The sequence below is a fragment of the Heterocephalus glaber genome, unplaced genomic scaffold (genome assembly GCF_053883595.1).
Source record: "Heterocephalus glaber isolate CG9 unplaced genomic scaffold, H.glaber_assembly_v1.0 deba00001504, whole genome shotgun sequence".
Classification (NCBI taxonomy): domain Eukaryota; kingdom Metazoa; phylum Chordata; class Mammalia; order Rodentia; family Bathyergidae; genus Heterocephalus; species Heterocephalus glaber.
Window position 1 is genome coordinate 26215203 of NW_028258324.1, and position 60948 is coordinate 26276150.

A 60948-nucleotide genomic window follows, 5' to 3' on the forward strand; every position below is an offset into this window, starting at 1 on the left:
GTACCTGCCTCACCGCATGGCTTTGCTATACAAAACATCTTTGAAACGTGGAGTGGGTGGGCAACCACTTTCCGGTCCCCCTTCTGTCTCTCTTAGGCAGAAGCTTTTTTTCTCCCAATAAATTTTTCCTATTCTGAAAAAAAAAAAGGAGATCAGAGCAGAAATCAATGCAATGGAGACTAAGAGAATGATACACAAAAATCAATGAAGCCAACAGTAGGTTGTTCCAAAGAATCAACAAAATTGACAAATCCTTAGCCAAACTTAGCAGAAAAAGGAAAGAAAAGACCCAAATCCATGTAATTAGGAATGAAAAGGATGAAATTACAACAGACTCAGCAGAAATCCAGAGGATCATCAATATCTATTTCAACAACCTATATGCCAATAAGATGGAAAGCACAGAAGAAATGGACAGATCCCTAGATAAGTATGAATTACCAAAGGTAAATGAAGAAGACCTAAAAATTCTAAACAAGCCAATGTCAATTGATGAAATTGAAAATATAATTAAACCTTACCAACTAAGAAAAGCCTGGGTCCTGATGGCTTCACTGCTTAATTCTCCAAGACATTCAGAGAGGAACTACTGCTACTACTGTTTAAACTCTTCAATGAAATTAAAAGGGAAGCAATACTCCCAAATTCATTCCTGGAAGCAAACATCACCTTGATCCCCAAAGCAGAGAAAGACCCAACTGAAAAAGAGAACTACAGGCCAATCTCACTAGTGAACAGAGATACAAAAATCTTTAATAAGATACTGGCAAATAGAATGCAGAAGATCAACAAGAAGATGATATACCCCTGATCAAGTGGGATTCATCCCAGGGATGCAGGGAAGGTTCAACATATGCAAATCAATAAATGTAATACACTGTATCAATAGAGCCAATGACAAAAACCATAGGATCATCTCAATAGATGCAGAAAAAGCATTTGACAAAATCCAACATACATTTATGATAAAAACCCTACAAAAAATTGGAATAGATGGTCTCTACCTCAATCTGATAAAAGTCATCTATGAAAAACTAACAGCCAATATCATACTAAATGGTCAAAAACTGAAATCCTTCACACTAAAATCAGACAAGACAAGGATGTCCACTATCATCACTCCTGTTCACCATAGTTTTGGAAACATTAGCCACAGCAATTAGACAAGAGAAAGAAATAAAAGGAATAAAGATAGGAAATAAAGAAGTCAAATTGTCATTATTTGAAGATGACATGATACTCTATATCAAAGACCCCAAGAACTCCACCAAAAGTCTTCTAGACTTAATAAGAAAATTCAGTAAAGTAGCTGGATACAAGGTCAACACACAAAAATCAATAGCTTTCCTCTACATGAACAACAGACTCAGGGAGAGAGAAAGAGGGCAAACAATTCCTTTCACAATAGCATCCAAAGAACTGAAATACCTAGGAATCAACCTATCAAAAGAAATCAAATACCTCTTCTGTGAAAACTATAGCACTTTGAAAAGAGAGATTGAAGAGGATATCAGAAAATAGAAAGACATCCCCTGCTCCTGGGTAAGAAGGATCACTATAGTAAAAATGACCATAGTTCCAAAACTGCTATATAGATTCAATGCAATCCCAATTGAAATCCCAGCAGCATACTTCAAGGACCTTGAGAAAACAATCCAAAAATTCAAGAAGAGACCTAGAATAGCAAAAGCAATACTAGGCAACAGAGACATGGCAAGGGGTATCAGACCCTCAACTTGAAGCTATACTACAAAGCTACTGTGATAAAAAACAGCATGGTACTGGCAAAGAAACAGACCTGAGGATGAGTGGAATGGACTAGAAGATGCAGAAACAACTCCAAACACACTCAGCCACTTCATCTTTAACAAAGGAGCCAAACACCCTTACTGGAGGAAAGATAGCCTCTTTAATAAATGGTGCTGGAAAAATTGGGTTTCAGCTTGCCAAAGACTAAAACTAGAACTATATCTCTCACCATGTACTAAACTAAAATCAAAATGGATTAAAGATATAAATATAAAAACAGAAATGCTGAACTGGCTGGAACAGAGGTTAGGTAGAACTCTTGAAGGCATTGGTGTAGGAAAAGATTTTATGAACAAAGCCTCAGTTGCCCATGAACTAGCACAAACAATCAACAAGTGGGATCTCTTCTTATTAAAAAGCTTCTGTACAGCAAGAGAAACCACCGACAGAGTGAAGCGACAACCCACGACGTGGGAAAAAATTTTCACCTGCTGTTCCTCAGACAAAGGTCTACCATCTAAAATCTATAAAGAACTTAAAAAAATCAGACCCTTAAATTTAAAGACCCAATCCAAAAATGAGCATCTGAAATGAATAGACATTTCTCAGACAAAGAAGTAGAAATAGCAAATAAATACATGAAAAAATGTTCAATATCACTGGTCATTTGAGAGATGCAAATGAACACAACGCTGAGATTCTACCTCACTCCAGAAAGAATGGCTGCTATTGTGAAATCAACCAATAACAAATGCTGGCAGGGCTGTGGAGAAAGAGAAACACTGCTCCACTGCTGGTGGGAGTGTCAACTGGTGCAAGCACTGTGGAAATCAGTATGGAGATACCTCAAAGAACTAGGACTGGAAGTCCCATTTGACCCCACTATTCCCCTGCTGGGTATCTTCCCCGAAGAATTAAAAGAATCATACCACAGTGATATATGTGCACCCATGTTCATAGCAGCACAATTTGTGATAGCTAAAACTTGGAAACAGCCCAAATGCCCATCAACTAGGGACTGGATAAAGAAAATGTGGTTTTTTAATAAAATGGACTACTACTCAGCCATAAAAAATGAGAAATTAGAGATATTTATAGCTAAATGGATGCACATTGAGGCCATGCTCTTAAGTGAAATTAATAGGACACACGTGTAAATACTGAATAGTTTCTCTGGTGTGAGAAACTGAAAGTATAAATAAGGCCTAAAATGTATAATAGGTAATGTGAAATAGGAAGAAAAGGGGAAAAGGGGAAGGGGAAGTGGGAGGGGTAGGGGAAAGGAAAGAAGGGAATGGAATTAATATGAGAAAATGAAAAAATGGAAATAAAGTCTTTGTAAATAGGGAGGGATGGAGGGGTTGAAGGGAGGGCAGGGGAAGGGGAAAAATAAGAACCAAGAGAGATTATGTAAAGGTGTAAATTTCCAATGATGAATGTCTTTATATTGTATACCTAAAATGTACCAATAAAATTAAATTTAAATTAAAGAAATATTGTGCAATTACAATTGGTAGGAATGAGATGGTGACTGGTGGGAAGGAAAAAGAAGAGCATGAAGAAATTTCTCAACTGTCTCTGCCAAGAATCACCTGAAGGGCTTTCTGGACTATAGAATTCCTAGGCCTTTCCTGGAGATTTTGATTTAATAGATTGGAGGTGGCACCCAGGACTCTGTGTGTCATTGTTCCTGTGGGAAGAATGACTTCTGGGTCATTAGCTTAGGTCACTGGGTGGAAACAGCATAATTAGTTGACTTCAGTGTTAGACATGTTGAGTCTGAAATGCCTGTTGACCATAAGAATAGCAGTGATTAAATCCATTCAGCATTTACTCTGTACCGGTGTTTTAAATGCACTATTTAATCTATACGCCATTCACATGAGAGAATCACTATTATTAATACCTTTATAAGAGAGGAAACAGATCTGCAGAGATTTGAAATCATTTCTCATTAATTACATAGCTAGGAAAAGGCAGGTTCGGATTTAACCTTAATCATATCTTACTCCAAAGCCTTTGTTCTTTCCAACTATGTGTTCCTAATTGTTACGTGGACATACACTTAGTAGCACCTGAGTCATATTTAAGGTCAGGGCTACAGATTATGATTTAGAAGTGAAAATATGTTTCAGATTGCCCAAGGAGAGACTGCAAAGAAGAGAGAGTATTGGGCCAAAGATGGAGCTGTGTCCCTGTTTAAAAAGATGGGTAACAGGATGAAAAAGTTTTGTGGGTCAGGGAGGTTCAAGGAAAATCAGGAACAAGTGTTTTGTAAGCTAAGCAACTTTTGAATTTCCAGAAAAAATAAATTTAAACTCAGCAGAGAGTTCCAGTAAAATAAATTGCCATTGACTTTGGCAACAGAGTGTAATTCTTGACCTCGTTCAGGAAGGGGCAGGGACAGAAGTCCCATTTCTGCAAATTGCATGAGAAATAAGGAAATAGAGCATTTAAGCAAAAATTATTCAGCAATACTCATTAAAGCATGATGAAGTAAGCTTTATTCAGAACCATCACAACAGATATAGGGACCACTGAAATGGGATCTGCTGTGGAGGAGAGAAATTGGCTTCAACTCCAAATACAGCATGGGCAAGTGGGAATTTCTAGGCAGGAAGAAGGATAAAATATCTTCATTACAAAAACATCCTTTCATAATATGGTTTTATCATTTAATTGTACACATTTTATGTCATTATAGATGCTACATTTTTAGGGCTAATAAAACATATTTTCAGATTACTTTGTAGAAAAATGATATCCATTTCTTTTCCATCAGGGATAAATCAGCCTTACCTTTCCACAGCTTTACTAACTGTCGTGTCTTCACTTGTTTTGTTTTTTTTTTGATCATTGCCAATTTGACAGGGAAAATAGGGTGTAGAGTTACAGACTTTAATTTGCATTTCTTTGACTATCTTCAAGATTAGCCATTTTATGAGTTCATTATTTGTACATACTCCTGCCTTAAAATGTTCACATCCTTTGCCCTTTTATGTTACGATAATCATGCTTTTATTAATTTGAAATAATTTTAATATCAAAAATATTAATATTTACCTACCATCTTGATCACAGGTTTGTAATAAATTTTTCTAGGCATAGCCAAAACTTCTAAATATCATGGTATAGATAATTGTAAAGTGATGAATCACAACATTTGCCAAGCATTAGTGTAATGTTCTTTGTTGACTATATGTTTTAAATACCAGCAGGTCAGAACACGCCGAATCAGCCCGCTGCAGACAAGAAGGTCTGTGCACGCCCTACCGAGGTCCTGAGTCACACAGAACACGTCAAATCAGCCCACTGCAGACAGGCAGGTCTATGCATGCCCTACCAAGGTCCTGAGTCGCGCAGAGGATGCCGAATCACCCTGCTGCAAACAGGCAGCCACCTGGTTCCACACTACAAAGACACAGAGGACACCAGACCACCAGACCAAGGTACTGAGTCCCCCTGCTCCCGGCCCAGAAGTAGGGGCTTCTGAACCATGGTTCCACTGCTCCTGATCCAGAGGAAGGGGCTTCCTGGTCACCATCCCTCCTGCTGCTCCCAGCCCAGAGGAAAGGGCTTTTGGGTCACCTTCTGTCCCTCTGCTCCTGGCCCAGAGGAAGGGGCTTCCAGGCCACCATCCCTCCTGCTGCTCCCAGCCCACAGGAAAGGGCTTTTGGGTCACCATCCCTACCACTGCTCTTGGCCCCTGTCCCACCTCACCCAGCTCAGAGGAGGTAATCTGTGCAGGTGCTAACAGCCCCCTGCCCCAGTCAAAAGGAGAAAACACATAAATAAATCTCAAAACCAGACTCCCAGATCACCTACAGCAACCCCAAAGGGAAATGAGATGGAATACTCTGATACTCAACCACCTGGACCCACTGAACTGGCAACAAAAGGAGATCTGGAACAAATGAAATCAGAAATAATTTCTCAGATAACAGGAGAAACTGTGCCCCTAGTGCAAGACATGATTAATAAATCTAGAGAGGAGCTCAGGAGCATGATGGAATCCCAACATAAGAAACAAATGGAATCCATAAAACAAATGCAAATAGATTTCCAGGACATGAAAAACTCCACTGAAAGTCTACACAGCAGAATGAGCCAATGTGAGGACAGAATTTCAGATATAGAAGATAAGATTGCAATTAGTGACCAGGAAAAGAAAAACTGCTTCAAAATTATAAGGGAACATGAGAAATCAATCCAGCAGCTGCTAGATGATGCAAAGAAGAATAACATAAGACTGATTGGGCTCAATGAAGAAACAGGAGAGAGTGGAGATGACATAAAAAATCTCTTCACAGAAATAATGGCAGAAAACTTCCCAAACAGGGGAAAAGAGCTTGACATACAGATAAGTGAGGCATATAGGACTCCAAATAGCCTTGATCAAAAAAAATCAACACATAGGCATATAATTGTTAAGATTCCAGAAACACAACAGAAGAACAAAGTACTACAAGTAGTTAGAGAAAAGAAACAAATCACATACAAAGGAAAGTCCATCAGAATCACAGCATATTCCTCAACACAAACCATCAAGGCAAGAAGAGCTTGGAGTGACATATTCCAAGCCCTAAAAGAAAACAGCTTCCAACCCAGATTGATATACCCTGCAAAACTATCTTTCAAAATGGATGGAGAAATAAGATACTTTCATGACAAAGAGCACCTTAGGAACTTCGTGAATACCAAAGCAGCCCTCCAGAGAATTTTACACAATATCCTAGGAACAGACATTGAGGATCACAACCTCAGGAAGCAAAGCAGAATGAACCCATCTCGCACAACAAGAAATTAAATGTAAAGGGGGAGAACCCAACAAAAAGAAAAAGTCATGGCATTAGCAAGTCAATATGTTTCAGTTATAAGCATCAATATTAATGGTCTCAATTCACCAATCAAAAGAAATAGACTGGCAGAATGGGTCAAAAAGCAAAATCCAACAATATGTTGCATACAAGAAACACACTTAATTCAAAAGGAAACTCATAGACTAAAAGTTAAATTCAAAATATTTACCTTTCATGGCCATTTTGAGTTTGGGAATGATGTAGAAGTTGCATAGCGCCAGATGTGGATAAGCAAATACCCTAATGCTTTTATGAGCCTTCTTTTCCATTGAATGGAACTCAGCTCCAGTATTCAGTGTACTTTTTATCACAACTCATAAAGACCTGAATGATGAGTATGTTCAAAGTGAAGGGGAGTATTTTGGAGGTGAATAATGGCAACATATCTTTTATTGTAATAATTTTTTAAATTCAAACTTTCCTTGTAGGGCTGGGGAGTTAGCTCAGGGGTTTCGCCACCTGCTGGGCAAGCGCAAGGACCTGAGTTTGATCCATGGTACCAAAAAAAAAAAAAAAGTATTCATTGTAAATTTTGATCACACCTCATATAGTATAAACATTGAAACTACTGCCCCCTCACAAGAAGCAGATAACCAACATCAGCTTTCTGACATAGCATTCCAGTAGTTTTCTTATTTTCCTTTTTTTCCTATTTACTTATTTATCTAAGTACAGAAATAGCAGAGATGTATGTAAAAAGAAATCATATTTTAATCTTTCATAAACACCTACTTTTCTAAAAAGAATAAAATTTTTGTTGTAGTAGAAGAAAGGTGGTGTATTGCTTTCATTCACTGCTATAACCCAGCACTTGCAGCAGTGCCTGACCCAGTATGTCACTTTTCTAAATTTATGAATGAATGGAAGCAAATGACCTCATTCTGTAAAACAAGAAGTTGTTCTATATTGAGAATGTCCATTTGTTTGTATTTTTTCCCTAGGTAATATTTCCCTTCTTCAAAACAAAGTACAAACTTCCTGTTCAGGGAGGTTTTTTTAAGTACCTTGGAGTCTGTGTGGCGAGCATATCCAGGGTCTTCAGTCAAACTTTATGGTGTTTAATTAGAAAGGCCAAGTCAAGGATAAGCCCAGATCTTTTGTAGAAATAAGCAAAACCTTTTAATTTGTGTCCTGGTCAGAATATAGCAAAACAAAATGCTGCCATTTGAATTGTAGGGGAGAAAAATATTTTCCTTCTATAATTCTAGGTTCTCCACTATTTCTCCTGTAATGAAATACAGATTAAGCAGCAGAAAACATGCTAGACATAGTGCTGCAGACCTGTAATCCTAGTGCTTTGGGAAGCTAAAATAGGAAGATCACAAATTCAACCCCAGCCAGGGCAACTTGGTGAGACTATGTCTCAAAAAATTTTAATAAAGGTTACAGATGTAATTCAGTACAAAGACCCTGGATTCAATCCCCAGTACTGCAAAAGAAAAAAGAGGAAAACAGACGCACATATCATTTACATGTGTACAAAACTCAGGGAAGGAGTAACCCAGACAGGTGCCTTGAAATTCATGCTTAAATACCATATTTAGCAAATATAAAGAAAAAAAGGTGTTGAAGATTCCCAAAGGTTTAGTCTTACAAAGTTGCTTGGGTGTTGTCTACTTGAAAGTGGGTGTTTTGGGATGAGGGGTGCGAACAAAGTGACATCACATGTCTCCTGCCAAAAAGTGTTTAATATAATTTTGAGAAACAATGAAACAAACTCAGATTAAGAGATGTCCTGGGCTGAATTCTTAGAAAATGAGCCAGAAAGTGTATGTGACTCACCAGGAACTGCAGTAGAGTTTAGAAAAGACCAACATGCTTTCTATTGCCTCCTATTTCCATTGTCTAGATTCTGAAAGTGAGCTAGCCAGGAAGTAGACTCTTATGCTCTGGAAACTAAACTAATAAAATAGCCCAGCAAAGTCTCATTCATTACCCAATTACAGGAACATCTCTCCTTGATTACAGTTTGTTGACATCATTGCCTTAGACCAGAAGCCAGGAGAATGCAGGCATCCCTAGAATACACACTCCTGAGCAAATGGATTAAAACCAGACTCACTCTGTGCAGCTGAAGTGTCCCTCCCTCACTTTTATTCCCGATTCTTAGTCTCTCAACCACATATTGCCTGACAAGATACTGGAATCTTGGAGGGTTTTTTCTCTATTTTTTCCTGTCAGCTCCATTATGCAGAGAAGTTCTAGCCACAATATGAAGGCATTTTCCACTGGAGGGAATTTTGAGACATAGTTCTTTCATAAGGAAAAGGAGACACCCATTAGTTCTAAATATTAGTTCTAATATTTACTACCAGTAGTCTAACATGAGTAAAGAACAGGAGGAAGTCTCCTTCTGAGGCCTCCCACCCTACCATCTTGACACTCAGAAATATGACCAAGGAAGGATTTAGCTAATCATGGGGTTTGGTTGGTCAAATTGAGTTTTGATTATTAGTTAATTAGTTTAATCCATCTTTATTAAATTCCTGCTATATAGGACAGTTCTAGAAGATATAGTTATGAGTAAGAAGGCAGAGGTCACTGGTGCAAGTAGGTGTTCAATGAATACCTATGTACATAATTATCCAGTAGCTACTTAAATAGAATTGAGAAAGGGGCCACAAGGGGGAAGGATCCAGTGTTGTAAGAGCACATAAAAGGGAGAAGCTGAGGAATGGAGGGATCCACCCCACCCCGCACAATAAACAGCAAACTGGGTTCTGAAGTAAGAGCAGCAGTTGACCAGAAGGAGAGTGGAGGGCAGGGGAGCAGTCTCTGAGAGAAGGCCAACTTGGTGGGTCACAGTGTGTTCTGGGACACCTAGAAAGTTGAGGTGAGCAGAGATCAAACAGTCTTGCAGGACCAAACCGGCACTCCAGAAAATTTTAGACAATACCCTAGGAAAAGACAATGAGGATCACAACCCCAGGAAACCCAGCAGAATGAATCCACTGGGTGTGACAAATTAAACGCAAAGGGGGAGAATCCAACAAAAAGAAAAAGTCATGGCAAGGCTTTTAAAACTTTGAACTTCATTTCCCTAATGAGTGTATAATTCAATCTTGCTATTGTACTGATTAGTATTTTTCTGATTCTAGAGTTGCACACCTTTCCTTGTGCTATACTGACTATTCATCACCTTCTTATGTCTACATTTTAATTGGATTGTCTATTAATGAGCTGTAAGAGTTCTTTATATATTCTGGTCATAGGTTATATGCATTGTAAACATGGTCTGTTTAAGGACTACTTTTCATTTTAATGATGTCATTAAAAGTTCTAAATTTTGATGGAATCTCATTTATCAATTTTTTTCTTTTATACATCATGTTTTTTGTATCCTAGGTAGTTCTTGCCTACCCTGAATTCATAAACATTTTCCCTTATAATTTCTTCTTAAAGTTTTATACTTTTAGGCTTTCTTATTTAGGTTCATAGATCCCTTCAAGTTATTTTCATGTATGGAAATAAAGGGTTGATGTTAATTTTTTATATACGGATACCAAGTGATCTAGTGCTGTTTGCTGAAAACACTATCTCTTCCTCGGCTCTTGAATTGAGTTTATAGTCTATAAAATGCTAATGTTAAGTAATCTTTCAAAACTCAGTGGACCATATATGTGTGGTTCTAGTTCTAGATTCTCTGTTTTATTCAAATGATCTATATGTCTTTCCTTACACCAACACTGCCTTGATTACTGTAGCTTTAGAAGAAGTCTTAAAATTAGACACTAAATGTCTTCCAACACTGTTTCTGTTTTTGTTTTTAACTTTTCTAGGTTCTTTGTACTCCTACAGAACTTTTAAATTTCAATATCCAATTCTTCATTTATAGCAAGTATACACAGACCTGAATTTTTATATATACCTTGTGTTTTCTAATCCTGCTAAATTCAAATACAAGTTCTAGGGACTCCTAGAGATTTCTTAGTATTTTCTCTGTAGATGATCATCTCATCTACATATAAAGATTTTGCTTCTGCCGTGCCAATCCTATCCTAGTTGTGTCATTTTATTGCCAGACTATTTTGGTGGGGCCTAGGTTTCAAAGTTTAATGGACAGATAAAGAGTAAGCATATCTGCCCTTGTTCCCCACCTTAAGGAGAAAGCATTGTATCTTCTCCATTCATATAAGGCGCTCTCGCTGGAAGTATGGAGTACATGTCTTTATTGAGAAGTTTTGGTTCTACTTCTAGTCTCCTGGTAGCTTTTACCATGAACAGCTGTAGAATTTAGACCAATACTTTTTCTCCAACTAGTGACAGGATCATATGGCTTTTTCCTTTCCTCTGTTAAAATGATGACTTTTGGGGGTGGATCTTCCAATGCTGAACCAACACTGCTATCCCTATAATAAAACCACTTTCTACATACTGCCAGATCTGACTTCCAATAGTTTGTTTTGTTAAACAAATTTCTATCTATGTTCATACTTTTTTCTTCTATTATCTTTATCCAGTTTTAGGATTAGCACAATGTTGAGTTACTAAAATGAGGGGAGAAGTGTTCCTTCTTTTTTCTGCTTTAAATGTTTGATATAATTTATCAGTTAAAATGTTTATGAGCCTGCTGTTGTCATATAGGTAGGTTTTCAAGCTAGGAATATACTTTCTTTAATAGGTGCTATTCAAATTTTATATTTCCTCCAGTTTGTTTCATTAATTTGTCTTCCAAGTTACTTCTTAAAAGTTGTCAAATTTATTTCAAAACAGATTTTTGTAATATGCTGTCTATATCCTTTTAAATTCTGTAAAATCTGTGGTAATGTCTCCTAGATCTTAATATTGTAATTTAAACAATGTATAACTGATATTGTGTAACAGGAAGAAAAGGTCTAAAAGAGCAGGGGAATTGGGAGGGGTAGGGGAAGAGGAAAAAGGGAAAGGAAAAAATATGAGAAGAGGAAAAAAAATGGAAACAAGTTCTTTACAAATAGGGAAGGGTGGAGGGGGTGAAGGGAGGACAAGGGAAGGGGGGAAAAAAAAATAAGAACCAAGATACTCATGTAAAGGTACAAGATCCCAATGATGAATGTAACTGTATTTTGTACCGAAAATGTGCCAATAAACTTAATGGGGAAAAAAAAAGAAAGAACAACTTTCAGGTATGAGCCAAAAAAAAAAACAAAAAAAGTCTTGCAGGTATGCAAAAGTTTTGGGTTTTAATCTTGATGGCAATGGGACCCTTCTGAATGATTTAGAGTGAATGATACTGTAGAATAAAGTTCCTGGGGACATTCAGAAATTAACTCCATCTATAAACTTAGTGTGCTATTCAGACTACTTCCTTGGGATATAGTCTTAAATTGAACATTATTTAAATCAGAAGACATGGCCTTTTGTTGTTGTCGTCTTTACTTTTATGGGAAATTTTAGACACATAAAAATGGAGGGGATTTTCGGCATCAGAAAGTTAAATATCACAAGTTTTCTCTTATATGAGGAACCTAAAATATGATTGATAGATAGGTAAATGATAGATAATGTAAACTAGAAAGTAGACTCTAGTAATATAAGCAGCTAAGTTAGATAAAAATTAATATACAATCAGAGAGGTACTGGGTTCTGTAGCAAGTCAGTGAAAGGTAGAGACATCAGAATTGGGGCTGGAGGTGCCTCTGAAGAAGGCATGGCTGTGAGATTAAAATCACAATGGCCAGATCTACATAATTCCCTAAGGGATGAAAGTAAATTTGAGATTATACTATAGTTAAAATCTATCAAATCCAAAGTCACCAGAACACCACTTAGACCCATGCCCCTCAAATGTTCTTGTTTTAGAAGTCATAGACAAGTGCTCACTTCGGCAGCACATATATACTAAAATAGAAGTCATAGACAAGCCACGGTTAATGATGTCATCCATATACCCTTGTTGCATGCCCTGCTTCCCTACTGGATCAATATTAACTAAGCAACTATACTTCTAATCTTATCGGTTGATTATAGTTTTACCCACGTTGTACCTATCCCATGATTTTTGTACCCACCTGGTGATCTTGCCCTATAAAACATTCTCAGAGAAATGACCTCAGTAGTAACCCACTCAGGACTCCTCCTGTCTCTCAGAAACTATTCCTATTCCCCAATAAACCTTTCCTACTCTTAATCTCCTTTGTCCTTTGGAATTCATTCTTCAATTTCAGGGGACAAGAACTCAGCATATCTGACATCTAGCAGGTTAGGAGTGATATTTCTCCTATGTCACTAGGAGATGGGAAAGGGGATGGGGGAGAAGGAAGAGGGGAAGAAAAGGATTGAAAATGATCAAAATATTTTACATGCATGTACCAGTTTCCCAAAATAAACATCACTGTTCTGTATTACAAATATGAACTAAGAAAAAATAGAGGGAATACTATAATGAATCCCCATGTACCCATTTCCCAACTTCAGTAGTAGTCAGTATTTTTTAATACATCAAATATAAGGAATTTTAACCTTTAAAGCGATACATTGTCTATTACTTTATTACATGACATAAACTTGTCCCCTTCTCAGCGAGTGGACTTAAAAATTAAAAATAGTTAAGTGTTCCTTTTAAAGAACAAAATAAGGCAAATGAGGTTTTGGAATAGAAAGTGCTCAGTATTTAACCAATCGCTTTCTATCCACAGCACATACAGGCCCAATGGATAACAGAAATCAATAGGGAGATTCCTCAAAGAACTAAACCTAGAAATTCCATTTGACCCAGGTATTCTCTTTCTAGGTATCTTTCCAAAAAATTAAACACATCATATTACAGTGACACATGCAAACCCATATTTATAGCAGCACAATTCATAGTAACTATACCTTGGAAGCAGCCTATATATCTATCAACAGATGAATAGGTAAGGAAAGTGTGGTATTTATACCAAAGAAAGTACTATTCATTTGTAGGAAAATGGATGCACCTTGAGACCATAATGTTAAGTGAAATAAATCAGACATAAGCTTAACTATTGCATAGTTTCTCTTATATGAGAAACCAAAATATAAATAAAGAGCAAGATAACAGATAGATAATAGGGAGTGGGGAGATAGATGTTTCTCAAATAGGAAGGAGATCAAGAGATAGAAGGAGAGGGAGGGAGAGGAGAAAAAAAGGGAATAAAAAAGGATTAAGCTGTTACGTACATAGATCAACTTACCACAAGGAATATAAATAGTTATGTACTGCAAACATGTAATAATAAAAAAAATTTTTAAATAAGCAAAATTCTAGACATCATTATTTCAGCCACAAATACTCCAATAAAATTTCTAAAACTTAAAAATACTTTTTTTAGATGTGGTGAGACACACCTGTTATAGGCTGAGGCGGGAGGATCGCTGTGAGTTCAAGGCCAGCCTGGGCTACATAATGAGGTCAAGGTCACCCTGAACTACCTAGTGAGACCCTGTCTCAAAAAAAAAAAGTTTCTGGTTTTTTTTAACCATAAATACCATAATCATGACTGATAGATACAATGATTCTTTAATATGGCCAAGTAATCCTATAGGATGGCTTAAACATTTTTAAAACTTTAGATACACATTTGCTTTTTAAAAAGTCTAAACAAGTTTATATTCTCTAACCATGTTTGAGACTGACTCCTCACCAAATCTTCATCAAAATTGAGCATTACTTTTTGCTGGTAAGAATGTGGCGAAAAAGGAGCACTTATACACTGCTGGTGGGAATGTAAATTAGTACAACTACTATGGAAAATAGTAAGGAGGTGTATATATATACACATATATATTATAATATATATGTATATGTATATATATGTATAATATATATTATATATTATATATGTATATGTATATATATGTATAATTTATATATATTATAATATATATGTATATGTATATATGTATTTTATATATAATATATTATAATATATATGTATATGTATATATATGTATTATATATATGTATTTTATATATATATATATATATAATTCTGCCATAAAGAAGACTGAAATCTTAGAACTGGAAGACATCAGGTTAAATTAAATAAGCCAGATACAGGAAGATAAGTATTGTATATTTTCTCTCATATGTGGAAACTTAAAAAAAGAAAGATAACCAGAAAGTGAGGGACTTTCAGGAAAGGGGAAGGGGATCCAGAGGAAGGAAGGAAAGAGGGGAGGGCAAGAGAGGAAAGAAGGAAAGGTGGATATGTTCCAGGCATGATATATGCATGTACATAAATGTGACACTGAAACATATTAATCTGTAAATTAATATGCATTCATTATAATTTTGAAAAGTAAATAAGTTGGGTATTATTTTTCTTACTGTGAGTAATTAAAAAAGGATATCTAAGTGATATTTGAATTTGCATTTATTTTATTACCAGTGCCTAGGCTCTTTTCCATAAGCTTATGAATTATTTATATATATCCTCATTTATGCACTGTCTGTTCCTGGCCTTTACATCTCTGCCAAGGGATCATCTGGCTTCTGTTTGAACATTTTTGGTACCAGAAACTACTATTTCAGGGTCAGTCCTGAGTAAAAGCTGAAATTGTCAGAGAATGTCTTACATGGAGCTAATCTTTCTATTAAATTTAGTAACTTCTACTTGGTTCTGTAAAGTGGAGCTAACCTAACATGTCTTTCTCATCAGATGTCATCCTTTTAAATGTTTGATGACAGTGTAGTTCCCTAATTCACTGAGACAACATTTAAATTCCTTTATATGCTCATTTATTGTAATTTCTAAGCCTCTCCTTACTCGGCCATCCTCATCTAGACACAGCCAAGCATAAATGCTCCAGATAAAATGTCTCTCTAGCTCCTTGTCTCTATCTCTAGAATGACTTGCAATACCAAAAAATGATACTAATCCTTACCCTACTGCTCTACAAAACAGTATAATTTAGTATTTTTAGAGATTTTTAAAAGTAGACTCTAGATATAAGCCCAACCTTAAGATGGAGCTAAACTTTTAGAATTAGAGATGGACCATTTTAAATTATATTATTTCTTAATAATATTATATGACATTCTGTCACATTACAATCATACCATTGCAAAGTTTTCAAGTGTTTTTATAAACCCAAGGCACAAATTTACAATGTGAGTAGGTTTCTGTGTTAGAATATATCTGTTGCTACACTTTCCTAACCTTAAGGGATTCTACAGAACTAAGATTATGAAATATTTCTCCCTGGTGTAGTGCCAAATGATTTTCTAAAATGCACTGAAGGTTAGCTATGGAAAGCACTCTAGGGGTTAGATAGGCCCATCCTCCTTGCCCAGTTTTCTGGAGAATCAAGCTGGAGTTCAGTGAAGGTAGGAGATTTTCCTCAGGAACACAGGGCACTGGGGCTAGCTACTGAAGTAGAAGTCATCTGCTCAATCTTTCCTCTGAGAGAGACTGGGCACCATGATACAGAGGCTCAGGATCCTTTTGCCTCTCAGAAGGTTTCCCTGTTCAAAGACAACTGGTAAAGGATTCTGCCCAAATGATCAAGATTAGACAACAGGGGAAGGGTTTCTTAAAATATCACCTTTGGATACTAATTTTGAGGAATCCAGAAGACTTTGTTGAATTTCACTTTTAGTAAACTTTTAGTTTACTTTTTTAATAGCCAAAACTATAAATCTTTAAGAAATTCTTGCCACCATCAAGCCTATATAGGTCTGTGAGAAAAAGTAAACTATTGGACTAAGTCAGGAAAACTTAAAGTGTTTTTTTAACTTAGCAATGGATAAACAGAACAGGCCTTTTAAGCCATCCCCAATTCTTATTTGTCTTTTTAATATTTTCCAATGGATATAGATCATTATCAGAAATGCCAGTTAGTGAATGGCACATATATATTTGATTCCCTAATGCCGACCCTCTTTTGCATGCCTACTTATTTAGTTTATATTTGCTATTTTAACTCTCACCGGAATCCTTTAAGAGAGACATTACCATTCCCACTTCTCAGATGAAATACTCTGAATCAAAAGATAGGCACTCTCAGCAAGAAATGGGGTCAGATTTAGAGTCACAGATCTCTCACTGTAAATCTGGGTTCCTTCTACTTTCAAAGTTGGTGAAAAGGACATGACATTCACTCAATTTGAGAGAAGCCCAAGCTACAGTAGAAAATAAAGAACTGGAAGCAGAAGTGATTAGGGCCTGTCAAGTCTATCTGTACTGATAAATGTCTGAAAGAGCAATTCTCTGACGGTGTTATTGGAAGGATTAAAAACAATAAGCAACAAGCACAGTGCTGTCTATGGCAGGTGGTCTCCAGTCTGGCCTCCAAAAAATGCCTCCTATTTCTTCAAACATCAAAGCTGCTCACACAGAGAGGTAAGGTCTATTCCCTGTCACTGGAATCTGGGCCAGTCTACTGACTTTTATTTATTTTTTCAGTTTCTGAAATTTGTATAAAGGCATTTTAAAATTCTGGCAAGGTGTAAGTGATATGTTTGGTTATTATTGTGGGAATTAATAAATTGGCAGTGCTTATGACAGAACTACTCTCCTCAATAACTTCCATGTGAATGCAAAATGCTTTTTGCCCCTTTGAAACGTAACAAGACAAATATAGGTATATGAATTTATAGATGTTGAGGTTACACAAGTCTAGTTCCAGAGATGACATTCAGCAAGTAATGAGATCACCCTAGAAAAATTTAAGTGTAACACTTAATCTTGATGGAAAGAATGTAGTGAAAATCACATTCTGAGACTTTTGACACCAGACTTTACAGAGGACTGCCAATTTCAGTTCTTTCTCTCTTAAAATTATCCCCTTGAGGGCTGGAGATTTAGCTCAGTGGCACCGTGCCTGCTTGGCAAGTGCAACATTCTGAGTTTGATTCCCATACCAAAAATAACAACAACAACAATAATAATAATAAAATGATCTTTCTGGAATGCGTGAGAATGCCATGTGCCTCAGTTACTTTTCTTGTCATTGGGACAAAATACCCGGTACCTGTAACTTAAAAGAGGAGAGGGATTATTTTGGCTGACATTTCAGATCAATGCCTCCTGGTTCCAAGGCAGGATGGCATGGAAGATCTGCTCACAGCATGGCAGATAGGAAGCACAGAGAGAAAGGAGGAGCCAGGGATGGAGATTGTGCACACTTCTAGGCCACACTTCTAGTAACCCATCTCTTCCAGCAAGTCCCCACCTAACATTGAGTCAGCTGAACTGCCCTGAGAATCCAGGTGCCTTCCAAAAGCTGCACACATGAGCACAGAGGCTCTGGGGGACATCTAGATATAAACTGCAGCATCATTGCCATGAGAAAACCCAGGTGAGCCATAGAGGGAAACCAGTGCACATTGGCCAGCAGCTTCAGGTAATTCTGGAACCAAGTCCATCTGTCAGCTGCAAGCAGCCACTTCGGTAACTCTAGGTGAGACCAGCAGGACACCTGCCCTTCCAGCATTCGGGGTTGTGTCCTGGTTTGTTCCTAATCTCAGTGGCTATGCTTTGAAGTTGTTTACAATTCAGAAGTAGATATTAATGCTCAATGAATATTTTATTTATATTACTATCATTCAGAAGACTGTATAAAGACTAATGGTATTTATTTAGGTGAAATTACCAAAAGAAACTGGTTTGCAACATGGAAACTGGGAACAAGGATGTTAAAAAAAGAGTGTCAATTAATTCCAACCTGGAAAACCACTGTGATTGTTGAACTCTTCAAAATGAAATCTCATTCACTCAGCCATTTATTTCTATTTAATCTGGAATCATACCTCCATCAAATGGCTTTTAAATACATGCCTTGTCACAGTCTTTTCTCCTAACTTGCAACTTTGAGTATTTTGTCTAATTTTTTTTGTACCAATCATTTCTCAGATTTACAGGTCTAAACCTCCTATGGGAGAGGCAAACATCTTCTTGCAAATACAGATATTCTAGCTTCCTGCCACTCTCACATGTCTGGAGTTTTAATTTTCCTTGTCTATTTTAAATAAAAGAAAATGATTTGTTTTTCTTCTTCCATGCAGCACTTGACTCCTTAGGGGAACTTTGCTTGTTTGTTTGTTCATTTGTTTTCTCCCAACAATAGCATCTTGTTTCTCTAAAGAAATACTAAAGAGAAAAAGAAGGACTCATGATTGCAAATGAGAATTGACCTAGTAATGATTATGAATTCAACATATGAATTTTGAAGGTGACACAATTCAACCTATAATGCTGAGCCTGAGGTGGGAAAACTAGAAGGCAAAACAACATATCCCTCTAGAACTCTCCAGGTTCCACATGAATATGGCACTGGTCACTCTAGAGGTGGGGTGAAGGGGCCAGATGGAGTAACAAACATGGGATCAAACCATATTGCCAGTGGAAACAGCTGGGAGATTGAATTTGCTCACACCAACTGGAGGTTAATTCTCCAATAGGACAGCCACTAGCCAAATGTGGCTGATTAAATTTAAATTTAAATTAATTAAAGTGAAATAAAATTAGACATTTGGCACACTAGCCACTTTTCAAGGGTTCAATTGCCCCATGTGACTAGTGGCTGTCCTATTGGAAAGTACAGATACAGGACATTTTATCATTGTAGGAAATTCTTTTGGCTGGTGCTGCTCTGGACACAACAAACAGAAGGTATCTTAAGGAGGGGTGGTACGTGCAGTGAAATTTGAGACACACACTAAAAAGAAACTTGAGCTACTGGATCTAAGAAACCTGCAAACCTGAAACTGCCTTCCTCCTTTGACTCACCAGATCTTGCCCCATGGGCACATTGCAATGTATAAGTTCATCCCTATAGCCATGCAAATAGAAAACCTATAACTTTAGTGTTCTTGTAGGAGCCAAGAGAAAAAGTGAGGGCACATGGCTAACTTTAAATTGATTCACTATTGTGCACTAAATATTCAACCTATATTATTCCATTTAATCCTCATAACAACTCATTGTGATAGGCATTATTTCCATTTAACCGAAACACAAGAGGGCTGAGGAGTTTGTCTAAGTTGTCTTGGGCTTACACGTAAGCACAGAGCTCAAATTCCTGACAATTAGAGCCTGAAGCCTACATTTTGTTTCCATTATATTATGCTGCTTGTTTAAATGACTGGTTACCTAGCTAACTGGGTCAGCACCAGCAAGTCACTTAATTTCTTTAGGTCCAATTTTCCTCCACTGTAAAATATGTAAAACAACATCCACTCTTAAGATTACTGAAGAGACGGTTGGGGGTTAAATGAAATAATCAGGGAAAGTTTATTTGAAAGACTGTACATCTGTGCAGATACAAAATAGTCATGGAGAGAGTTCTACGGAAAAGACTATACACACAGAGAACTTTTAAAAAATGTATTTGAGAGCCAATCCCAGTGCCTAGGAGGAGGATCCCCTGCCGCCATTCCACCACTCCTAGGGCACAGGAGGTGAGCCACGTGGGTGCCAGCAACACCACCCCCACCCCAACCATGGAAATGGGAAGACATGTAAACAAGACTCAAAAACAGACTTCCAGATCATCTACATAAACCCCAAAGGGAAAGGGGATGGAACAATCTAATACTCAACCATCTGGACTCCCTGAACTGTCAACAAAAGAGGATCTGGAAAAAATGAAATCAGCAATAATTTCTCGGATAACATCAAAGATTGTGGCCATAGTGCAAGACATGATTAATAAATCTAGAGAGGACACAGATAAAAAAATAGAGGATCTGAGGACCATGATAGAATCCCAACATAGGAAACAAATGGAATCCACAAAACAGATGGAAACACATTTCCAGGAGATTAAAAAGTCCATTGAAAGTCTATGCAGCAGAATTAACCAATGTGAGCACAGAATTTCAGATATAGAAGATAAGATTGCAATTAGTGACCAGGAAAAGAAAAATTGCTTCAAAATTGTAAGGGAGCATGAGAAATCAATCCAGTAGCTGCTAGACAATGAAAAGAAGAATAATATAAGACTGATCAGAGTCAATGAAGAAACAAGAGAGAGTGCAGATGACACAAAAAAACTGTTCACAGAAGTGATGGCAGAAAACTTCCCAAGTAGGGGAAAAGAGCTTGACATACAAATAAGTGAGGCATATAGGATTCCAAAAAGCCTTGATCAAGAAAAATCTACACATAGGCATATAATAGTTAGGATTCCAGAAATCCAACAGAAGAACAAAATTCTACAAGCAGTGAGAGAAAAGAAACAAATCACATACAAAGGAAAGCCCATCAGAATCACAGCAGACTTCTCAATGCAAACCCTCAAGGCAAGAAGAGCTTGGAGTGATGTATTTCAAGCCCTAAAGGAAAACAGCCTCCAACCCAGATTGATGTACCCTGCAAAACTCTCTTTCAAAATTGATGGAGAAATAAGATACTTTCATGATAAAGAGCACCTCAGGAACTTCATGAATACCAAACTGGCACTCCAAAAATTTTAGACAATACCCTAGGAAAAGACAATAAGGATCACAACTCCAGGAAACCCAGCAGAATGAATCCATTGGGCATGACAAATTAAACACAAAGGGGGAGAATCCAACAAAAAGAAAAAGTCATGGCAAGGCTTTTAAAACTTTTAACTTCATCTCCCTAATGAGTGCATAATTCAATATTGTTATTGTACTGATTAGTATTTTTCTGATTCTAGTGTTGCATACCTTTCCTTGTGCTGTACTGGCTATTTATCATCTTCTTGTATCTACTTTTTTTTTTGGTACCAGGGATCGAACTCGGGTCCTTGCGCTTGTACAGCAGGTGGTGAAACCACTGAGCTAAATCCCAAATGTATTTGAATTACTTTATACCACCTTATGACTAATGCACTATGGGTAGAGATATGGCTGGTTATTAAAGGTGGCTATGTCTGACCACATTTAGAGATAAAACTTCAGATATTTCCATGTCTTCCTGAAAGGAGGTTTTGTAGCTTGATCTAATATTTAGCCCAAGGCAAGGTTTATGACTAGTGCTCAATGAATGCTGGGGAAAAAATGAACTATCAATCAGTAAACCAAGCTTAAATCAAATGTTTAGACTGCAGGAAACCATGAGACTCTCTAACAAATGCGTGAAGTCTTCTTTTTGTACATGCTACTCTATTTTATCATTTCAAAATTCTAAAATGTGGAGGAAATAGGGATGTCCAATATAGGCCTATATCTTCTGCAAGTGATTCACTGAAAGCAGAGACATCTAGCACTCTGTGTCCCCTGAGGATGGCTTACAATTGAGATGTGTCCCAGTGGAAGAAGCTACATTTCCACAAAAACTGAAGTCTTCCTTACCTTTGCTTTTGCTACATAGAATGAAGATAGCCATAGGGTCTTCCACTGCAGTACAAAGTACCATTCTGACTTCCAAAAGGGAAAGTGGCACGGGGATTTCCTGTTGGTTCCAAAGAGGACTGGGAGTAGTCCTCGATGATCAGGCTTATCCTTAATGAGAGTCAGCTGTAAAACGTCCCTGCAGCAGACTTTATAAAGGTCAGTGACATGAGTCATTGCAGTTCTCTGGGACACTTACTTCCAGATGGATATGAATTTGTTTGGTGCTGTCTTTGGTATTTGGCAAGATGGGGTTAGCTTTTAACAGGCAGACAATAATATTAGTTTCTATTCCAAAAAATCAAATACTTGCTAAAGAAACCTTTTCAAATGTTATTTAGAAGGTAAGAATGTTTTCTGATTTATGCCTAGGGCAGGATGTGATTTCTACACAATTTTATTTCCTTAGTTTAATCTTTTTTTTTTTTTTTTTTTGGTACCAGGGATCAAACTCAGGATCTTGTGCTTGCAAGGCAGGTGGCGGAACCACTGAGCTAAATCCCCAGCCCCAAACATATCTTTTTTTAATTGAAATTTTTCTTGAGATAACTGTAGATTTTCATGCAATTATAAGAAATTCTAGTTTGTTCTTTTCATCAGTAGGTGATGAAATTAATTTCCTCTGACTCTATTATTCATGTTCTATATATTGATAGTACAGATAACCTACTCAATTTTTTGCACTTTCTAGTCCTCACTTTTTCATATTTAAAAGAAAAATGGTGTTCTAGTTTATTCCCAAGTTTTCATCCAGTTCTGACACTCTGCTGGAATCGAAGATTAAGGCTTCTGACAAACCAGCACCACCAGTATTACAGCCCACAATGTAAGAATGATTTTTACATGTTTTGAATGGCTGAAAAACATCAAAAGAACAATAACTTTTTGTGACATGTAAGAATTATTCACAATTCTAATTCAGTGTCCATAATACAGTTTTATTGAAACACAGCCACAATCATCCACATACCTACTATTTATGGCTGCTTTCATATTACAATATCTGTGATAGAGACTATATATCTCAAATAGTTTTGAATATTTACTATTTGGGTCTTCACAAAAAAATTGGAGGGGTTAAAGGGAGGGCAGGGGAAGGGGGAAAAATATGAACACAGAGAGATTATGTAGAGGTGCAAATTTCCAATGATGAATGTCATTATATTGTATACTTAAAATGTACCAATAAAATAAAATAAAAATTTTATTTTGGTGGCTCCCTTTTTTGAACCATTCATGCCTTTACCCCTGGAATGCCATTTGTAGGCATTTATACTAACAGGAAAGCAAAAATGTTCACCCTCAGGGATTCATTACATAAATGTTAACTTGGAAAAGTATGCAGACCATAGTTCATAAGAGTTTTAATGATGTAGGAAATGTTTACACTATATGTTTTGTTGAAAATATAGACAGGAAAAAAAAACCCACAACATGCTCATGACACCATTTTTGTGAAGGAAAAAAACAAACCAGTGCTTATCTGGCCGGGACAGAGCAGGAAGTGGAGCTTATGATGGTTTCTATTTATCTCTACTCCATTCTACATCTTCCAGTGCTTCTAAAATGAAAAAATTTACTTCTGTAAAAATATTAAATGTTATGCTAAACTGTTCACTTTTTACTTCTGAGTTGTCACTGATAGATGCTCTTATAGAAAATTAGTATATTTCCTTATAGTTGAGTAAAAATTATCAGAATGTATAACAGGAATATCAGAACAAGAAGGAATTGAACTTCTAATTTCTCACATCCTAATGCTTTATAATTACTGTAGTACTCTTATATAGTATATTTATGCTAATTATTAAATGAAGTCAGGGGCCAGGAATTTAGCTCAGTGGTACCACCGCCCGCCTTGCATGCTCAAGGTCCAGAGTTTGATCCCTGATACAAAAAAAAAAAAATTGTATGAAACTACTTATTTCTCCACCAATACTTATATTTTTAAGATTTTATTAATCTGCATACTTATTTTGATTCATATAACCATGATTTTTGTACATTTTTAACTTTCCATGGATTTTTGAAAGCAACACAGAATAAATGTGATGAGATTTTAAAATTGAAAAATAAAGGTAAAAAAGTCTCCTGTACCTTAACATTTTAAAATATGTGCTTTGATTCTACTAAACAGTACATGCAACATCTTAGCCAAAAGTAAGAGAATTTAAAACAATTCAGAGTTTTATTTGAAGCAGTATCACCTTGCTCATCCTGAAAACCTTAAGACTGTAGTTTTTATAGCTATAACAAGATACTCAGTGAGCTAAAGTCTGTAGGTGAAACTTTTGGGGACCTGAAATCCAGTTCTATCTTCTGATGTTTCAGACATGTTTTTCTCTCAGGTTTTAATTAGAAAGGTTCTTCCTTTCAAATCACACATTTCTTGTGACATATTCTACCAGCCAAGCCCCATGACATTTTTATGTATCCAAACCGCCTCAGTAATAAGCAAAGAGCTAAAAAATAAATAAGCAATTAAAGAGAAGGAAGTAATTAGCTTTTATTAGAGCATATTCAGATGATTAGACTCCTTGGTTCCTAATCATCTTGAGGTGTGGCTTGTTCTTCTTATTTTTAGCAACTATAAAGTAAACATGTCTTTGTCCATTGCCACTGTCTGTGCATTCTTAGACCTGACTAGTACCTAAAGTATTTTCCACGTGGAGACAAGGACTTATGTAGGGGAAGAACAGTAGTGCAGTCAGAGGTTCTCAGGACATATGGGAAAATTTGTTCATTTGTTTATGTATTTTCCTTCAAAATGGCTGTGTGATCAGAATACAGATGTAGATGTTAAGTCAGCCTCCCCCACTGTCTGCTCTGGCTCTGGGTCCAAACCTTATTTTGCAAATGAAAAACACTTACTGGGCCATAGTCTCTCTTACCACACCAGATGCTGACTACTTAAAAATGATTACTTGTGCTCCAAACTCTGACAGCAATTGTCCTAAACTCCCAGGTAAGACCACTAATTTTCAACTCCAAAATTTAAATTTAGGCAAAACAACACTGTCCCATTTGAACTCCCTTTTTGAGAACTTAACATTGATTTCCCATGAATTGAGTTCTTATTTGATGGCATAAAAATGTCCTTTGCAAGGACCAGGGATTTAGCTCAGTGGCTCTGATGCCTGCCTCATAAGTGCAAGATCCCAAGTTTGATTCCGATACCAAAAAAAAAAATGTCCTTTGCAAGAGAACTTTGCTTACAAATATATATGTCATGGGTTCTTATCAGAGTTTAAAAAAGGAAGCCTGTTATAAATGTCAAGAGTGGAACAAAGGCTACAGGAAACACTGTGTGATAGGAAGCACTTAATTACCATACCGGGCCCCAAATTATGGTTTACGATGGTGACTAATAGGGAGTGGGGTAGCTCTGCTCCAGGCACAGCAGGGATACCTGCTATTAAGAGGGAAGACTTCTAGGCGGGACCATGGCCAAGCCCTCCTGCTTGGCCCTGATACGGCAAGGGCTCCCTTTCCTGATCATTAGCTCCGGGCAGCAACACTACCCTTAGGTTCAAGGAGAGTACATCTGGAAGGGACCTAGATGCCAAGGTCAGGAGGAACACCTGGGTCTAAACTGGGGACATTACTCAAGCTATCATCTCTGTGAGCCTTTCTTCAGACCAGGGCTCTAGTTTCAGGAACCTCAAAAAGCATGAACTTTGTATAGCAGGCAGAGGAGGCACCTCAGGGGAGAGAGGCAGAAAGCCCTTCACTGGCCATGGGGGAGATGGTCATAAGCTCCTATGGGGTTCCCCAGTGACTCACCCAGACAGAGCTCCACTGGATTCCGAGGAGTGTTCTAAACCTTTGGCTACAGGCTCCTAGGGGCTGGTGCCAGGGCTACCAATGTGGGTCCCAGAGTTTCAGAACTCTGTGTGGTAAGGTCAGTTTGATCTCCACTCCGGAAGCCCTGTACACAGACCTATGCAGGTATAGGTGGACGGGGGTACATGCGCACACACACACACACACACACACACACACACACACATCAGTTCTACTGAGGCAGTGAGAACAAAAACAATCTGATCTGAAACTGACAGGTAGGAGCTGGCATCATTCAGAAAGGATGGCAAAGACAGCCCCACTGACAGCTCAGATGGTTTCTCTTTATGACTTCTTTAATACCTCACTGTTCCTGAAATGATAATTTTCCTGGTAGAGAAAATAAAGTAAAAAAGAAAGTAATTTTTCATTGTGGGCAAGATGCCATTTTGATCCTAGTCATTCTTTGGCTGGAGATGAGACAGTTGCTTTAAGTTGCAATTTTTCTCTTCTTTGTTCCCTATGAGAGAACACATTTCTACTAGAATTCCATAGCCCAGTGAAATATTTCCAAGGTAGTTTTATAATAGATATGGGGCAAATAGAAAGTTGGACCTTTCTATATAGCCATAGTTTTTTTAAAAAACATGAGCATGGTTAAATAAGTCAAAACTAAAATGTTGTGCCTCAGAGAGAAGTTAAGAAAAACTACCTCCACCTCATCCTCTTCAGATAGCCCCATTGATATAAAACTGCTAAACTCTATCCTCCATGCCTAATGCCTACAGGGAAAGTATATAAATTGCTAGGTTGGAAAAGAAAATCTAGGAATGACCCACAAAGTCACTGTGCTTAGAACTGAAATCTTCAGTCAAGAAAGACAAGATGTTTTTCCATGGGCCGGGGATTTAGCTCAGTGGTTCCAGCAACTGCCTCGCAAGCGCAAGGTCCCGAGTTCGATCCCTAATACCAAAAAAAAAAACAACACACAAGATGTTTTTCCATTCTATTTTCTCTAGTAATTTTTAAATATGTAGTTCCTATAATTTTATTTTAAATTAATGCAAATATCTATATAATACTTTAGATAATGCTTTGTAGTTTATACAATGCCTATATTGCCTCGTTTAATCTTTACAACAACTGTTTGAAAGATGAAAAAATGCAGGCTTGACGAGCTTCAGCTCCTCACCCAAGGCCACTAAGCTAAAGTGTCATAGATGGGATTTAAACCAGATTTCAAATTCTAAATCCAAAGTTCTTTCTGCTATGTATGCTTAGTACTCTTCAGGCTAGGTCATTTTCCTAAATATTTTAGTTTCAGATATTTTCTTGAGATCAGGGACCAATTACTGTTAAGATGAAAACATGCAATGGAAATCAGGGCCTACGTTCTTTCCCCAAGTTCTCATTAATTCACTTTCACACACATTTATTAAACTCGGTGATGATGACACAGAGGCTTGCTCTATTGGGAAAACCGGGGACTACAGCAGCTACATGCTTTGTAAACCACCTACTGGGCTTAGATTGAATACTATATACCTCGAGTTGTTGTGGAAAGTAAGAGATGTGATTCACATCAAGCACTGAGAACACTGATGAGACTTAGTAAGAACCAAATGAATTCTGGTTAATATTACTTGGAAGAACAGAGATTTGTGGTGATCATAACCACAACTATTTTTAATGCATAAATGACCCCACCACCTGTGGGAAGCTAGTAAGTGCCACGGAACAGGTATTACCCAGGTGTTGTCGCCTTCTACCTAGGCTGGTGGAAACCCAGGAGGAGGCTGTTTGAGAAGGTCTATGAGCAATGGATGATTTTAGAGGACAAAATGAGCAGAGATACTTGCTCATGCTTGTTTCCCCAAAAACGGCAACTAAAATAGTACTTCAGAGTTCCTGCAGAGGACACTAACCCTACTGGGCACAGTCTGACCTCCCCTTCAGTTCTTTGTTTGTTTTTCATTGTTGTTGTTGTTATTATTGAAATAGGGTCTCTCCGTGTAGTTCAGGCTGGCCTTGAACTCACTATGTAGCCCAAGCTGGTCTCAAACTCACAGTGATGCTCCTGCTTCAGCATTCCTAGTGCCGGAATTACAGGCGCAAGCTACCACGCTTGGCTTCCCCTTCAGTACTGACCTATTCTATGACTTACCTAAATCATATATCCCCTCAAGGATAATCTTCTCCTCCCCTTCTTTCTTTCAACCACTTCCACATTATTCTGCCTAATAATATTTTCATAAAGGATGATGAAGACACATACAATCATGTTGTAAAAACACAAAATGCCCTGTGACTTAATGATGACTAAACAAGAAATAAAAATCAATCCAACAAAGCAAAACTATCTTAATCTTTATGTGAACTAGCTTGTTCAGTGATTTCAGACACATTAATTTAATCATATGTCAGACCCTCGGGCTTGATACAGTATTACTGCTGTTTTATAGAGGAGTAAACTGTGACGTAGAAGCAATTTTCCTGATAGAAGCTCATGAGTCAGTGGTAGAGTTGGTGAGAGACCTCCAAGACCTGGCCTCTGCCTGGATTAGCAGCTCAAAGGTAGCTTCCACTCCCTTTGGACTGAGAGCTTCCTCTGCTGCACGTTATAGTGGCCCAGGGGCCTGTCCACTGGGGCTTAAGAATAAGCTACACAGAAAGCTCAGAACCACATGTTAACAGCTTGGACAGGTCCTCTAGCTTTGGTGGTAATGGTCATCCTTCAAAATACACCAAAGCAAATATATGTGCATATGTATGTTTATATGTATGCATAAAACTATACCTATATACACATTTATAACTTACACCTTAAATATATAAAGAATCCTTGAAATTCAGCAATAAGGAAACCACTGAATAGAAAATGGGATAAAGATTTGAACAGATACTTCTGAAAAGAAGAAATATACAAATGACCAAAAAAAACCACATAAAAAGATGTCTAAAATCTTTAATCATCAGAGAAATGCAAACTACAATCACAATAATGGCCATTTTCACATTCCTTATAATACCTGAAATTTTAAAAAGACTGACAATACAGATGGTCTCTGTAAGAGGAAAGAGAGAGAGAGAAAGTAAAGTATCACAAAATGCAACAATTCCATTCATAGGCATTTACCTAAGAGAAATGACATGTTATATTGGTCAGCTTTCACTAGAATGAAATACTCAAGACAATTAGCTCATAGAGAGAAAAGTGGGGGGATCTGTTTGTTTTTTGTAGTACTGGGGATGGAACCCAGGGCCCCATGCATGCTAAGCAAGCACTCTACCACTGAGCTACACCCACACCTAAGAGAAAAAGTTTATTTTGGCTTACCATTTCAGAGGTTCAAAGTCAGCAGCCTTATTTCTGTGGTTCCCTGAAGAGGATAACACTTTAAGGCAAGAATGCACTGAAAAACAAACTGCTCATCTCATGAGACAAGATGCAAAGCCAGACAGAAAGAGAGGTGAGACCAGGGTCCCACATTCCTTTAAGGACATACCAGCAAATGACCTAAGGACCTGCTATGAAGTCTCACCTCCTAAGTGTTCCACCACCTCTCATAGCATCATCCTGGAGATCACGCCTTAGTACAAGGACCTTGGGAAACATATCTTGAGACATGTATCCAAACCACAGCACTAGTACACAAATGTTCACAGCAGTTGTATACCATAGTAGGAAGCCTCTACCTCCCTAGAATCTGTCTTAATGGATTTTAATGATTCCCCACTGCTTAGAATTGAAATATTAGCGAAATAACCTTCTCTGGAGTATGGGCTGAACTTGGTGACCTACTTGCAAATGAAAATGACAAAAGTGATTAGCTGTAAGTCCCAAGATTAAGTTCCAAAATTCTAGGCTTTTCATATTGTTTGAGCGCTCTCTCTCTCTCTCTCTCTCTCTCTCTTTCTCTCCGTCTCTATCTCACTGGCTTTAAGGAAGCTAGTGGCTAAGCTGTGAGTGTCTCTATGGAAAGGCCCACATGACAAGAACTGAGTGATGCCTCTGGCCAACAGCCAGGAGGAAAATGGAAGCCTTCATTCCAGCAGACAGCAAGAAACCACATCTTACCAAATAATGGCAAGTGCAGGAATGAGCGGCCCAGCCCATGCTTTGCTCACAGCTCTGTAAGAAACCATGAAGCAGAAGCAGCCAGCTAAACTGCACCCAAGCTTCTGACACAACAAAAAGGTGAGATTATAAATATTTTTATTGTTTCAAATCACTAAGTTTTGTGATAATTTGGTATGAAGCCTATCTAATACATATTCACAGTGATCCCTGAAAACAGCAAGAGAATGCTACACATACTGTAGTATATTCATCCATTTGGTAGACTGCTACACAGCAATAAAAAGACAAATTTGTAATACAGCCAATAGTGTGGATCAATCTAAGACTGCTAGACAAATAAGAGAATGGCAGTCTGATTCCATTTATATGAGTCTAGAAAAGGGAAAACATATCTAAATTGACAAAAAACAGATTAATGGAGGTGGGAGCTGACCATAAAAGAGCAAAAAAATCTTCTATGGGTGACAAAAATGTTCTATGTCTTGAATGCACTGATACACAGGTACATATACCATACCTTTGTCATAACACACAGACCCATGCACTTAAGACAGGCATAATTGATCATGTGCAAGGTAGGCCTTAATAAAATTGATTTACAAAGTTAAAACACATAAATCCCAAGGCAAATACTAGGTATAAGTGTAGGACAGTAAATTTTAAAACACTGTAGGAAATGGACAGGTTCTGAGCAAAATATCGCTTGTAAATAACAGATATTGGCCCAAAAGAAATGAGAAACCAAAAGATATAGTGACCCTATTGTAGATTAAAAAGATAATTAAAGCACTAACAAAGGGCACTTAGAATTATTTAACTTCATGACCTTCAATTTCTTAACCTGTAAAATGGAAATAAAGTAACACACACAGTCTACTACATTCAGTAATAGTTTCCCTGATATCCAGGGGTTTTAAACCCTATTGATAGTTTTACTTCTCTATTCAGATCAACATAAAACTATTTAATTCAGTCAACAAACATTGAATTCCTCCTTTTCAGATTCTTTCCAAGGAGATTCCCTAACTTCTCAGGACACAAGTCTTTGATGGTTTTTTTTCCTGAATCTAATTATAGAGAAAAAAGAAATAACAACCAAAAGTAGGAAGCAGAAGGCTAAGTCGTTAGGAAAGATAAAAACCACAAAACTGCACAGGAAGGAGGGTAATATTCTAAGAAACTCTTAAGCATGTTAAATACATATCCCCTCTGACAGCACTAGGGAGATACATCCAATTCTGTACTGAAGGTTGCTGAGGTTTCAGAAGTCTAAGGCACTCTCCTGCACAGCTGACCTCTTAGCACCTCTAGTTACAGGGAAGATAGACCTGGAACGTCTTTCCACCCCACCAGGGGAAGACTGGACCCAGGGTGGAGACTGCCACCTGGGAGGTTTGGCAGTGGTGTTCAGGGAATGCAGCCTTTTGCCAGCTGGAGCTCTGAAAGAATGCGGCATGTCAGTTCTCTGCTGGCTTCCTCTCCTCGCATACCACACAACTGTGTCTCTTCATCTCCAAGATCTGGCAGTGCTCAAGGATTTCAGACAGCTTCCCGAGCCTCCCAAAGCTCTGACCTGGGTGATACAAAATGCCAGGAAGCATTTCTGTGAGTAGCAAGGAGGAGACAGTACCAGTCTCTTACTTCAGGAAACACAAGTGAATTCCAAGATAGCCATTATATCATAACCCCTCCCCACACTCACATAAAGGTAAGTAAACATTAGATTCAGGTCAGGCCAAGAGCCAAGTGCTGAGAATCTGCCACTGCATCACAGGAACTTCAGTAACTTCCATGGGAGACTTGGGTGGAATTTCTCCAGATGAGGAGCCACATTCTAGGTAAGGTTACTGGCACTGAAATCAAATAGAACCATTGACTCTTGACTGAGCTTTGCCATTCACTTTGTGGTCTGTTTTCTCATTTGTACAGTGGCACTGATGATATCACCTTTGTGTGGTTGAGAACAAAACAAGGGAGCATATGTCAAGTTGCACGGTACCGTCCCTGCCTTATAATAGCGCCTCAGTAAATATTCGTTTTCTTGTTTCCACTGTCATTTCACAAAGGCCTAAGTGGAATGTACAATACAACTTACTCCATTCCTTTCAGTTTTCCTCATTGCCTTTTACGTACAATCACAGTAAAATTTGGAGAAAGTGTGTGTTCTACCAAAAAGGAAAGTTTGAGCCAAATTCACCTTAGCAACAATCATTGGTGAAACATAAAAAAGTGCTCCTGTTAGGTTCTAGGAATTAAAGGTGATTCTTTGTTAATTACTGCCTAAATAACCCCCAAAATATAGTTCTTAAAACAACAGTGCATCATTGAGTCTCATGTTTCTGCAGGTCACTGGCTGGCTGGCTGGCTCTCCTGCAATGGGAATCAGCTGGCAGTTGAATCACCTGAAGGTTTACGTGGGCTGAACATCCAGGACTGCCCTTCACTCCCTTTTCCAGTGCATTAGTGCTGTTCTCCATGATATTTTTCTCTAGATACTAGATGCCTTTCATGGCTCCAAGAGAAACAAATCAGAAAATGTCAGTGATCCTAGATCTTAAGCCCAGAAATGGCCTAGAAGCTTTTCTGACATATTATCATTGCCAAAGCAACTACAGACCAGCCTGGATTCAAGGAAGAAGGAGGATGGAATTCATGTGCACATAGGAAGTAATTGGTGGTGGGCATCTTCTGAGTCTCTTGCCTTCCTTGCTTCTGGGTTTCTAAGTTCTCACCTCTGAAAATGTTATCTAATGAAGGTCCTCAGATCATAATGTCAGTCTGCAACCATACCACCCTGAACACACCAGATCTCATCAGCTCATAATGTTTTCCTTTTAGCTAAAATGGTTTCATCACCTTGGGACTCTTGACCTATAGATTTCACACTCAACATGAGCATGTCACTTTGCAACTCATTGCTCTGGCACCAGATTAAAACCAAGGCTTTTGGAGGAGGATATGGTGGTGCACACTTGTAATCCCAGGATTCTGGGAACCTAAGCCAGGAGAATCCTGAATTTGAGCCCAGCCTGGCCATCTCAGCAATTTAGCAAGATTCTGTCTCAAAATTAAAACTGGAAAAAAAAAAGTTTTGCTCCCATCTCCTGATGCTGCTTTATTTCCTTTTATGATTCCAATAATCATAACTTCTAATGAGTGGCACTTATTCAGGTCATTGTTCCAACCAAAACAACTCACATACTTTCATAGTTCCTTGTATTTCTTAAAAGCACTTACCTTAGTTTGTCCCTTTATATTAGTGAGATTATTGGGTTTCCTCATTAGATCCTAAACTCCATATAGACAGGTACCATTTATCCTCAACAGTATACTATGTAGGTCTAGTACATAAAGCTCAGTATATTCTTTAAATGAATTGATTGTTCCTTCTCTCCATTTAATGCCAAAGAAAGGTCAACTCCATCAGAATAGAAAAAAATTTTAAATTTTATTTTCACAAACATGTTTGATTTTTAAGTGTCAAACTTTAACAATATTCATATTCAGTTGAAGAAAAGTGAAAGTATTTGTTTTGGGGATTCAAGAGATACAAAATAAGTAGTTCTGTTTAAGAATCTCCTTCATAGAGCAGATATGACCTCAGGCAACCTAGGCTCTACTGGAGAATAGTTCTAGCTTTCAACTCCCACTCACCATTCCAGACCCCTTGCCAGGTTCTGGCATCTCAAATTCCTTTACACTTGCCTCATACCTGGTTTCCCATTCCCTCAGATGGATGCTGCTGATGGCTTAAAATCTCCCTGGACTCCCTGCTCCCCTTCAATTACTCCTTTCAAAGATGTCCTGCTTCACCTCCATGTCCACACATAACTCTGGAATCCTCTACTACTTTCCAGCACTATGTTTCCCATCATATTCAGACACAGCCTTATTTAGCTTTTTCCTCAAACTGAAAAAACAAATAAGCAACTAGGCTCAAAGAATGTTTTTATTCACACTTTTCATTATAGAAAACTTTAAAGATCAAGAAAATACTGTAATGAACTTTGATATACACATCATCCAGCTTCAGTTGTCATCAGTTCATGACCAGCCCTGTTTCACCCACACCCTCGTTTCACCCACACCCTCACTCACCTTCTCTCCTGGATGATTTTGAAGCCAGTTCTAGACATCATATTATTTTATCCACATGTACTTCAGGACCTATCTCCAAAAGATAAGTGTAGCTGACCCTCCATATCCATGTTCTTCATCCATGGATTCAACCAACTGCAGATTGAGAAAACTTTGAAAAAATATGTGTCTACCCTGAACATGTACATACTTTTTTCCCTTTTCATTATTTCTTAAATAATGAAGCACAATAGTTTACAAAGAATTTACATTATATTAGATATTATAAGTAATCTAGAGATGAGTTAAACTATATAGTTCATTGGTTATATGGAAATATTGTACCCTTTTGTACAAAAGGCTTGAACATTTGCAGATGTTTATGCTCTCAGTTGGGTCCCAGAACTAATTCCTCTGTAGATAATGAAGAAGACTTTAAAAACTTAAAAAACACAACTACCAGCACTCTGGCAGGCTGAGGCAGAATTCTAAGTTTGAACCTACCCTGATCAACTTAGTAACTTTGCAAGACCCTGTTTCAAAATTTAAAAATAAAAAGGGTTGGGGATTAATTCAGGCTCACACATTAACAAAACCCTCCAGGCACTCTTAGTTGTTTGTAAGTACTCAGTCTAAAAGACACTGAAGCAGTAAAGCTAGCTCTTCTTTATTACTATCCTTCCCTATGTACTCCACGAATGAACACCCACATGCACTCTCTAAGAAACAGAAAGATATATATTTCTGATGACATCTTTTATTGTCCTGTGCAAAACTTGGCACCAACAGACAGCTGGCTTTGCTGTTATGAATGTATTCCAGCAAAGAGTTCCAAAAACTCCTGTAGTTGAAACAAGTTGGTTTTTCTTATAGACTGCAGTGAGGAAGAAGACATATCATAGGAATCTTAGTAAGAGCAACTTAGTAAGATGTTGTTAAAAAGAATCTGGTATAGGACTTGGGCTTTGGCTGAATAACTGGGGAGAACCTAAGAAGGCAGCATTCACTCTACACTAAATGTCATCAGAAACGGGAGGCAATTCTATGATTGTCTAATCTATGAAGAAGACAGATTAAAGAAACTAAAGCTGTCCTTGTTATAAAAAAAGAATAATTGGGGCCAGGGATTTAGCTCAGTGGTTCTGTCTCCTGCCTTGAAAGCACAAGGTGCTGACTTTGATCCCTGGTACCAAAAAAAAAAAAAAAAAAAAAAAATGAACAATCAGAGTCACTCATTCAGCAAGAGAGGAGAATGTTTGTTAATTTGTGATTTTGTTTCATCTCATCTTGTCATGATTTGACTATAACATTGTTTGACAAAGACAACTTTGTGAGACTGTTTCTGCCCCCCCCCAAAAGGACTAAAATGGCCTGGCCATGAGTGTCAGACCACCTTGTAATGATATTGAGGTCTAGTTGTGACTGCCATTCCATGTGTCAAGGACTATTTTTTTCTTTCTCTTTGTCCTCCCACTTCCTGGAGTATAGGAATTCACTGAAGAATATCACTTTGGGTACAGGTTTATTTGACTTTCTGAACCCACCTTTTCTTTTAGGTTATTTTTAACAACTCATTATTTCTCTGTGTGGATGTTCGCGCGTGCGCGCATTTGTGTGTGTGTGTGTGTGTGTGTGTGTGAGCGCTGTGGTGTGTACATTCCATTACATTACATTCAAGTGTTCATAAGCTTCTTTACTATCTTAGTCACTCTACTCAACACTGAGACACAATACCCAACCCACAACACTTAAAGGAGAGATTTATTTTGGCTTATAGTTTTAGAAATTTCAGTCCATGTTCACCAGGCTCCAAGGCAGAGATGGAAGGGTCTGAAGGAGCAAAGCTGCTCACATCATGGCAGCTAGGAAGCAGAGAGAGAAAGGAGACTGAAGGAGGGAAATATGCCCTTCTGGGTCACACCTGCAGTGACCCATCTCTTCCAACCAGACCCCAACTCTGAACAGCACATTTAGCTATAGCACCCTCATGATCCAATCACCTGCAGAAAACCCTTTTGAGAGCATGAGTTTTGGGAGTCATTTTTTTAACTAAATCATAACATTCTGCCCCTGGTCCCCAAAAGACTCATGTACATCTCTTTTTGCAAAGCACATTTAGTCCATACCTGAGTCATCAAAGTCTTAACAGTTTCAGCATTGCTGAAAAGTCCAAGTCCAAAGTCTTCTTTGAGATGCAAGGCAACCCCTTAGCTGTGAACCCCTGTAAAAATCAAAAAGAAAGTTAAATGCTGCTTAGATAAATGGCGCAAGGTACATATTTACATTCCAAAAGGGAGAAGTAGAAGGATAGAAAGCAATGGGACCTTGCAAGCACAAGGTCCTGAGTTCAATCCCCGGTACCAAAAAAAAGAAAAGAAAAGAAAGATAGGATCAAAGCAAGACTGAAACTCTCAGCAGGGCAAATGTTAAATCTTGTAGTTCCATGTTCAGCAACCAAGGCCGGTAATGGAGAGATATGAACTCCAAGGGCCTTGGGCAGCCCTCCTATGGCATTGTATGTTGCACTCCTCATGGTCTCTCTCTTAGGGTGACTTCTTTCACTGCCTGCAGCTTTCCTCAGCAGATATTCCATGTTTCTGGCATCTCCAACTTCCTGGGGTCTTCATTGCACTTTCAGCTTCACTGTCCCAACTTCATGCACTGCTTTCTCAGGGCCACATTGCCTGGCTTCCCAGGCCTTGTTTGGAACTCTTGCATTCTTCATTCCCATAAAACCAGCACCATGTGAATAATTTCAAGGTCTGCAACCAGCTTAAGCAGTTCCCTGTCTCCCTTCTATCATGGATTCAGAGACCTTCAAGTGCCAAGATGCCTAAAGCACTGTGAAATGAATCCCAGAGAACAGATTCTTAGGCATCCTTTCTCCAGCAGGAAGCCTAGGGTTCTCTTCTCAAAGCAAAGTCTTGTTTTTGCACTCTTGAGACCAGGGTCTTGCTGATTCCTGAGGTGCCCTTAAGCCATCTTTCTTATTGTTCTGATGCAAATTACTTGGTTTCTTTTTAATACCAATCCTTTTAGCAATCAAGCTGTTCTCTGCTCCAACTTTTCAGGTGCTTTCTTTCTGGGGAAACAGAAAACTATTCAAATGGGCTTTGAGCTCCTGGTTTTCAGTAAAATACTGGCAAAAAGCTGCCAACATTACCCATGCCAAAGCCTGAACTTTGACCTGTGTTGACATTTCTCCACCAGATTAATAAGTCTGCTAACTTTAATCTCAGTCTCCCACAAAGACTCAGGACATAAGTAAAATGTAGACAAGTTTCCTGCCAGAAAATAACACACATGATCTCAAGTCCAACTACCAACGGAGTCCCTATTCCCAAATGAAACATTATGAGCTTTACCTTTACCATCTGCATTTCTATCTGGTCTTAAAATCTCCAACCAGAATCTCCCATCAAACTTGGCTTACAGCATTCTAGGGCTTCTCTAGCTGGCATCTCTAAAACTTTCCAAACTCCTCTTACAAGCCAGTTCCAAAGGCTTCTAAATCATGTGATTAGTTAAGTCATAGCAAAAAGCCCACCTTTGGTAACAAAATCTGTCTTAGTAACTTTTCTCATCACTGAGATACAATACTTGACACCCACAACTCTTAAAGGAGGAGAGTTTTATTTTGGCTCATAGTTTAAAAGTTTAGGTCCATGTTTGGAAGATTCCAAGGTAGAAACAGCATGGTAGAAGAGTCTGACTGAGGACAGCTGCTTACATCACAGCCACCAGGAAGTACAGAGAAAAGGTAGGATCCAGGAGGGAAATATATCCTTCCAGGTCATTCCCCCAGTGACCCACCTCTTCCAATCATACCCCACTTTCTAAAACCAGATTCTGCTATTATGCCCTCTTGATCTAAACACCTTGAAAAATTCCCACCTCTGAGAGCATGAGACATTTGGGGGTCATTCTTGATTTAAACCATTAACACATATATTCTTGAGAAGAAAAATGAATTCATGTTTGAATGAATGAATACAATGTATGAAGCCAGTGAACCAGTCCAAAACCAAGCTCATTTGGGGTAGACATCCAACATTTTGTTTCAAGGGCAGTAACCAGGCCTCACTTCAATCAATTCATTCAGCTAACTTGAGTGGTTTTCTCAACTCCCCTCCACCTCCTACTCTTGTACTCAGTGGAAAATACACCACAAAATACATATCACACACATACCTTAATAATCTCAAAATTCTACCAGATAACATTTATCATTACTCATTGTGATATACCCAATGTTTTCTATTTTATTTTATTTCAGTTAAAAAGTTAAGTACTGAATATAGTTTATTTTATTGCTTCCTAATAAATCTTGACTTGTAGTCCAAAAAATTGAATTGGCACCATGAAGTTACTTTGTACAAAACAAAACATTTCTGGATAACTCATTGAATCAACAGTGATGCTATAGCTACTTTTAAAAACTGTGGTGGGTATTTTATAACAGTCATTAAAAAATCTTTGGCTAAAATGACAGCAATCTTATTGAATGGCATCTAAGACACAAATTAAGGGTGGAAGCCAGTGTATGCCTAGCCTCTTAATATTCCTTGGGCTTTCCTCACACAGGGAAGACCTTTGTTGGCATATGTCACCATTACACTCCAGGATCCTCATAACTGGGTTTTTGGGGGGTTTTTTGGTACCAGGGATCGAACTTGGGACCTTGCGCTTCCTTGGGACCTGGCCCTGCTCATAACTGGCTTTAAACCAAACCAAGACCATAGTTAACACAGGAAAAATTAGTTCTAATATTTTTCAAGAAGAATTCCTCTCTTCTAAATTATCAAGGCCTTACATTTAAGAAACAACCATGGAAAGATGAGTTTAGAAGATGCCCATTCAACCTAATTCTTCCCTTTCTGACTCCCCATTCCACCCTCACCACCTTGATATCACTCTTTCAATTTGTCATAAAGAGGGAAGGACTCAAAGTGGCCTGGAGAGAGTTAAACAAGATTCTATCTGGAGCTTTTAAATTCATCAGCAAAAGAAGTCTTAAACTCAGGCATGGTGGCACATGCCTGTAGTCATAGCACTCAGGAGGCTGAGGCAGTAGGATTATCACAAGTTTTAGGCCAGCCTGTACTACACAGTGAGTTCAAGGGTAACCTGAACTACACAGGGAGTCCCTGTCTCAACTCCCCCCACACACACACCAAAAAAAAAAAAAAAGAACTTCACTTTGAATATCAAAAGCCAAAGAGATCAAGAAGCTGATTAGAGCAAAGGAGGAATAGAGTCATAGGACCAGGCTGAATACTTCAAGATGGTGGAGGGTGATGGAGATGGACAAAGGAGGGTATGTTACTAGATGGGAGGCTATGTGGTCATGCCAGAGAGATGTGACCAGAGAGCGCTCTTGACAAGGGCGGAGGAGCATCAGGGAATTTCCCAGCCCTGCCCAACCAGGAGAGTATAGCCCTCCCCAGAAGGAGACTGCTGAGTCTGGGCCCTTTACTGCACACTGCCATTCAACAGAGGTGAGCACTTCTATTTTAATTAAGCATCATGCTGACCTTAGTTGTTTTAGCTGCTGTGAAAGAGTGTGGTCCCCTTAGAAAGGAAGGAATTCTGACCCTTATGCAATATGGAGAAACTTTGAAACATACTAATTGAGAAAAACTGATACAAAAACAAATATTATATGTTACTTACATGAAGTAACTGGAGTAGTAAAATATATAGAGACTATCAGGGACTAGGGAGGAAGGAAGGACCAGGAAGTTAGTGGTGAAGGGGTACAGAACTTCAATTTGAGAAGAAGAAAAATTGAGGAGATGCATAGTTGGGATGGTTGCAGAATGTGGAATGTACTCAATGCCACTGAATTCTACATTTATGTTAAGATGGCTTGAAATGGTAAATTTTGTTATGTATACTTTACTACATCTTTGAAAGGCTATGCATCACTGTACAAATATAATGTAAATTAAAATGATCAATAATTATTTTAAATGTTTTGTCCTTTTAAAATACTCTGTCCTAGTTAAAAAAAATACAGGAGCTGAGGAACATGATGGAATCCCAACATAAGAAACAAATGGAACCCATAAGGCAGATGCAAACAGATTTCCAGGAGATTAAAAACTTCATTGAAAGTCTGCGCAACAGAATGAACCAATATGAGGCCAGAATTTCAGATATAGAAGATAAGATTGCAATTAGTGGCCAGCAAAATAAAAATTTCTTTAAAATTGTAAGGGACAGTAACAACATTGTGAGTCATGCCGAACACGCTGAATCAGCCCACTGCAGACAGGCAGGTCTGCAGACAACATAGCAACGTCATGAGTCAAGCCAAATCAGCCCACACCCCGGCAGCAATCCACTGGACAGCCCTCCCCCCCCAACCCACTCCTCTGTACAGCCACCTGGTTCCACACTACAAAGACACAGAGGACACCAGACCACCAAACCACTGTACTGGGTAAGTTGGAGTCATCGTCACCTCCCATCAGGACCGGGTCTATCTTCACGGGAAGGGTAGCTGGAATCTGCAATACAACTCTGCAGAGTTCAACCCTACAGAAGGACAGGGAGCTCAACTTGGGACTTGCAGCCAGAAATCTGCCTGAATCTCATGGGTCTGCAACTAGCTTGCTGAGACTCATTGACTTATATCTGCACACTGCAACCCACATTTTCTATTGTGACAGCAGAGACATACACTAAAAGAGGCCCTTCATCTTCATGGTTATTTTTTATTCCCAAAATTAGTTTTATTATTTTGTTTTTTTCTCTTTTCTTTTCTTTTGCTCCTCTTATCTTTAATTTTTTCCCTACTCTTTGCAAATATTTGTTTTTCTCTTTTTTTTCTTTTCTTTTCTTCTTTCTTTTCTCTTTCCTTTCTCTCTCTCTTACACTCACTCTCTTGCTCTCCCACATTGTTCATCTTCCCTTTTTGTCCCTGTTTTGGTCCTCATTCAGAGTTCTTCTTTATTTTCCTATTATTCTCTTTTTCCTTCTCACCTATGTCCTCTGACCACACTGCTAACCTTCCCCTATCCTTCTTCCCATCTATCCCTCCCTCCCCAACCCCTTCTAACTCCCCATCCCAAAGGGTAAAGTTGTTATATTGAAGAGTTTATTCACTATATGTTGGGTTGGTCCTCGATCTTGATTTAATTCACACAGCCAAAGGTGATAGATTAATAACTACCACAAAGTATCATTTTCAAAGATGTACTTGATGCAATGGTGTTGCTGATTGTATCACTTGGGCTAAGGTGTTGGTATTGATCTAGTCAATGAACCATCCTAGTATAAGGAAAACGAAATAGCCTTAGAGTCATTAGAGACTCAAAACTGAAAGACCAGCTATATCTGGAAGACACCTCTGAGGTGCAATCATTAAAGATACCTACAATAAATAATTTCAAACTATCAAGCCAGGAGTTAAACCAAGGACAGTACCAAAAACAAAAATGAGAAGACATTTAAGCAAGGCACAAACTCAGACTTCCACCCCACCAAGGGTAAATCCTGGAGGAAATGAGATGGAAAAGTCCCATAACCAACCACCTGTATACCCTGAACTGATAGCACAGGAAGTAACAAAACAGATGAATGAGGCTCTAGAAAAATTCAAAGCAGAAATAATCTCTCAGATATCCTCAGAGATGGTGAGCAGAGTGAAAGACATGATTAGAGGATCTAGAACAGAAACAGATAAAAAAATAGATGAGCTCAGAAACATGTTGGAAGCCATGAATACCCAGCATAAGAAAGAAATGGAAACCATGATCCTCCAACATAAGAGAGAAATGGAATCCATGAATCAGATTCAAACAGATATTCAGGTGATCAAAAACTCCACTGAAAGTATCCACAGCAGATTAAGGGAATCTGAAGATAGAATATTAGATATAGAAGACAGGATTGTGGTTAGAGATCATGAAAATAGAGATTTCTTAAAAAGAGTAAGGGACCACGAGAAATCAATACAACAACTGCTAGACAATGCAAAGAAGAATAACATAAGACTGATAGGAGTCCATGAAAAAACAGGAGAAAGCACAATTGACATTAAAAAATTGTTCACAGAAGTAATAGTGGAAAACTTCCCAGACAGAGGTAGAGAATTGGACATACAGATAAGTGAGGCATATAGAACTCCAACTAGCCATGATCAAAACAAACCTACATCTAGACATACAATAGTCAAGATCCCAGAAACCCAACAGAAAAACAAAATCCTACAAGCAGTTAGAGAAAAGAAACAAATCACCTACAAAGAAAAGCCCATCAGAATCACAGCAGACTTCTCAACACAAAACATCAAATCAAGGAGAACCTGGAGTGAAGTATTTCAAGCACTAAAAGAAAATAACTTCCAACCTAGACTGTTGTATCCTGCAAAATTATCTTTCAAAATAGATGGGGAAATTGGATACTTCCATGACAAAGAACACCTGAGAAATTTCATGGACACCAAACCAGCACTACAAGCAATTCTAAACAATATCCTAGAAAAAAGCAATGAAGGTCACAACTCCATGAGGCCCAACAGAGGGAAGCCACCAGACAAGGTAAGACACTAAAGGGAAAGGGGGAAAAAATAAGAAATAAAAGAGCCAACAAAAGTAAAACCTCATGACAAGGATAAATCAATATCTATCAATTATAACCCTCAATGTTAACGGCCTCAAGTCACCAATCAAAAGAAATAGACTGGCCAAATAGATTAAAAAGAAGAATGCAACAGTATACTATATACAAGAAACACACCTAATTCAAAAAGAAACTTATAGACTGAAAGTAAAAGGATGGAAAACAGTTCTCCATGCCACAGGAACCCAGAAAAAAGCAGGCATAGCAATCTTACTTGCAGACAAAGTACATTTCAAACCAAAACTAATTAAGAGAGACAAAGCTGGTCACTACATACTTGTGAAGGGAACAATCCAAGAGGAAGAGATGACAATCCTAAATATATATGCACCAAATACAAATGCCCCCAACTATACAAAACAAATATTAATAGACATGAAAAACCAAATAAACACTAACACAATTGTAGTGGGGGACCTCAATACCCCACTATCACAAATAGACAGATCCTCTAGAAACAAGTTAACAAAGAAATTCTAGAACTGAACCAAGCTATTGAACAAATGGACTTAATAGATGTTTACAGAGTGTTCCATCCCACAAAATCAGAATACACATACTTTTTGGCTGCACATGGGTCATTCTCCAGAATAAACCACATGCTAGCTCATAGGACATATCTAAGTAAATGTAAAAGAACAGAAGTTACTCCCTGTATATTATCAGATCATAGTGCAATAAAATTGGAGATCAATAACATAAGAAACTGCAAAACCCCAACAAACACATGGAAAATGAATAACACCCTCTTGAACAACCCATGGGTCACAGAAGTAATTAAAGAAGAAATTAAACAGTTTCTACAAGTAAATGAAAATGCCAGTGCAACACACAGGAATCTACAGGACACAATGAAAGCAGTTCTATGTGGGAAATTCATAGCAGTGAATGCCCATATTAGGAAAACAGAAAACTCAGAAAAATAAGCTCAAGCTCCTAGAAAAAGAAGAACATAACAAATCCAAAGCTTGTGCAAGAGAGGAAATTATAAAGATTAGGGCAGAAATCAATGCAGTGGAGACTAAGAGAACAATACAAAAAAAAATCAATGAATCAAAGAGTTGGTTTTTTGAAAGAATAAGTAAAATTGATAAACCTTTAGCCAAACTTATGAAAAAAAGGAAAGAAAAGGCACAAATACATGCAACTAAGAATGAAAAAGGTGAAGTCACAACACATCCAACAGAAATCCAGAGGATCATCAATACCTACTTTGAGAGCCTCTACTCCAATAAAATGGAAAACACAAAAGAAATGGGCAGATTCCTAGATACATATGAATTGCCAAAGTTAAATGAAGAAGATATAGAAATTCTAAACACCCCAATTACAATGAGTGAAATTGAAAATGTAATAAAATATTTACCAACAAAGAAAAGCCCAGGTCTGGATGGCTTCACTGCTGAATTTTACAAGACATTTAAAGAAGAACTAATGCCATTACTCTTTAAACTCATCAAGGAAATTGAAAGGGAAGCAATACTTCCATATTCATTCCTGGAAGCAAGTGTTACTTTGATTAAAAAACCAGGGAAAGACCCAACCCAAAAAGAGAACTACAGGCCAATCTCCCTAATGAACATAGATGCAAAAATCCTCAACAAGATACTGGCAAACAGAATACAGAGGGTCATCAAGAAGATCATACACCCTGACCAAGTTGGATTTATCACAGGGATGCAAGGATGGTTCAACATTCGTAAATCAATAAATGCAATACACCATATTAACAGAGTCAAGGAAAAAACCCATATGATCATCTCAATAAATGCAGAAAAAGCATTCGACAAAATCCAGCACCCATTCATGATAAAAAAAACTCTAAAGAAAATTGGAATAGAAGGTCTTTATCTTAACCTGATTAAGGCTATCTATGAAAAACCAACAGCCAACATCATACTAAATGGTCAAAAACTGAAAACTTTCATGCTAAGATCAGGAACAAGACAAGGATGCCCACTATCACCACTCCTGTTCAATATAGTTCTGGAAACATTAGCCACAGCAATTAGAAAAGAGAAAGAAATAAAAGGAATAAAGATAGGAAAGAAAGAAGTTAAATGGTCGTTATTTGCTGATGATATGATACTTTACATAGAAGACCCAAAAAGCTCTGCCAAAAGACTTCTAGACTTAATTGACAGATTCAGTAGAGTAGCTGCATACAAGGTCAACACTCAAAAAACAATAGCCTTCTTGTACACAAAGGACTCACTGAGAGAGAAATTAGGGAAACAATTCCTTTTATAATAGCATCCAAAAAAATGAAATATCTAGAATCAATCTAACAAAGGAAACAAAAGACCTCTACACTGAAAACTACAGCACTCTGAAAAAAGAGACTGAAGAGGATACAAGAAAATGGAAAGACATCCCTTGCTCCTGGGCAGGAAAACCAATATAGTGAAAATGGCCATACTTCCAAAACTACTATATAGATTCAATGCAATGTCAATTGAAATTCCAACAAGATACTTCACAGAACTAGAGAAAACAATCCAAAAATTCATTTGGAACCATAAGAGACCTAGAGTAGCTAAAGCAATTCTAAGCAACAGAGACATGGCTGGAGGTATCACAATCCTCAACTTGAAACTCTACTACAAAGCTACTGTGATAAAATCATCATGGTACTGGCAAAGGAACAGACTTAAGGATCAGTGGAATAGATTAGAAGATGCAGAAACAACTCCAGACATGCTAAGCCACCTCATCTTTGACAAAGGAGCCAACCACCCTCATTGGGGGAAAGATAGCCTATGTAATAAATGGTGTTGGAAAAGCTCGATTTCAACCTGCCAAAGATTGAAACTAGACCCATACCTATCACCATGCACTAAACTAAGATCAAAGTGGACTAAAGATATAAATATTAAGACAGAAACACTAAACTTGCTGGAAGGTAAGTTAGGTAGAACTCTTGAAGACATTGGCATAGGAAAAGACTTCATGAACAAAACCTCAGCAGCACAGGAACTAGCAGAAAGAATCAACAACTGGGATCTCATCTTATTAAAAAGCTTTTGCACTGCAAAAGAAACCACCAATAGAGCTAACAGACAACCCACAATATGGAGAAAAAAATTTTAGCAGCTGTACCTCACACAAAGGACTACTATCTAGAATATATAAAGAATTGAAAAAAATCAGACCCCCAAAATTCAAAGACCCTATTCAAAAATGGGCGTCTGAAATGAACAGATATTTCTCAGACAAGGGAATAAAAGCAGCAAACAAATATATGAAAAAATATTCAACATCACTGGTCATTCAAGAGATGCAGATGAAAACAACACTGAGATTCCACCTCACTGAAGAAAGAATGGCTGCTATCAAGAAATCAACAAATAACAAATGCACCGGTGGGGTTGTGGGGAGAAAGGAACCCTTCTCCATTGCTGATGGGAGTGTAGACTGGTGCAAGCACTGTGGAAGTCAGTATGGAGATACCTCAGAGAACTAGGACTAGAGGTCCCATTTGACCCAGCTATTCCCCTGCTGGGTATCTTCCCAAAAGAATTAAAAGAATCATACCACAGTGATATATGTGCACCCATGTTCATAGCAGCACAGTTTGTAATAGCTAAAGCTTGGAAGCAGCCCAAGTGCCCATCAACTGGAAACTGGATAAAGAAAATGTGGGGTTTTTTATAAAATGGAGTACTACTCAGACATAAAGAATGAAAAACTAGAGTCATTTATAGCTAAATGGATGCATATTGATGCCATACTCTTAAGTGAAATAAATAGGACACACATGTGTAAATACTGAATAGTTTCACTAGTGTGAGAAACTGATAGTGTTAACAAAGGTTAAAATGATTAAAATTAATAATTGATAATTTGAAATAGGAAAAAAGGTCCAAAGATGAAGGAGTTAAGGGAGGGGAAGGGGAAAGGAAAAGAGGGAAAGGAAAAACTACGAGAAAAGAAAAAAAAAAAGGAAATGAGATCTATGTAAATAGGGAAAGGCAGAGGGGGTGAAGGGTGCACAGGTAATGGGGGAAAAAATAAGAACCAAGATATATCATGTACAGGTACAAACACCCAATGATAAATGTAAATGAATTGTACACCGAAAATGTACCAATAAAAGAATTTTAAAAAATAAAATAAAAGTAAAGTACTGATTTTCAATTAAAAAAAATTGAAAGGGACTATGAGAAATCAATCCAGCAGCTGCTAGACAATCCAAAGAAGAATAACATAAGACTGCTCAGAGCCAATGAAGAAACAGGAGAGAGTGGAGACAACATAAAAAAACTGTTCACAGAAGTCATGGCAGAAAACTTCCCAAGCAGGGGAAAAGAATTTGCCATAAAGATAAATGAGCCATAGAGGACTCTAACTAGCTGTCATCAAAAAAAACTCCACACATAGGGATATAATAGTTAAGATTCCAGAAACGAGGGCTAGGGATTTAGCTCAGCAGTTCTGCCACCTGCCTTGCAAGCACAAGGTCCCAAGTTCGATCCCCAGTACCAAAAAAAAAAAAAAAAAAAGAAGATTCCAGAAACCCAACAGAAGAACAAAATTCTACAAGCAGTTAGAGAAAAGAAACAAATCACATACAAAGGAAATCCCATCAGAATCAGAATCACAGTACACTTCTCAATGCAAACCCCCATGCAAGAAGAGCTTGGAGTGACATATTTCAAGCCCTAAAGGAAAGCAGACTCCAACCCATATTGATGTACCCTATCTTTCAAATTTGAGGGAGAATTAAGATACATTCATGACAAAGAGTACCTTAGGAACTTCATGAACACCAAACCACCACTCCAAAAAATTTTGGATAATATCCTAGGAAAAGATAATGAGGATCACAACCCAGGAAGCCTAGAAGAATGAATGCATTGGGCATGACAAGAAATTAAATACAAAGGTGGAGAATTCAACAGAAAGAAAAAGGCATGACAATGATAAATCAATACGCATCAGTTATAACCATCAATATTGACAGTCTCAATTCACTAATCAAAAGATATAGACAGGCAAGAAGCAAGATCCAACAATATGCTGCATACAAGAAACACACTTAATTCAAAAAGACACTCATAGACTGAAAGTTGAAGAGTGGAAAACAATACTCCATGCCACAGGAACCTGAAGAAAAGCAGGAGTACCTATCCTCTTTGGAGATCAAGTGGATTTCAAACCAACACTGATTAAGAGAGATGAAGAAGCATACTACATCCTTGTAAAGGGAACAATCCAAGAGGAAGAGATGACAATCATAAATATCTATGCACCAAACACTAGTGCACCCAACTATATAAAACAAATACTAATGGAAATGAACAATCAAATAACCACTAATACAATAGTAGTGGGAGACCTCAATACCCCACCATCACAATTAGATAGATCAAATAGACAAAAAATAAGCAATGAAATACTAGTACTCAATCAAACTCTTGAACAAAGAAACTTAACAGATGTTTATAGAGTGTTCAACCTCACAAAATCAGAATACACATTCCTTTCAGCTGCACACGGGTCATTCTCCAAAATAGACCACATACTCACTCATAGAACATGTTTAACTAAGTGCAAAGGAATTGAAGTTATCCCCTGTATATTATCAGACCATAGTGTGATGAAATTGGAGATCATAGCAAAAGAAACTGAAGAATTTCATAAACACATGGAAATTGAACAACACACTTCTTAATAACCAATGGGTCCCAGAGGAAATTAAAAAAGAAATCAGACCGTTCCTTCAATTAAATGACAATGACATTACAACATATCGGAATCTATGGGACACAATGAAAGCAGTCTTATGAGGGAAATTCATAGAAGTGAATACTCATGTTAGGAAAACACAGCGAACCCAATTAAACAACCTGATGCTGAACCTCAAGCTTTTAGAAAAAGAAAAGCAGGACAAACCAAAGCTCATACAAGGGAGGAAATTATAAAGATCAGATCACAAATCAATGCAATAGAGACTAAGAATGATACAAAAAATCAATGAAGCCAAGAGTTGGTTCTTCAAAAGAATAAACAAAATTGACAAACCCTTAGTCAACCTTATCAGAAAAAGGAAAGAAAAGGCCCAAATCCATTCAATTAGGAATGAAAAAGGATGAAATTACAATGGACCAAGCAGAAATCCAGAGGATCATCAATAAGTACATGGAGAACCTACGTGCAAATAAGATGGAAAACACAGAAGAAATGGACAGGTTCTTTGATAAGTATGAATTACTCAAGTTGAGCAAAGATGACCTAAAAATTCTAAACAAGTCAATATCAATCAATGAAAATGAAAATGTAATTAAAAATTTACCAACTAAGAAAACCCCAAGTCCTGATGGCTTCACTGCTGAATTCTACTAGACATTTAGAGAGGAACTACTGCCACTACTCTTTCAACTCTTCAATGAAATTGAAAGGAAAGCAATACTCCCAAATTCATTCCTGGAAGCAAGCATCACCTTGATCCCCAAAGCAGAGAAAGACCCAACCAAAGAAGAGAACTATAGGCCAATCACACTAATGAACATAGATGCAAAAATCCTTAATAAGATAATGGCAAACAGAATGCAGAAGATCACCAAGAAGATCATACACCCTGACCAAGTGGGATTCATCCCAGGGATGCAGGGATGGTTCAACATACACAAATCAATCAATGTAATACACTATATCCATAGAGCCAAGGACAAAAAACATATGATCATCTCAATAGATGCAGAAAAAGCATTTGACAAAATCCAACACGCATTTATGATAAAAACCCTACAAAAAATTGGGATTGATGGTCTCTTCCTCAATCTGATAAAAGCCATCTATGAAAGAACAAAAGCCAATATCATACTAAATGGTCAAAAACTGAAATCCTTCACACTAAAATCAGGAACAAGACAAGGATGTCCACTATCATCACTCCTGGTCACCATAGTTTTGGAAACATTAGCCACAGCAATTAAACAAGAGAAAGAAATAAAAGGAATAAAGATAGGAAATAAAGAAGTCAAATTGTCATTATTTGAAGATGACATGATACTCTATATCAAAGACCCCAAGAACTCCACCAAAAGTCTTCTAGAGTTAATAACCAAATTTGGTAAAGTAGCTGGAGAGAAAGTCAACATGCAAAAATCAATAGCTTTCCTCTACATGAACAACAGACTCAGGGAGAGAGAAATAGGGCAAACAATTCCTTTCACAATCGCATCCAAAGAACTGAAATACCTAGGAATCAACCTAACTAAAGAAATCAAAGACCACTTTTCTGAAAACTATAGCATTCTGAAAAGAGAGACTAAGATGATAACAGAAAATGGAAAGACATCTCTTGCTCTTGGGTAAGAAGGATCAACATAGTGAAAATAGCCATACTTCCAAAACTGCTATGTAGATTCAATGCAATCCCAATTGAAATCCCAGCAGCATACTTCACGGACCTTGAGGAAACAATCCAAAAACTCATTTGGAACAAGAAACCTAGAATAGTAAAAGCAATTCTAGGTAACAGAGACATGGCAGGGAGTATCACAACTCCCAACTTGAAACTATACTACAAAGCTACTGTGATAAAAAAAAAAACAACGTGGTACTGCCAAAGATACAGACCTGAGGACCAGTGAAACAGATTAGAAGATGCAGAAACAACTCCAGACACACTCCGTCACCTCATCTTTGACAAAGGAGTCAAACACCCTCACTGGAGGAAAGATAGCCTCCTTAATAAATGGTGCTGGAAAAATTGGGTTTCAACTTGCCAAAGATTAAAACTAGAACTATATCTTGCACCATGCACTAAACTAAAATCAAAATGGATTAAGGATCTAAATATTAAAACAGAAATGCTGAACCAGCTGGAACAGAGGTTAGGTAGAACTCTTGAAGACATTGATGTAGGAAAAGATTTTATAACGAAACCTCAGTTGCCCGTGAACTAGCACAAACAATCAACAAGTGGGATCACTTCTTATTAAAAAGCTTCTGTAGAGCCAGTCCCAGCACCCAGAAGGAAGCTCCCCTGCCACCATGCCATGCTCCTAAGGCACCGAAGGTGAGCCGCATGGGAGCCAGAAGCACCCCCCCACCCTGGAAATGAGAAGACACATAAACAAGACTCAAAAACAGACTTCTGGATCACCTACAGCAACCCCAAAAGGAAACAAGATGGAACAATCTGATACTCAACTACCTGGACTCTCTGAACTGCCAACAAATGAAGATCTGGGAAAAATGAAATCAGAAATAATTACTCAGATAACAGCACAGATTTTGCTCATGGTGCAAGACATGATTAATAAATCTAGAGAGGACACAGATAAAACAATAAAGGATCTGAGGAACATGATGAAATCCCAACATAGGAAACAAATGGAATCCATAAAACAGATGCAAACAGATTTCCAGGAGATTAAAAACTCCATCAAAAGTCTGTGCAGCAGAATGAACCAATGTGAGGATAGAATTTCAGATATAGAAGAAAAGATTGCAATTAGTGAACAGGAAAAAGAAAAATTGCTTTAAAATTGTAAGGGAACACGAGAAATCAATCCAGCAGCTGCTAGTCAATGCAAAGAAGAATAACATAAGACTGATTGGAGTCAATGAAGAAAGAGGAGAGAGTGCAGATGACATAAAAAACTGTTCACAGAAGTGATGGCAGAAAACTTCCCAAGGAGGGGAAAAGAACTTGACATACAGATAAGTGAGGCATATAGGACTCCAGCTAGCCTTAATCAAAAAAAATCTACACATAGGCATATAATAGTTAGGATTCCAGAAATTCAACAAAAGAACAAAATTCTACAAGCAATGAGAGAAAAGAAACAAATCACATACAAAGGAAAGTCCATCAGAATCACAGCAGACTTCTCAATGCAAACCCTCAAGGCAAGAAGAGCTTGGAGCGATGGATTTCAACCCCTAAAGGAAAACAGCCTCCAACCCAGATTGATGTACCCTGCAAAACTCTCTTTCAAAATTGATGGAGAAATAAGATACTTTCATGATAAAGAGCACCTCAGGAACTTCATGAATATCAAACGGGCACTCCAAAACATTTCAGACAATACCCTAGGAAAAGACAATGAGGATCACAACCCCAGGAAACCCAGCAGAATGAATCCATTGGGTGTGACAAATTAAATGCAAAGGGGGAGAATCCAACAAAAAGAAAAACTCATGACAAGGCTTTTAAAACTTTGAACTTCATCTCCCTAATGAGTGTATAAGTCAATCTTATTATTGTACTGATTGCTATTTTTCTGATTCTAGAGTTGCACACCTTTCCTTGTGCTATACTGGCTATTTATCATCTTCTTGTGTCTACTTTTTAATTGGGTTGTCTATTAATGAGATCTAGGAATTCTTTATATATTCTGGTCCTAGGTTATATGCATTGTAAATACGGTCTGTTTAAGGACTCCTTTTCATTTTAATGATGTCATTAAAAGTTCTAAATTTTGATGGAATCTCATTTATCAGTTTTTTTCTTTTATACATCATGTCTTTTTTTCCTAGGTAGTTCTTGCCTACCCTGAATGCATAAACATTTTCCCTTATAATCTCTTCTTAAAGTTTTATACTTTTAGGCTTTCATATTTAGGTTCATAGATCCCTTCAAGTTATTTTCATGTATGGAAATAAAGGGTTGAAGTAAATTTTTTATATGGATACCAGGTGTTCTAGTGCCATTTGCTGAAAACACTATCTCTTCCTCGGCTCTTGAATTGAGTTTGTAGTCTATAAAATGCTAATGTTAAATAATCTTTCAAACCTCAGTGGACCATATATGTGTGGTTCTATTTCTAGATTCTCTGTTTTATTCAACTTATCTATATGTCTTTTCTTACACCAAAACTGCTTTGATTACTGTAGCTTTAGTAGAAGTCTTAAAATTAGGCACTAAATGTCTTCCAACACTGTTTTTGGTTTTGGGGGGATTTGGGGGGGGTTGTTTTTGTTTTTGTTTTTAACTTTTCTAGGTCCTTTGAATTCCTACATAACTTTTAAATTTCAATATTCAATTCTTCATTTATAGCAAGTATACACAGACCTGAATTTTTGTATATACCTTGTGTTTTCTAATCCAGCTAAATTCAAATACAAGTTCTAGGGGCTCCTAGAGATTTCTTAGTATTTTCTCTGTAGATGATCATTTCATCTACATATAAAGATTTTGCTTCTACCTTGCCAATCCTATCCTAATTGTGTCATTTTATTGCCAGACTATTTTGGTGGGGCCTAGGTTTCAAAGTTTAATGGACAGATAAAGAGTAAGCATATCTGCCCTAGTTTCCCACCTTAAGAAGAAAGTATTGTATCTTCTCCATTCATCTAAGGCGCTCTCGCTGGAAGTATGGAGTACATGTCTTTGATCTGTTGAGAAGTTCTGTTCTACTTCTAGTCTCCTGATAGCTTTTACCATGAACAGCTGTAGAATTTAGACCAATACTTTTTCTCCAACTAGTGACAGGATCATATGACTTTTTCCTTTCCTCTGTGAAAATGATGACTTTTGGGGGTGGATCTTCCAATGCTGAACCAACACTGCCATCCCTATAACAAAACCACTTTCTACATACTACCAGATCTGACTTCTAAGAGTTTGTTTTGTTAAACAAATTTCTAACTATGTTCATACTTTTTTCTTCTATTATCTTTATCCAGTTTTAAGATTAGCACAATGTTGAGTTCCTAAAATGAGGGGAGAAGTGTTCCTTCTTTTTTCTGCTTTAATTGTTTGATATAACTTATCAATTAAAATGTATATGATCCTGCTGTTGTCATATAGGTAGGTTTTCAAGCTAGGAATATACTTTCTTTAATAGGTGCTATTCCAATTTTATATTTCCTTCAGAGTTTGTTTCATTAATTTGTCTTCCAAGGTACTTCGTAGAAGTTGTCAAATTTATTTCAAAACAGATTTTTGTAATATGCTTTCTATATCCTTTAAAATTATGTAAAATCTGTGGTAATGTCTCCTAGATCTTGATATTGTAATTTTTAAAATGTATAATTGATATTGTGTAGCAGGAAGAAAAGGTCTAAAGGAGCAGGGGAAGTGGGAGGGGCAGAGGAAAGGAAAAAAGGGAAAAGAAAAAATATGAGAAAAGAGAAAAATGGAAACAAAGTCTTTGCAAATAGGGACGGGTGGAGGGGGTGAAGGGAGGGCAGGAGAAGGGGAAAAAATAAGAACCAAGATACTCATGTAAAGGTATAAGATCCCAGTGATGAATGTAACTGTATTTTATACCTAAAATGTACCAATAAACTTGAAAAAAAAAAAAAGCTTCTGCACAGCAAGAGAAACCACCAAAGGTGTGAAGAGACAACCCACAATGTGGGAAAAAATTTTCTCCTGCTGTTCCTCAGACAAAGGTCTACTATCTAGAATCTATAAAGAACTTAAAAAGATCAGACCTCCCAAATTTAAAGACCCAATCCAAAAATGGACATCTGAAATGAACAGACATTTCTCAGACAAAGAAGTAGAAATAGCAAATAAGCATATGAAAAAATGTTCAACATCACTGGTCATTTGGGAGATGCAAATGAAAACAATGCTGAGATTCCACCTCACTCCAGAAAGAATGGCTGCTATCATGAAATCAACTAATAACAAATTGCTGGCAGAGCTGTGGGGAAAGAGGAACCCTTCTCCACTGCTGGTGGGAGTGTAGACTGGTGCAACCACTGTGGAAATCAGTATGGAGATACCTCAAAGAACTAGGACTGGAAGTCCCATTTGATCCAGCTGTTCCCCTGCTGGATATCTTCCCCAAAGAATTAAAAGCATCATACCACAGTGATATATGTGCACCCATGTTCATAGCCGCACAATTTGTAATACCTAAAATTTGGAAGCAGCCCAATTGCCCATCAACTGAAGACTGGATAAAGAAAATGTGGTTTTTTAATAAAATGGAGTACTACTTATCCATAAAAAATGAGAAATTAGAAACATTTATAGCTAAATGGATGCATATTGAGGCCATACTTTTAAGTGAAATAAATAGGACACACGTGTAAATACTGAATAGTTTCTCTAGTGTGAGAAATTGAAAGGGTAAATAAGGACTAAAAGGTATAATAGATAATGTAAAATAGGAAGAAAAGGGGCAAAGGGGAAGGGGAAGTGGGAGGGGTAGGAGAAAGGAAAGAAGGGAATGGAATTAATATGAGAAAATGAAGAAAAGGAAACAATGTCTTTGTAAATAGGGAGGGATGGAGGGGTTGAAGGGAGGGCAAGGGAATGGGGAAAAATAAGAAACAAGATATATCATGTAAAGGTGCAGATTTCCAATGATGAATGTCATTATATTGTATACCTAAAATGTACCAAGAAAGTTAATAAAATCTTGTGTTCTGGGGAAATCCCCCTGCTTAGTGTTCTGCCTTTTTGCACACGCATTTAGTAAACCTTTTTTCAATTCCTACTTGTGTGTACAACAACCAGCCATGTTCATAATTTAATAAAGTGCAGACCACATACTGCCCACACCACTATCTCCCAAAAGGAGGAAAAAAGAAAACAACATCTTCGTCCCCAAAATACCTTCCTTTATGGTGTTTGTCATAAACCCAATTCTCCAGCTTAAAATCTAGGCAATATTCTTGCTTTCTCCCTTTCCTTATGTTTCTTCCATCCAAACATACTTACCTCTAAATCAAATCTGCTGCTTTTCTGCCACCGCCAACCTCAGCATGACTCACCTGAGCCACTGCCATAGTCACTTGCTCCTGTCTGGTTTCCCAACTTCTGTCTTTGTCCTGCTATATTCCAAATCCCACATAGGAACTGAAGTGTTCTTAACAAAAAGGAAGAAAATAAAGGTTCTATAACTCTTCTGTTCCAAACCTTCCGGTGGTCTCCCACCAAATGTGAGTGTAAAGCCTGGCTTCTGACCCTGGCCTATACGAGACCCAGCATGACTGGCTCTGGTGCTTTCTTCAACAACCACACCACCTTTGCCTTGGCTCCTTACCTCATCCTGAGGGGCCAGGCTCTTCACCACCTTCACCACATGCTGTTCTTCTGCCTGAAGGAAGGTTCCCCTTCTTACCCTCCTGTCTCATCAACATTCCTGAACATCTGGCAATGCTGGTCCACCCCTCAGCGCACCCCACCCACTTTGTTATTCTCTCTCTTCCTGTTCTGTTTGGCTCCTTTACCGGTTTCATCTCCAATCTTATTTATTTTCTTTGTATTTGTCTACTTTTTCCAATTCAGCCCCATGAAAGCATTGATGAAGTCTGCACATCCACCACTGCTAGCCATAGAACTGGCACTCAACAAAATGTTCAGTGATTAATACATAAGAAATTTAAAACATCCAAGTAAATCAAATATAAAGCAGGCAGGAAGTGCTAGCAAAAAAAGAAAACAGTGTACTGTTTGAATTCTCAGTCAAGAAAAGGCTTAACCAAATATGTGCGGGGCAGGTGTGTGTGTGTGTGTGTGTGTGTGTGTGTGTGTGTGTGTGTGTGTGTGTGTGTGTGTAAATGGAGACAGAAATTAATCAGGAAAAAAATACAAGTAATTACATTTCAAAAACACTGAACATGTATATTATATATAAAGCACATGCATCTGTTATAGATTTTATAATTTTTGTTTATAAGATTATACTTTAAATGTGGATACACTTTTTCCATTATGATCTAAATAAATCAGACATTCTTGTGATCTGCATTCCTATTGAGATCCAAGAGAACATTGTTGTTTAAAAATAGTTTTCAACTTTTGGTAATTGTAAAATTATGATATAGGCTTCAGAAAAGCATTAAAGAATACAACCTAACATGACTCTGTGAAACAGGCATGGAATTCAGAAAGTTAAAGTTCAATCCCTGACTTGGGTGGCCTTGAACACTATCTCACTGGCCTCTTTTTTCTCATCTGCAATATAACTATTTGGGGCTAGATGAAATTCTAGCTCTATCAGTCTCAGATTTGAGAGCAATATATATCAACACGGCTTTCACCAGCTTCCTTGGCCACCTGCAGCTGTGTCTGCACCCACTCACACCAGTGATTATCTGGAGGAAAAAGCCCAGGCATCATAGTGTGTCCCTTATATATATTTCTTCTGTTTACTTTTACCTGAGGGGATTGGTAAAGGAAAAGAAGGAATGAGCAGGAAGCCTGAGCAGGTCATTGGGATCACACCCTGGAAGGCTCTCTGATGAGGATATTCCATTCATCCCTGTGTGAGAGTTGCTCAAACCCCAGTTTTGGAGTCAAGGGGGTTCATTCTAATTCAAGTTCAGTCACTTGTTAGCTTTGTGAACTTTGGCAATTCTTTGTATTCTATGATCTCTATTTCCTCACCCATAAGAAATTGGGCATCATCATACCTACCTGCCTAGCCTATTTCCATAGCAGGAATGAGTAGGATAATGCTATGAACACACACTCAACACTGAGAGATGTCACACATGTACACAGGTGAGGTAACTGATGATGTGACCTCAGGCCTCAACTGATCAACTGAATTAGTCAGACCATTCTGAATGCCTGACAAAGTGTTCAGTTAAAAAAACAACAACATGTTTTACCTATATGAGACCAAATACTTGATTTTATTTTATAAAATAAGTGAATAAAAGCCTTGTGCATTATAACATATATAATCAATGCTCTTAACTGATTCATCACTGGTCAGCCCTGGATAACTAATTATTCCACTTCCCAGATGAAGTGACTGAGGCTCTTAGAGCTTAAATAACTTTTCAAGGGCCACAATTATTACAAGGTGAAAGCAGCCCCTGTTATTCGACATTCCAGGTAGATTTCTCAAAAGATTTGAAGGCAAGCTGACCTCAAATGCACAGGCACGTGCTCTGAGAAGGTAGTTTCATTGGGATGATAGTCAGAAGTCTTCACCAGATGAAAGCAGAAAATCCAGAGGATCAATTGCTAACCCAGGAGCTTCAGGAGATCTTTTTGTTTCTCTCTTTTGCTTGCTCCCAAAGCTGATGAATGAAACATGAGGCTAGTAGGTAGGTCTTGGAAACACCAACGGCTGAATTTACAGTATGAATGTGAGAATTTGCAGTATGGATGGGTCTGGGCAGAGAGAGGCACCATGGTGCTCTGAGATCATACCCACTTGGGGCGTGTTGGCCAGAGTGCACACATGATAGAAAGAACATAGTCAAAGTTCCCCATCATCACCTTTCTGTTTAAAGTGCACACTCTATAATCCTGATGTTAGAAAATATTGTCTCAACAAAATAACCATTTAATACATATAATAATCAATTCCCCTATATACAATTTTCTAAGCTGCCAAAAAGTATTCCATATGGTGTCATTTTTTAAAGTTTATTATTTCTGGTGGTGAGGAGAAATCTCATGCTTGCATCAATCATGTAAAATAATCTCTCCTCTCCTTATCACCTCTCCTCCTCCCCTCTCCACCTAACCTCATCTTGCCAGTTACCTTTGTACACTTAAATAGTTCTTAATTCAGAGTGATGAATGGATATGTTTGTGTCAACTTGAACTTTAAAAAAAAGCATTCAAAGTTACATTTAAATTACAAGAACATGGAAATTCCAGCCTCAGAAGCTTAGGTAATTAGATGTATGGTTAAACCAACATGCAATAAAAACTAAGGGTTCAAGAAGCAGATAAAGAATTGTATCTTGGGTTTTCCATGGTCTATTTTTATACTTGTATGTGAGTGGCAGTCATTGTTATCATCATCATCACTGTCAGTTAATTTTTATGGTGTCTTGATTAAGTGAAAGCACTGTGCTAGATACAGTTAAGGATTTTTTACCTTTCCAGGAGATATGATCACCATCTTTAAGGAGTAGTCCATCTCCACTTCTAGGAAAGAGGTAAGATTAAAGGTTTTGACATGGTGATGAGTCTGGAAAAGTACATATAGCTCTGAAAGTCCAGGGCGTCAGAGTGTTGACTTCCAAAGTCCTTCTGTGGACAGCTGGTGCTAATTCCAGCTGCTCAGAGAGAAAAGCCTGAGAAATACTGGAATGCCTCAGAGGTTGGAGAAGAAGGAAGCCTGAGAAATGGTCCCTGAATCCAGTTATGTATAATGGAAATAAGATTGTGTAGTGAAACAGGACAAGAACAAAAGGGCAAGAGGTTAACAGAGTGATGTGGGCCAGGAATTAGAAAGAGGTGCTCAGCCACAAAAGGAAGCCAAGATGTGAGGGTTGTTGAGGGAAGATGTTTCCAGAAAGTACAAATTCAAAAATGCAGACTTTGGCAATTACTACAGTTGATTGGTGAGTAAATGAGACGTCATTACATTCTCCCTATTTGGCAGATATACTTTAACTTCTTTTATAAAAATTGAGGAAAGAAAGTTGAGGCTGAGCATGTGAGAAGAGAGTAAAGAAATGGATAGAGGGAGAACACTGAGTGTACAAGAGAAAATAACAATAACTGGTGGTATGTCCCCAAAGGAATGTGGGGATGGAAATAAAAGGATATTGGGGAACTAACTGTTCGAACTCAAGAGAGGCAATTATAGTAGATGAAGATAAGAATAAAATGTGGGTTAAAGAGGAAGGCGGTGAAATAAAAACATTTTAAGGCTAAAAAAGAAGGCAGGAAAAAAGGTCCTAAGCTTTCATTTCAACAAAGAGAGAAAGGAGGTTATAACTTGCAGGACGGGGAGGCCAGGGGTGATTGAAAGGGGTTGGAACATCAGTCAGGGGATGCAGTAGAGGAGACAGAACCACTGAGTGGAGGGGCTTCTAGTGGAGGCAGCACAGGTGTGCAGCAGGCTCCCACTCGAAGAATCTGAAAGCTTGCTGAAACAGGAAGCAGAGTGACACTGGATCCCTTCCAGTCCCAGAGCCTTCTGTAGTCCCCAGGTTGGCAGTGACTTCCCAAAAACAGAAGTTTGCTGGAGCAAGTAGCAGGTGTCTGAAACATCCCACAGAGAAAAGTAAGAAGGCAAAGGCAAGGTGTCCATTTGACCACAAATAAACGCACTGATAAATGTATACAACATCACTCTGCAGTCTAAGGACAGTCAGAACCACTTGGAAAATTGTTAGAAATGCATGATGGGGGCAGGGGATTTAGCTCAGTGGTTCCGCCGCCTGCCTCGAAAGCACAAGGACCAGAGTTTGATCTCCGGTACCAAAAAAAAGAAAAGAAAAGAAATGCATGATGGGAGGTCCCACGCCAACCTTCTAAATCAGAATCTGAATTTTAACAAGATTGAAAATGATGGATATGTTAGTCACCTCTCAGTCACTACAACTGAGACAGTCAAATTATTAAGAAGAAAGGTTTTTGTCTCACAAAACCTTTGTCTCACAGTTTAGAGGCTTCAGCCCTGTTGCCTTTGGCCTGTGGCAGGGCAGCATAATGTGCAGGAGTATGTGATGGAGAAAAGCCACTGACCTCACAGGTGGAGTGTGAAGAAAGAGGGACAAAGGGGCCAGGGTCCCAGTATCCCTTCATGGGAAATGTCAGTGTGATATAAAACCAGCCCCTCAAGCCCCACCCCTTTAATGTTTTTACCACCTCCCCAAGGACAAGTTGAAAGCACAGTTTTTAACATATAGGCCTTTAGGGAACATTTAAGATTCAAATTATAATAACACATATACATATTCAAATTTGAGATTTATTTCTGATTCATAACTCTGCTAGAAGCTGTGACATATGTGTAATCATAGCAATGCCAGTCTTGATCAAAACCTCCTGAACCTCTCTACCTATGTCTCATGCTGTACTGGGTACTGTGAAGACCACCATGAAGACCCCTATTTTTTCTACCTTCTGACTCTATTCACAACAGTGACTGCTGGGTGGAATGTTTTTGCAGTTATAGCTCAGTTTAAAAGTCTATAAGAATGAGAAAAGGAAAAAATGGAAACAAAGTCTCTGTAAATAAGGAGGGGTGGAGGGGTTGAAGGGAAGGCAGGGGAATGGGGAAAAAATAAGAACCAAGATACATCATGTAAGGGTACAAGTTCCCAGTGATGAATGTAACTGTACTGTATACCTAAAATGTACTAGTGAACTTAAGTGGGAAAAAAAGTCAATAAGAAGAAAAAGTTTCTCTTAACTTTTATTCTGTGAATGGGAGCTGATCATTCGATTTTTTTTAATTTTTATTTTTATTTGTATCAGAACATGTTTCCATTGTGCAATGATTACATTTTCATGGGGTGCATGTACATAACACATCTCAGTACTTCTTTTTCATCCCTTGCCCAACTCTCTTTCTCCCACCTCCATCTCATGGTTCCCCTCCCATTGCAAAAGATCTATCTCCCTATTTCCTATTATCTACCTTGTATTTTGAACTGTGTATTTTGGTTTCTCATATAAAAGAAATCATGCGCTATTTAAGCTCGTGTGCCTGATTTATTTCACTTAATATTATGGTCTCAAGGTGCATCCATCTTCCTACAAATGACTAGTTTATCATTTTTATGGCAGAGCATATTGTGTATACATTTTCTTTATCCACTCATCTGTTGATTGACATATAGGCTATTTCCAAGATTTAGCTATGATGAATTGTCCTGCTGTAAACATGGGTATGCATACATCG

General features: G+C 37.9%; 1 long non-coding RNA gene across 3 annotated transcripts; it reads right to left on the reverse strand.

The window, feature by feature from the left end:
• Positions 1–28598: 28598 nt before the first annotated feature.
• On the reverse strand, positions 28599–55665 carry LOC110347745 (uncharacterized). Of its 3 annotated transcripts, XR_002392535.2 has the most exons (6): positions 55384–55665; positions 55112–55206; positions 35923–36017; positions 33818–33952; positions 31422–31572; positions 28599–31292 (listed from the first exon to the last, which is right to left on the reverse strand). It is a non-coding gene; the product is annotated as an uncharacterized LOC110347745 (long non-coding RNA). The 3 variants fall into 3 exon arrangements; XR_002392537.2 differs by lacking the exon at positions 55112–55206 and having other exon boundaries at positions 55384–55661; XR_002392536.2 differs by lacking the exons at positions 55112–55206; positions 55384–55665 and having other exon boundaries at positions 35923–37262.
• Between the last annotated feature and the right edge of the window lie 5283 nt (positions 55666–60948).